The sequence below is a fragment of the Delphinus delphis genome, chromosome X (assembly GCF_949987515.2).
Source record: "Delphinus delphis chromosome X, mDelDel1.2, whole genome shotgun sequence".
Taxonomy (NCBI): domain Eukaryota; kingdom Metazoa; phylum Chordata; class Mammalia; order Artiodactyla; family Delphinidae; genus Delphinus; species Delphinus delphis.
In genome coordinates, this window is record NC_082704.1 from 32,201,445 (window position 1) to 32,273,533 (window position 72,089).

The following is a 72,089-nucleotide window of genomic DNA, read 5'->3' on the forward strand; positions in this document are numbered from 1 at the left end:
TCTTCAATTAGTTTCCTTGAGAAATAGTCTGTGGTCTAATTGATCCTACTATGCATTTTATTTCAACTAACATGCCTCTCTTTCTGCCAGAAATGCTCTTCTTTCCAGTCTTCACCTGAGGAGAATCAACAGACTCTAGCAATGGATTATAGCTGGGGGTGAAGTAAAAGAAAAGAATCAAGAATGACTCCTAGGTTTCTGGCTTGCTGACTGGATAGATGGTGGTGTTGCGTTTCCCTTAGATAGACAAATTCATTAGTTCTACCTACAAAATACATCGTGCCTCTAAACACATCTTAGTATATCTATTGCTATCACTTGATTCCACTTACCACCCTCTCTCCCCTGGACTTTTGCAATAGCACCTTGACAGGTCTCCCTGCTTCCACTCGGGCCCCTACCATCTATAGATTTTGATTTTTTCAAACTCTATAAATCACATTATGCTACTTCTCTCCTCAAAACCCTACAATGACTTTTTATCATACTTGGAACAAAAATCAAATTCTCCTTATCATGGCCTCCAAGCATATATATGATCTGATTCCTGACTACCTCTCTGACTCCATTTCCTAAAACTTTTCTTTTCGCTTACAGCTCTCTAGCCATTATGCTTTTTCTCAAACATACCAAGCATATTCCCACCTCAGGGCATTCACACTTGCTGTTTCCACTATGTGAAATGTTCCCCCAGATATTTGCATGATGTGTTACTTCTTTTTGTTCAGGTTTTCCTTAACATGTCTTCTCAGAGGGAACTTCCTTAATCACTCTTATCAAATACATTAACCTCCCCATCATTATCTCCTTAGTATACTTTGCTTCAGTATTCTCTCTCTATGTGTATATATATATTCACACACACCCATTATTTATTTGTTTGTTTTTTATTGTTACTCTCTACCAGTAAAATGTAAATTCTGGTAGTCAGAAACCTGTTTACTGCTATATCACGAGTACCTAGAATTGTGTTTGCTACCTAATAGGTAGGAGCACTGGTGGGAGAAGACAATGAGTTTAGCTTTGGATGTGTTGGTCTGGAGATGATTTGGGGACATCTAAGTTAGGATGCCCAGTAGGCAGTTGCATAGTGGAGTCTGGAGCTCAGATCAAGTTGGAGATAGAAATTTGAGAGCCATAAGCATAGAGATGGTATTTAAAGCCACAAGACTGGAAGAGGACAAGGTAAACTGGAAAGGAGTATACAGTGAAAAGAGGAGAGGACCCAGGACTGGGTTATAGCAACCAACAATAGTAAAGACCAGGATGATGAATAACATTCTTCCTTAATTTTTTTCCTTCAGGCTCTCTCAATTATCCCTTGGCTCTTAAATGTCCATTTTCAGCAGGTTTGTCCTGATTTGGCAGGATGCTGGGTTAAAAAAGACGCAAATACTCCTCTACGTACAAAATAAAACCCACTCTCAGACAGCAGTATTTTTCTGGATCTTCTAAGGGATGAGCCATATTTAGGAAGGATCTATCCGTTGAAAATATGTCTGAATAATGTTTATTATGGTTCATGATTTAGAGTTACTTAAGAAATCTATTAATATAACTGTTACTGAAAATCCCCTTAATATTAAAATGCAAGCATATGTTACTATAACTAGTAGATCATCCTTGGCCTTCATTTAGTTTGCTTCCTGTGCTTGCCTCTCCTTCTTTTTAACCACAGCACAGGTAAAACACTTTAGGAGAAGCTGTCAGGAACCCAGCTGGAGGCAGATCCAAAGATACAAGCTCCTCAAGATGGATTTTCAACTTTGATAAGCAGATACATTCTGATCACCTGGCATGCTCACTGAGCCATTGTTTTTAGAGGAACTGAAGCATCCATATTTGTCATTTAGCTTGTGTGCCTTAGGTTGTAGGAGAAATGAAAAATCAGGAGCCTTCAACTCTGTTGGATGCTTTGAGAAAATGTCCTTTAAATTATTCAAGGTCCATTTGTCTCCATCTAAGAGTGCACAAAGTGTCAGATTAATTTTCAACAGTTAAGAATTAAGGTTCTGGAGTGGCTCTGTGATCAGAGTGGGCAACTGAAACATGCTACATGGATGACGCCTGGGACAGTATGCCTCTTTTGTGTTAGAGGCACAAGGAGCTGTCAGGAACTAAGCAGTGAGAGCAGAGAAGTCATAGAGGTGTGGATGCCAGGTGCTTATGAGTCACGTCCTAAAGGAAAGAAGGAAGGAGGGCACCTTCCCATTAAATAATGATTACAGCCTGACCCAGACAAAGATTCCTTTGGGCCACATAGAACCACCCAAGGCCACAGAATGGTACTTTGGCTTTTCATATTTTAAAGAACCTTGCTCACTGATCCCCAAATTTAGTATGGGCAGAGGACAGAAGATTATTGGAAGTTTACAACCACCTGAGATATTGGCACGAGAAAGTTCAGGGAGAATGAAAAAATAATAACCCCTTACCTTTGGATTCTGTTTTTTCATAAACTATAGCATGTTCCACTTGGTAAAACTGAGACTCAGAGAGGACTAAGTAACTTATGCACAGTCATACGACCACAACCAGTGAGTGAAATTGAATCCAAGGAATATTTTTCACATCTATCAAGTCAGAAACTTTCAAATTTAATTAATTTTTTTGAAGAACTCCTTTCTCCCAAAATTTTGCTGAAAGGCCATATATATTCATCCCCACTTTTATATATAGATATATAAAAGTGGAGATTATCATGTTAAAAGTGAAGGATGCCTGGAGCTCTAAGAACTAGGCCTAAGTCCTGCCCCTCAATCCCCACTGCAGCCACCTTTTGGATTCTGAGACATCACTATGAACCTAGGATTTTCAAATATACAGAAAACCAAACAAAATATGGAATGGTTTCACTTGAGGATTTGCTCACCATTTTGAGATATGTACTAGTTTGGTAGAGAATTAAGATTAGAAATGAACGCCAAGTTCTAGAAAAAAAATATGGTCACAGGAACAGGTTATGACGTATCTAAAGGTCAGGATGATGAAAGAATAGTCAGAGTAGGGTCGGCAGGACAATAAGAGAAATTGTGTTCCAGGACAAAAAGACAGTGGACGAAAGGCATAGAGAAGGCATACACACAGAAAAAAAACTCATTAATTAGATGTAAAGCAAAAGAAGCATTTTTTTACTCAATTTGGAGATAGTTGTGGTCTGGAGAGCTCTGCCACTAAATGGAGCCTATGTAACCTTAAAGGGCAATAGGCTTGCTATAGGAGCTTTGTTTCCTGTCAACAGCTGTATCCTTTACCTATTCAAGAAGCTTCTGATCCTGTTGGGATTACTACATCCCTGGGGGTGGGTTTGGGTCCTTTCTGTAGGGTTAAGATTTCATTCCAACTCAAAAATTGGCTATCCACTGGTATTCTTTGTTGCCCCTTCATCAGTCTTTTCCTCTAAGAGTTCTAGATCCCTCTGACATAGGAATCAGGGTTCTGGAGGAGAGAACTATTAAGCTACTGCATGACAGTAGACATAAATTCTCTTACTACATCCATTTTACAGCTGGGGAAACTGCTGTCCAAAAAAGGTGAATGACTTATTCAACATAATACAGCACTCAGTGGTAGAACAGATACTCAAATTAAAATCTCCTGATTCTTAAGTACTCATTACCTACAGAAGCACTACCTCAAAACAATTCCATTTTGTCCATATATGATAAAAAATAATTTAAGCATTTTAGTAGCCAAAAAAGGTTCTATGAAAGAGAAAACCTTTTCTATTGATATACTGTTCTTTTGAATTAAGTCCATGAGCCAGAATCTTTAACCAAAATATGATCTTCAGGGCTTCCCTGGTGGCGCAGTGGTTGAGACTCCACCTGCCGATGCAGGGGACACGGGTTCGTGCCCGGGTCCGGGAAGATCCCACATGCCCCGGAGCGGCTGGGCCCGTGAGCCATGGCCGCTGAGCCTGTGCTCCGCAACGGAAGAGGCCACAACAGTGAGAGGCCCGCGTACCGCAAAAAAAAAAAAAAAAAAAAAAAAAGAACTTGAACCTGAACCAAGTACTTAATTTTCCAAACTCTAGTACTGTTTCCTGAACCATGACCCAAACAAAATTATTATTCATTTCTTTTCATTTTTAAAACAGAAGTCACACATGCACCTATTATAATAAGTCAACTAATCCTACAAGACTTGTTAGACCAGACAACAGTCCCTATTCCTCTTCCCTTACTCTATTTATCCTTCCCATTAGGAAAGCACTTCAAATATTTTCAATGATTCTTTTGCTGCATATCTCAATATCTCTAAATTTACATGCTTGTATTGCTAACTCATGAATTTTCAGTTTTAGCCATATCTATTGATGTGCCTGTTTGGAGGATGAAGATCTGGTACTCTTTCTTTTTCTTACCTACCACAAACATAGGCATCCCCCAATCTCTCCAAATTCCCAAGATAATTATATTTAGTCTAGATCAGTGTTTACATTATTATAACCATATAGTATATAGTAATCTTTGATATTTTTCCTTTGCCATCCAACTTTTCATATTCCCTGGAATTAATAATTGAGGTTTCTAAGTTAGAAATATTTTTTTCTTCGGATTTTTGAAAGCATGGCTCCATTATTTTCTGGTTTCCTGTTTTATTGTTAGAAAGTCCAAAAACGCTCTTTTTTTTTTAATACATCTTCATTGGAGTATAACTGTTTCACAATACTGTGTTAGTTTCTGTTGTACAACGAAGTGAACCAGCCACATGCACACATATATCCCCATATTCCCTCCCACCCTCCCTATCCCACCCCACTAGGTCATCCCAAAGCACCAAGCTGATCTTCCTGTACTATGCTGCTGCTTCCCACTAGCTATCTATTTTACATTTGGTAGCGTATATATGTGGATGCTACTCTCACACTTCACCCCAGCTTCCCCCTCCCCCTCAGTGTCCTCAAGTCCATTCTCTATGTCTATGTCTCTATTCCTGCCCTGCCCCTAGGTTCATCGGTAGCTTTTTTTTTTTCTTTTTAGGTTCCATATATAGTGTTAGCATACGGTATTTGTTTTCCTCTTTCTGACTTACTTCACTCTGTATGACAGATTCTAGGTCCATCCATCTCACTACAAATAACTCAATTTCGTTTCTTTTTATGGCTGAGTAATATTGCATTGTATATATGTGCCACATCTTCTTTATCCATTCATCTGTCGATGGACACTTAGGTTGCACTCTAGATGCTTTGTTTGTGAATTTTCTCTACCCCATTCTAAATATTTGGAAATGATGGGGTCGACAAGGGCTTAATTTCCAAAATATACAAACAGCTTATACAACTTGACAACAAAAAAACAAACAAACCGATCGAAAAATGGGCAAAAGACATAAACAGACATGTCTCTATAGATGACATATAGATGGCCAATAGGCACATGAAAAGATGCTCAGCATTGCTAATAATTAGAGAAATGCAAATCAAAACTACATTGAGGGACCACCTCACACTGGTCAGAATGGCCATCATTAAAAAATCTACAAATAACAAATGCTGAAAAGGATGTGGAGAAAAGGGCACCCTCCTACACTGTTGGTGAGAATGTAAATTGGTGTAGCCACTATGGAAAACAGTATGGAGGTTCCTCAAAAAACTAAAAATAGAGTTGCCATATGATCCAGCAATCCCACTCCTGGGCACATATCCAGAAAAAAACTGTAATTTGAAAAGATATATGTACCCCTATGTTCATAGCAACACTATTTACAATAACCAAGACATGGAAGCAAACTAAATGTCCATCAACAGATGAATGGATAAAGAAGATGTAATGTGTCTGTGTATGTGTATACACAACACACACACACACTCACACATACAATGGAATACTACTCAGCCATAAAAAAGACTGAAATAATGCCATTTACAGCAACGTGAGGGGACCTAGAGATTATCACACTAAGTGAAGTAAGTCGAAAACAGAAAGTCAAATACCATATGATATCACTTCTATGTGGAATCTAAAATATGACACACATGAACTTATTTACAAAACAGAAACAGACTCATAGACATAGAGAACAGACTTGTGGTTGCCAAGGGGGAGTGAGGGCAGGAGAAGGATGGATTGGAAGTTTTGGACTAGCAGATGCAAACTATTATATATAGAATGGATAAACAACAAGGTCCTACTGTATAGCAGAGGGAACTATATTCAATATCTTGTGGTAAACCATAATGCAAAAGAATATGAAAAAGAATATATATATATATGAATATATATTTATGTATGTATATGAATCACTTTGCTGTACACCAGAAACTAACAAAACACTGTAAATCTTGGGGAGGATGGCAGTAACAGCTGCTTCTTCTAGAGCTAGGGAATGCAGCTAGACCTGGATCCAAAGAAGGCTCACCATATAGACCAGGCCTGGAGGACAACACTGGCTAGAGGACTCAACAGAGTGCAGGAGGCTGGCCGTGTGGCTGACAAGATCCTGGTGCTCTGGCTGGGTGTCAGGCCTGAGCCTCTGAGGTGGGAGAGCTGCGTTCAGGACACTGGACCATCAGAGACCTCCGCGTCCCACATAATACCAGTTGGCAAGAGCTCTCCCAGAGATCTCTGCCTCAACACTAAGACCCAGCTCCACTCAACGACCAGCAAGCTCCAGTGCTGCACACTCCATGCTAAACAACTAGCAAGACAGGAACACAACCCCACCCATTACCAGAGAGGTTGCCTAAAATCAACTAAGTTCACAGACACCCCAAAACACACCACCGGATGTGGTCCTGCCCACCAGAAAGACAAGATCCAGCCTCATCCACCAGGACACAGGCACCAGTTCCCTCCACCAGGAAGCCTACATACACTGAACAAACCTTAGCCACTGGGGGCAGACACCAAATAAAATGGAAACTACAAACATGCAGCCTGTGAAAAGGAGACCCCAAACACAGTAAGTTAAGCAAAATGAGAAGACAGAGAAATACGCAGGAGATGAAGGAGCAAAGTAAAAATCCACCAGACCAAACAAATGAAGAGGAAATAGGCAGTCTACTTGAAAAAGAATTCAGGGCTTCACTGGTGGCACAGTGGTTGAGAGTCTGCCTGCCGATGCAGGGGACACAGGTTCGTGCCCCAGTCCGGGAAGATCCCACATGCCGCGGAGTGGCTGGGCCCGTGAGCCATGGCCTCTGAGCCTGCACGTCCGGAGCCTGTGCTCCGCAACGGGAGAGGCCACAGCAATGAGAGGCCCGTGTACCACCAAAAATAAAAAAGAAAAGAAAAAGAATTCAGAGTAATGACAGTAAAGATGATCCAAAATCTAGGAAATAGAACGGAGAAAGTACAAGAAACATTTAACAAGTACCTAGAAGAACTAAAGAGCAAAGAAACAATCATGAACAACACAACAAATGAAATTAAAAATTCTCTAGAAGGAATCAACAGCAGAGTAACTGAGGCAGAAGAACGGATAAGTGACCTGGAAGATAAAATAGTGGAAATAACTATCACAGACCAGAATAAAGAAAAAAGAATGAAAAGAATTGAGGGCAGTCTGAGACCTCTGGGACAACATTAAATGCACCAATGTTCGAATTACAGGGTTCCCAGAAGAAGAGAAAAAGAAAGGGACTGAGAAAATATTTGGAGATTACAGTTGAAAACTTCCCTAATATGGTAAAGGAAATAGTCAATAAAGTCCAGGAAGTGCAGAGAGTCCCACACAGTATGAATCCAAAGAGAAACATGCCAAGACATATATTAATCAAATTATCAAAAATTAAATACAAAGAAAAAAAATTAAAAGCAGCAAGAGAAAACAACAAATCACACACAAGGAAATCCCCACAAGGTTAACAGCTGAGCTTTCAGCAGAAGCTCTGCAAGCCACAAGGGACTGGCAGGACATATTTAAAGTTGGAAAATGGAAAAACCTACAACCAAGATTACTCTACCAGCAAGGATCTCACTCCGATTCGACAGAGAAATTAAAACCTTTATAGACAAGCAAAAGCTAAGAGAATTCAGCACCACAAAACCAGCTTTACAACAAATGCTAAAGGAAGTTCTCTAAGCAGGAAACACAAGAGAAGAAAAAGACCTACAATGACAAACCCAAAACAATTAAGAAAATGGTAATAGGAACATACATATCGATAATTACCTTAAATGTAAATGGATTAAATGCTCCCACCAAAAGACATAGACTGGCCGAATGGATACAAAAACAAGAGCTGTATATATGCTGTCCGCAAGAGACCCACTTCAGACTTAGGGACACATACAGACTAAAGTGAGGGGATGGAAAAACATATTCCATGCAAATGGAAATCAAAAGAAAGCTGGAGTAGCAATTCTCATATCATCATATCAGACAAAATAGACTTTAAAATAAAGGCTATTACAAGAGACAAAGAAGGACACTACATAATGACCAAGGGATCAATCCAAGAAGAAGATATAACAATTGTAAATACATATGCACCCAACATAGGAGCACCTCAATACATAAGGTAAATACTAACAGCCATAAAAGGGGAAATTGACAGTAACACAATGAGAGTAGGGGACTTTAACACACCACTTTCACCAATGAACAGATCATCCAAAATGAAAATAAATAAGGCAACACGAACTTTAAATGATACATTAAACACAATGGACTTCATTGATATTTATAGGACATTCCATCCAAAAACAACAGAATACACTTTCGTCTCAAGTGCTCATGGAACACTCTGCAGGATAGATCATATCTTGGGTTACAAATCAAGCCTTGGTAAATTTAAGAAAACTGAAATCATTTCAAGTATCTTTTCCGACCACAATGCTAGGAGACTAGATATCAATTCCAGGAAAAAAGTGTAAAAAAATACAAACACAAGGAGGCTAAACAATACACTACTTAATAACCAAGAGATCACTGAAGAAATCAAAGAGGAAATAAAAAATACATAGGAACAAATGACAATGAAAACACAACACAAAACCTATGGGATGCAGCAAAAGCAGTTATAAGAGGGAAGTTTATAGCAATACAATCCTACCTCAAAAAACAAGAAAAATCTCAAAAAACAGCCTAACCTTACACCTAAAGCAATTAGAGAAAGAAGAACAAAAAACCCTCAAAGTTAGCAGAAGGAAAGAAATCATAAGGATCAGATCAGAGATAAATGAAAAGGAAATGAAGGAAACGATAGCAAAGATCAATAAGACTAAAAGCTGGTTCTTTGAGAAGATAAACAAAATTGATAAAACATTAGTCAGACTCATCAAAAAAAAAAAAGAAGACTCAAATCAACAGAATTAGAAATGCAAAAGGAGATGTAACAACTGACACTGCAGTAATACAAACGATCATGAAAGATTACTACAAGCAACTATATACCACTAAAATGGACAACCTGGAAGAAATGGACAAATTCGTAGAAAAGCACAACCTTCTGAGACTGAACCAGGAAGAAATAGAAAATATAAACAGACCAATCACAAGCACTGAAATTGAAACTGTGATTAAAAATCTTCCAACAAACAAAAGCCCAGGACCAGATGGATTCACAGGCGAATTCTATCAAACATTTAGAGAAGAGCTAACATGTATCCTTCTCAAACTCTTCCAAAATACAGCAGAGGGAGGAATACTCCCAAATTCATCCTGCAAGGCCACCATCACCCTGATACCAAAACCAGACAAAGATGACACACAAAAGAAAACTACAGGCCAATATCGCTGATGAACATAGATGGGAAAATCCTCAATAAAATACTAGCAAACAGAGTCTAACAGCACATTAAAAGGATCATACACCATGATCAAGTGGGGTTTATCCCAGGAATGCAAGGATACTTCAACATACACAAATCAATCAATGTGATACACCATATTAACAAATTTAAAGATAAAAACCATATGATCATCTCAATAGATGAAGAAAAAGTTTTCGACAAAATTCAACACCTATTTATGATAAAAACCCACCAGAAAGTACGTATACAGGGAAGTTACCCTAACAATAAAGGCCATATATGACAAACCCACAGCCAACATCATTGTCAATGGCGAGAAAATGAAACCATTTCCACTAAGAACAGGAACAAGACAAGGTTGCCCGCTCTCACCACTATTATTCAACATAGTTTTGGAAGTTTTAGCCAAAGCAATCAGAGAAAAAAAAGAAATAAAAGAAATCCAAATCGTAAAAGAAAAGTAAAATTGTCACTGTTTGCAGATGTCATGATACTATAAATAGAAAATCCTAAAGAGGCTACTCGAAAACTACTAGACCTAATCAATGAATTGTGTAAAGTAGCAGGATACAAAATTAATGCACAGAAATCTCTTGCATTCTTATACACTAATGATGAAAAATCGGAAAGAGAACTTAAGGAAACACTCCCATTTACCACTGCAACCAAAAGAATAAAATACCTAGGAATAAACCTACCTAAGGACACAAAAGACCTGTATGCAGAAAACTATAAGACACTGATGGAAGAAATTAAAGATGATACAAACAGATGGAGAGATATACCATGTTCTTAGACTGGAAGAATCAACATTGTGAAAATGACTATACTACCCAAAGCAATCTACAGATTCAATGAAATCCCTATCAAACTATCAATGGCATTTTTCACAGAACTAGAGCAAAAAATTTCACAATTTGTATGGAAACACAAAAGACCCCAAATAGCCAAAGCAATCGTGATAAAGTAAAACAGAGCTAGAGGAATCAGGATCCGTGACTTCAGACTATATTACAAAGCTACAGTAATCAAGATAGTGTGGTACTGACACAAAAGCAGAAATATAGATCAATGGAACAGGATAGAAAGCCCAGAGATAAACCCACACATATATGGTCAACTTATCTCTGATAAAGGAGGTAAGAATATACCATGGAGAAAAGACAACCTCTTCAGTAAGTGGTGCTGGGAAAACTGGATGGCTACATGTAAAAGAATGAAATTAGAACACTCCCTAACACCATACACAAAAATAAACTCAAAATGGATTAAAGACCTAAATATAAGGTCAGACACTATAAAACTCTTAGAGGAGAAAATAGGCAGAACACTCTATGACATAAATCACAGCAAGATCCTTTTGACCCACCTCCTATAGAAATGGAAATAAAACCAAAAATAAACAAATGGGATCTAATGAAACTTCAAAGCTTTTGCACAGCAGAGGAAACCATAAACAAGACGAAAAGACAACCCTCAGAATGGGAGAAAATATTTCCAAATGAAGCCACTGACAAAGGATTAATCTCCAAAATATACAAGCAGCTTATGCAGCTCAGTACCAAGAAAACAAACAATCCAATCCAAAAATGGGCAGAAGACCTAAACAGACATTTCTCCAAAGAAGATATACAGATTGCCAACAAACACATGAAAGGATATTCAAAATCACTAATTATTAGAGAAATGCAATTCAAAACTACAATGAGGTAACACTTCACACCAGTCAGAATGGCCATCATCAAAAAATCTACAAACAATAAATGCTGGAGAGAGTGTGGAGAAAAGTGAACCCTCTTGCACTGTTGGTGGGAATGTTAATTGATACAGCCACTATGGAGAACAGTATGGAGGTTCCTTAAAAAACTAAAAATAGAATTACCATACGACCCAGCAATCCCACTACTGGGCATTTACCTTGAGAAAACCATAATTCAAAAAGAGTCATGTACCACAATGTTCACTGCAGCTCTATTTACAATAGCCAGGACATGGAAGCAAACTATGTGTCCATCATCAGATGAATGGATAAAGAAGATGTGGCACATATATACAATGGAATATTACTCAGCCTTAAAAGGAAACAAAACTGAGTTTTTGTAGTCAGGTGGATGGACCTAGAATCTGTCATACAGAGTGAAGTAAGTCAGAAAGAGAAAAACAAATACCATATGCTAACACACATATGAGGAATCTAAAAAAAAATGGTTCTGAAGAACCTAGGGGCAGCACAGGAATAAAGACGCAGATGTAGAGAATGGACTTGAGGACACGGGGAGGGGGAAGGGTAAGCTTGGACGAAGTGAGAGAGTGGCATGGACATATATACACTACCAAATGTAAAATAGCTAGCTAGTGGGAAGCAGCCACATAGCACAGGGAGATCAGTTCGGTGCTCTGTGACCACCTAGAGGGGTGGGATAGGGAGGGTGGGAGGGAGACATAAGAGGGGGGTATATGAGGATATATGTATATGTATAGCTGATTCAGTTTGTTATACAGCAGAAAGTAACTCAACATTGTAAAGCAATTATACTCCAATAAAGATGTTAAAAAAACTTTGTAAATCAACTATGTTTCAATATAAAATTAATTTGAAAAGTAAAGCCTCCCCTTACTCTCAAAAATGTCCTATTTTGTATGATAATATATATGGTCATCCTAAACACAGGTGGTCTGCCTGGGTCATTTGCTAGGAAACTGGATGTCAGTATCTTTAGGTTTTTTCTCTTTGGCTAGTCAAATTTCCCGGGTAATACTCTTTCATTTTCCTACCTAGAGGTAAAGGTCTGACTGCCAACATTTGAGAAACTGCCAAATAAAATGTTAATAAAATTAAAAACATGAGTCTCGTACAAAGCTAGGGTCAAGCAGATTCAAAGAACATTTTGAGGAACTAGACGTTACTTAGAGTCATAGAAGAAGCAATTTTAGAATAAGACTGCTAGATTAGATACACAACTGATTAATATCTAACAAGGCAATAAAAACTATAATTTTGAAGTTATATTTTCTTCTGGACAAAAATTATTTGTGTTTCTACTGGGTAAGATCTGCAAGTTAACATAAAACTCCACAGAGTCAGAGCCCTTAATATAAATAGCAAAGTCAAATATACGTATATTTCCCTAGATAATTAAATCATCATTGGGTGGGCTTATTAAACAATGTTCCCATGACATCAAAAGAACATGCTATACTCTTTTATTCTTCTTTCCAACTTTTGGATAATTTTTTTGAACAGACCTAGAGGGAGGAAAAGCCCAGGGTTTCAGCATTCAGGATTCATTTCACATAATCCCATGTTACCTATGATATTCAAGCTGTCAGCTGTTCATGGTATCACCCAGTCCAGAGACCCAATGTTTCACCATCTCTAGAGAATAAATCTCTAGTTTCTGCTGAGGTAGAGGCGGGGCAATGACCTAGAAGTTTCAAGGCGAGGGAACAGATCTAGTGTTCTACTTCTTTAACAGCTTTCCATCAATCTTCCTTTAATAGCTTCTACTTTATGGCCAGTTCCAGAGCTACAGGGTGCCTCCAACTGTTATCATTTTGATGACTCTGCAGGGTAAACCAGGTGGACTCTAAGCTTTCCCCACTGCCAGTCTAGAATTTGTCTTTCTTAGATTTGCTAATTCAGTTAACCTTGATCTATCTGTTTTCCATCTTCCAAAATATTATTGTTATCTTCCTTGTATTTCTCTCTATCCCAGTGGGCTTTACACCTCTAAAAGGTAATTCTTTTATTGTAGTTTAGAGGCATTTCAGGAGGTCTGGTGAACTTTCCAGTGTCAGTATCTTTGGGCCTTTCTTCCTAAATTTTTTGAGATTTCCCAGAAAATATGATTCCAATCTGCTGTCTGCAGAGTAAAGCTCTGGCTGCTAACATTCTAAGAGTTGAGTAGAGGGAAAAGAAAGGTGGCTTCTGACTTTAGTATGCATAGATTCACTCATTTCCCCTGGTTTTAATACAGTACCCTTGCCCTTGTCTGAATTACACCAGAAGTTTTCACTGGACCCAAGAAATGGGGAAAACTTTTGGAGTGAAATTAAATGCATGTGTTCAATCCACCACCAGCTTGACACCCAAAGGCTGATCATTTATTTCCTTTTTATTAAAATCTATAGCGATGGCTGTAAATAAGAAAATTTAGGTACTCCAATCATTGACGTAGGACAAAACCAAGTGTGCGTTTTGTGAACTGAACATTTTGTTCACTTCCCCACCACAAAATATGCAAAACTAAGGCTGTGTTAAGTATATATACAAACAATAGTACAGTGTCTAACACTCAATGTGTCAATTATGTTACTGTAATCTGAGGGGGGATGGTGAGGGAGGAAGGGATAAATTGGGAGATTGGGATTGACATATACACACTACTATATAAAATAGACAACTAATAAGGACCTACTGTATAGCACAGGGAACTCTACTCAATACTCTGTAATGACCTATATGGGAAAAGAATCTAAAAAAGCGTTGATATACGTATATGTATAATTGATTCATTTTGCTGTACAGCAGAAAGTAACACAACATTGTAAATCAAGTATATGCCAATAAAACAATTTTTAAAATGTTACTATTATCTGAAAATAACTAGTTTAATAGGCAAATTTTAATGAACTGATGAGCTGTATCAGCAGCCCCATATCCTATGCATTAAGACATCCATCTATTTTCCTTTGCTTTTCAATGTACTTTTTTTTTTTTTTCAGTACGCGGGCCTCCCACTGTTGTGGCCTCTCCTGTTGCGGAGCACAGGCTCCGGACACGCAGGTTCAGCGGCCATGGCTCACGGGCCCAGCCGCTCCGCGGCATGTGGGATCTTCCCGGACCAGGGCACGAACCTGCGTCCCCTGCATCGGCAGGTGGACTCTCAACCCCTGCGCCACCAGGGAAGCCCTCAATGTACATTTTAAATTGATTTAATAAATCATATGATTCAAACATCTTAATTCAGTCTATGAGCCTTTCTGCCCCATGACCTCTAGGATACCTTGCCTGGTAGCATACTTGGAGATGACCATTGAATCAAGGTAATTTCCCACTCCGAAAGGTTCTGAGGTCAAATTAATGTTTAAGTGTTGGATAAGACAAAGTTAAACAGATTTAAATATTATAAAATTATTTAGAGCTTTTAACAGACTAGTGTGGAGTATGGCTCTCTAAGAAGCAGATATAGTATGCTCTATTTCCCAAACTTTTTGACAATGCAAACCTTGTTTTTTTTTTTTTTTTTTTATTCTCCCAGGAGCATCTCATGAGACTAACGTTCCACAGACCACACTTTGGAAAAGGCTTCATTAAAAAAAAGGTCCTGCCATCTTGGTGCCTTTTCAACATCAATCTCTTGTTCATGTTTCTTTTCACTTCTGCCCCTGAGCAAAATGATTGGATTTACTGACACATTTTAGCAAAGAATATGGTCGAGGCTGTCAAAAGGTTGACTGCTTTGAATAAATGTCCTCTTCCTTTAAATCAAAAGCCAAATGTAGGGGAAAGAAAATCCATAAAGACTAATGAATGAAGACCTCAGAGACCTTCTGAAAGACGACCTGAAAAGGCAAAAATGCCTTGAGTTAGGCTCAGAATGAACTACTCAGGCTCCCAAAAGCTCCCCAGAGGGAATAACTGCCAAATGAACTGAGTGCTTACTCTTTTTTTTTTTTTCAAACATTGATCATTTCATTTCTCCTTCCAACAATCATGTGAGATTGGTCCTAGTTTTCTCCTCATTTACCAGTTTTACCAATACACAGAAAACTTAATTTACACAAAGTCACACGGTTAGCAAATTTCAGAGCCTGCATTTGAACCTGTTTGTATGCCTCCATGGGTGGTGATTTTAAACACCGTATTCAATTCTCTCATTGAAGAAGCTATTAAAAGAGTATCATGACAATTCCAGGGGAAGGGCCACAATTAACTTTAGGGTTAGTCCAAGGCTGGTCTAACTGGCATACTCCCATCTTTAGCCACAACACATCCTCCCCTGGAGGGAGACCCAGAACTTTATTCAGCTCTGTGTCTGGTTCCCACATATGAATTTGGTGACTTCAAGAATTTTTTCTACCTAGCTCTTGGACAGTGATCACACTGGAAAAAAAGCAGAAAAACTAGATCAAACTAACACGTTAGTGGCAAATAATGGTCCAATGAAGCAGTATAATGTGATGAGTAACATGCAGATGCTGATGCCAGAGTACTTGGGTTTGAATCATGGCTCTGCTATTTATCAGCTCTACGATTTTCATAAATTCCTTAATTTCTCTATGCCTCAGTTTTCTCATCTATGAAATGGGGATAATAATAGGATCTTTCTCACAAGATTGTTGTAAGGATTAAATGAGTTAACATATGTAAAGCACTTAGAACAGTGTCCTGCTCATGATACACGCTCTATTAGTTTTAGCTATGATTATTATCCCACTATCAGGGCTATCATTATTTGATTATGGGAAAGAAATAAATCTCAAAAAGTAGAATTTCAGATTGCAAGCCCTCTAAAGGAAAGCAGAAAAACAGGAATTACTCTGTAATTAAAGACCATGTGGAAAGGGAGACCCTAACCAAGTACTGTCAAGTGGTTAATACTCTAGGATCTTTCCTTTCTGCTGCTGCCCTGCTTCTTGAGTCCTACTCTGTAGCTGTGGATGTGACTTAACGAGATTTTTTTCCACCCACCTCAGCTCTTTTGTGTTCTTAACCTTGCTTCCTGTTTGATTCTTAATACTTTATTCACTTGGCATAACTGACCTTTCTCAGTTAGGAGGGTGGCTCTTCATTCTACAGCTACTCTTCATTAGCTTTTTGCCCTTTAAAGAAGAAGTTTGCATTATTGCTATTTTAAAATAGGCCCAAGTTTTCTAATTAAGCACCACAAATCTCCCGAAGTGTTTTACAGCATGGTCTCAGAACAGACTGCTTGCTTCTAAAGGGGACACGTCTTTCTACAGAAAATAGCAAGACATCCTCCTGTGAAAGTCCCCTCCAGCCTTGCAAATTCAACGATTGTCACATCAAATTTACCTTCCTGCCAGATGAGTCCCCTTCCCTTCTCACTGGCCCCTGGCATACCACATCTGAACTGCTCCTGAAAAAAGCAAGCCTTACTATGGAGCAGTGGTTAAGAGGCTTACAGGGCTTTAGAGTCAGACAGACCTGGATTTGAGTTATTTACTAGTGGTGTGACCTTTGACCCATTACTAACTAGAACTCATCTGAGCCTCAATTTCCTCTTCTATGAAATGGGGATAATAATATCTCCCTCCTCGTAAGGCATCTGAGGGTTAAAGGAGATGAAGCATGAAAAACTTTCAGCATATAGTGCCTGGCACATAATAGTAGCTAACATTTTTTGAGGTTTGCTATGTGCCAGGCAGTGTTCTAGCGCTTTTTACATGTATTTACTTATTTAATCCTCATAATTCTATGGCATAGAAGATGTGGCACATATACACAATGGAATATTACTCAGCCATCATTATTATACTCATTTTGCGGATGAGAAGATTCAGACATAGAAAGCTTAAGTTATTTGCACAAGGTCACAGAGCAGAACTGGTGTTCAAGTCAAGGCAGCTTAGCTCCAGAAGCCATGCCCTTATCTTAACCACCCCACTCCTCCACCTTCCATGCTGTCTGCACTCAGAAGCCTCAACACCACTTTCAACAAATGATGACACTTAGTGAATGCTGAAGGCCATGTGCCAGAGACTCTGTACTGAAAGCTTTGAATGCACGATGTTAATTAATCCTAAACCTTTTGAGATATGAATGCTTGTTTCCATTCTAGAGATGAAGAAACTGAGGCTCAGAGAGGTAAAGAAACTTACTTAAAGTGACCCAGCTAGGAAGTGACAGTCAGATTCCAACCCTAGATCTGTGTGGCTTTAAAAACCCTGTGCTCCTAGGCACTACTATTCACCTTCCTGAAAGCTCATTCCTTATATGATAGGGGGAAAAGAGTGTTCCCATTTTTAAGGTTATTGTGTAGTTTGTTATAACCAGATGGTGATTGTCCATAGATGTTGAAACTGATTTTGTTAAATGGAATGGTTCTTTTGTCATGAGATTTCACCTGGGTACAGAAATGCCAGGGTGGCACACTTAGGTCCGGGACAGCATCACACCTAATGCCTTCAACTGTGAATATTAATTTTAGGCTCTAAATGGCCACATGGATCCTGGAAGACAAAAGTCTGGGAAACAGTCCTTAATACCTTATTCTTACTTAACTGCTTCAGCTTAAAGTACACTCTTTTCAAAGACTCTATGGTGTGTTAAATAGACATGCTATACTTTTAAGTGACCAAAGAAGAAATTAGAAGCAATCATGCCATTCTTCTACTCAAAAGCCCTATAGAATTCAAATCAATACTTTCAGATTGACGTTCAAGAGACTTCACCTTAACAGCCTGACTTATCTCCTCAACATGAAACCTAGATTCCAATCAAACCTTACTATTTACTGCCACTGAGTGCACCTTTGCAACTCTGGCCTCTGGATCTGTGCCTATTGCTTTCCCCCTCCTCCGTGGTCATCCATCCAGGCCCAGCTTAACATCCGTGTCCCTGATGAACCCCAACTCACAACGACCCCTTTGCTTCTAAATTTACAGCTTGGAGTCAATTTCCCTACAGAAAATAACGTTAGACATGATCATTCATTCAGGGCTAGCGTACCAAACAAACTATTTAACTCACAAATTGTGAATTTCTTGACTTCTTTCAAGAACATGTCTGCATAATCATGATTTTTAAATTGTTTAATGATTGAAAATCTTGCCCCCCAAACAATATCATAAACTCCTCATAGGCAGGAAACATGTATGTCTCCAATTCTTTTTTTTTTTCTTAAGTGTTTATAGCTTCAACCTCAGTTCTAGGTACACAAGAGGTTTTTATTAAATGCTTAGTGAATAAATGAATGGAACAAAGTACTGCTATGTGCAAACATCTAAAAGGCACAGTCAAAAGCAATTAATCAGATGGATGAGTAGTCTCAGAACAAACGAAGTAAATTAAGCAGTTGGCTGGGGGCAATTTGGTCTATACCAATTCCTGCCAAACCTTCAAAATGTTCAAACTTTCAAGGATTTATTTTCTGATCTTGCTCCTTTCAAAAGATTGATCTCAAAACAGCTCAGGCTTCTGACAATTTTTTAGTCATTGCTAATCTCACGCTCTCTCCTATACATGAATCATTCAATTTTTCCACCTTATCCTTTTGTCTCTGAAAGCCCTGCTTGTTCTCCTTAATCTCATCAGAGTAGCAAGTTAGCTCCCACTGTGCTGTTCTTATCTCTTTTCTGCAAACCCTAACTGATGTGGACTACTGTTGTTCCATTCTGGTTTCTGCTCTCTCTTGGACCACATATTTCACAGCAGTTCCACGGCTTAGAGTGGGTGCCTCACTGATTCTTGATTCTACTTCTTTACCCCTGAGGAACTACGATCGCTGATAGACACAGCTGGCCTATGCATTGGTTACCTCTGTGTTACTGAAGGGCCTTTTATAAAAAGCTCACTGCCCCTCAAATGCTCCTTCTTTACAGCCTGGGATACAGAAAGGAAGTGGCATTTCACATTACTCACTTCTCTAAATTAAGCCTCGAGAGAGCCCCATTCTCTTCAGGTATACCCTACTTCCTCCAAGCAGGCACCAAACATCATCATGCCACCTCCTAACTGCCAATCCATTTTCTCTTCAATGAATGGCACAGGCCTGCCTGCTAGCTGTCTAGATGAGGACTTAGCCCTCGAAAGACAGAAAAAAGAATGAAATTATAGGCTAATTCAGTTATAGCAACTGAAACCGTTGCCCAAACTCTATAACCTCTCTTCTTCCCATCAAAATTTACCTGTTCTATGTCTCTCTCCCTAGGAGTCCTGCTGGATAATGTTGCTGTCATAAAAATTAATTTGTGCAAAAGCACTAATGGCTAATATCTCTTAAAGTACTCCACTCCTGCTTATGTTTATCAAAATAGTCATTTGTTTTCAACAGAATTGAAAAACCGAACTCCAGATACGTAACTACATTTTTAAACTAGTAAATGTTTTGTGGTTTTGCAATATTGTAGAAAGAACTTTAATTCATCATTGGTAATTAAAAAAAAATCATCCAAATCAGTCATGGCACCTCAAGAGATTCCAATGTGCCTAGCCAACAGGTTGATTCTTTCACTTTCCAACTGGTAGATGTGATCCCAATGGATGTGGTTAAACTTTCTCACCTAAAGGTGGACTTTCCCAACAGAGTTCTTCCAGAGTATCAGAAAAAGGGGACTTGATTAGAGCAAAAGAGGGAAGGGAGTGGGTCCTCTCTAAGGATACTGCCAAGAATTTGACTTGAATGATATTATAAATGATCTCGCCTAGCATTCTAATTATGCTTCTTCATAATTAATCTTGCTTACGCCACAAAACTATGCATGATTATGTTTTTCCCTGGAGGAACACCATGCTTCAGGATTACTGCAATATGTAGCTAGAAGTGAACTGGACAATCAGAGGAAGAGAAGAGTGAGCTCCAGAGTTCACCTGACTGTAAATGATGCTTAGACGATTGGTTCAATGCACTTGTTTTTTCTTTTTTTTTTAACATCTTTATTGAAGTATAATTGCTTTACAATGGTGTGTTAGTTTCTGATTTATAACAAAGTGAGTCAGCTATACATCATATACATATATCCCCATATCTCCTCCCTCTTGTGTCTCCCTCCCACCCTCCCTATCCCACTCCTCTAGGTGGTCACAAAGCCTAGGGGCAGGACAGGAATAAAGACACAGATGTAGAGAATGGACTTGAGTGCACTTGGTTTGAAAACAAATTGTCTTCCAGCTTGGGATTAAAGTAAGGCAACTAAGTGAAAAATCACAGGAGCAAATTCTATGTCTATATCTGGGAGATAGGCTTTCAAGGCAAAGACACCTGAGGTCAAGCCCAGCCTCTATCAAGTGTGTGACCCTAAAATTTTTATTTAACTTGGTTGAACCTCAGTTTTTTCAACTGAAAAACAGGCATAACAGTATCTACCTCACAGAATTATTAATTATTACTGAGTATTAAATTGCATAATGGATATAACAAGTCTGGTACATATGGGAAGTACTTAATAAGGACTAATCCCCCTCTTCTTTTTCCCTGATATGAAGTGTCTGTTTCAGCAAAAGTCTTGGAAACTTGGACTATTAGAGCAAGGGGAAATTGAGAGTTCATCTTATTCAATTACCTCATTTTTGCAGACGAGAAAACAAAAGTTCAGAATATTTGAGTATGCCATAGTGGGTTGTATTATAAAATAGGAATGGGGCTACGAATTCCCACCTCAATATACTGAGAAAGTCTATAATTCCCTCTGCATTAACCATTCCTGTCCAGATCAGGAACATGGAAAGGAGGTATTCTTCTCCAATCTTTTCTTAGATTTTCTACTTAAACCAGGTTTATAGTTTAAATGGATAATTACTCATCTGCAACTCACAAATTCCATAGCTATTTGCTAAGTAAATTTCCTAAACAGCTCTTAGAATTACTTAGGACAGGATTAGACTCAAGTGGATACAGTGAGGTCTCAGGATTCCAGAGACAGGAAATATCATGGAAATGGAACTGTCAGAACCTGAAACTGCCTTCAAGTGGCAGAAGGTAGTGGGAGGAAGATGTCTGAGGTTTGGAGCTTAAATGACTGGGAAAATGATGATGCTAACAGACATTTGGAAGTCGAGAACAGGAGTGGATTCACAGTGGAGATAGAGAAGATGAGTTCATTTTTGGACATGTTGTGTTTGAGGTGCCAGTGGAACATTTAGGCAGTGATGCCTGATGCCTGGGAGGCAGAGTTACAGCTAGTCTTTTTGGAGCTTTTGTGTGAATATTTAACAAGGCGACCTCTCCAGGTAGACAGTCCTGAGCACAAGACTTGGTCAGTGGACAGTCAGCACCTTCATGTGAACAAAAAGCACCCCTTTACTCAGTCTAATGCAGCCTGGTACAGGACTTGGTGAGCAGAGCACCAAGCTAGATTAAGGTCCCCACTTCCTCCAGAACCATTTGCAGTTGCTCTGCCAGTAGCCAACTGAAGATGTGAGTCTGAAGTTCACGGGACATATCTGGACTGGATAGAGAGATTTGGGAGTCATGACCTTATAGGTGAGAGCTGACTCTCTGCTCAAAGAGAGTATATATAAAGACAAAGAAGAATGGCCTTATAGCCTTGGGTGTTTGAGGGTTTCAGGAGGTTGTTTATCATTCACTAATTGTTTTGGTTCTTTCCTTCATTGACAGAACAAGTCATATATATACATGGGGGAAAATCCTTCCAGGCAGAAGTAACAACAAGGAAAAAGACCCATAAGCAGGAATATGACTGACATGTTCTAGAAAGATCCAGGAGACTTGTGTGGCTAGAGCAAAGTAAACAAAAGGGGAGAATGGTTGGAGATGAGATCAGAGTAGGTAAAGGATGGGGATCACTGCCATGTTAGATAGGATCTTACAGGCCATTATAAAAGCTTTGCTTCTCCTCTAAGTGAAATGGGAGCCATTGGAGGGTGTTGAATGGAGGAGTGATATGACTTGACTTAGGTTTCAAAAGGTTCACTCATACTTCTGTGTGGAAAATAAAATGTAGGGGTATAGGGTAGAAGCAGGGAGTCTAGGTAGACAAGGCTTCTGTAATGATCCAGGCTTGAAATCATGTTGCCTGGACCAGGATGACAATGGAAATGGTGAGAAGTGGTTAAATTCTGTATATATTCTGAAGGTAATGCTAACATGGTTTCCTTAAATATTGCATGTACAGGGAGAACAAAAGAGAGAGAGGAGATTCGAGGATGGAGTTGACATTTACTGAGATGGGAAAGGCTATGGAAGAAACAAGTTTGGAGGTGAAGAAAAGGAACTCTGTTTTGGAAGTATGAGTCTTCAAGTTAGAGAAGAGGTCTGGGCTGGGGCTATCAAATTGGGGGTCATAATTTTATACTTAGTATTTAAAGCCATGAATCTGGATGAGATCACTAAGGGAATGAGTAGAGACAGAAAAGAGTTGTGAGATGTAACCCTGTGGATCACAGAGATTAGAGGAAACAGAGGAAAAGGAATCAGTAAAGGAGACAGAGGAGGAGCAGCCAGTGAGGTAGGAGGATAACCAGAAGAGCTCCAAGTCCTGGAAGTCAAGTAAAGAAAGTATTCCAAGGAACTAGAGAAAGAAGAACAAGCAAAACCCAAAGTTAGTAGAAGGAAAGAAATCATAAAGACCAGAGCAGAGATAAATGAAATAGAGACAAAAGAAAAATAGAAAAGATCAATGAAACTAAAAGCTAGTTCTTTGAAAAGATAAACAAAATTGATAAACCTTTAGCCAGACTCATCAAGAAAAAAAAAGGAGAGGGCCCAAATCAATAAAATCAGAAATGAAAAATGAGAAGTTATAACCAACACCACAGAAATACAAAGGATCATAAGAGACTACTACGAGCAACTATATGCCAATAAATTGGACAACCTAGAAGAAACAGACAAATTCTTAAAAAGGACAATCTACTAGATTGAACCAGGAAGAAATATAAAATATGAATAGACCAATTACCAGTATTGAAATTGAATCAGTAATTTTAAAACTCCCAACAAACAAAAGTCCAGGACCAGATGGCTTCACAGGTAAATTCTACCAAACAATTAGAGAAGAGTTAACACCTATCCTTCTGAAACTATTCCAAAAAAATTGCAGAGGAAGGAACACTTCTGAACTCATGCTATGAGGCCACCATCACCCTGATACCCAAACCAGACAAAAATATCACAGAAAAAGAAAATTACAGGCCAATATCACTGATGAACACAGATGCAAAAATCCTCAACAAAATGTTAGCAAACCGAATCAAACAACACATTAAAAGGATCATACTCCATGATCAAGTGGGATTTATCCTAGGGATGCAAGAATTTTTCAATATCTACAAATCAATCATTGTGATACACCACATTAATAAATTGAATAAAAACCATATGATCATCTCAATAGATGCAGAAAAGGCTTTTGACAAAATTCAACATCGATTTATGATAAAAACTCTCCAGAGAGTGGGCACAGAGGGAACCTACCTCAACATAAATAAAGGCCATATATGGCAAACCCACAGTTAACATCATATTCAACAGTGAAAAGCTGAAAGCATTTTCTCTAAGATCAGTAACAAGACAAAGATGCCCACTCTTGTTACTTTTATTCAACACAGTATTGGAAGTCCTAGCCACAGCAGTCAGACAAGAAAAAGAAATAAAAGGAATACAAAGGAAGGAAGAAGTAAAACTGGAAAGGAAGAAGTAAAACTGTCACTCCTTGTGGATAACATGATACCATATATAGAAAATCCTAAAGACACCAACAGAAAACTACTAGAGCTCATCAATGAATTCAGTAAAGTTGCAGGATACAAAATTAATATACAGAAATCACTTGCATTTCTGTATACTAACAATGAACTATCAGAAACAGAAATTAAGGAAACAATCCCATTTACTATCACATCAAAAAGAATAAAATACCTAGGAATAAACCTACCTAAGGAGGTAAAAGACCTGTACTCTGAAAACTGTAATATACTGATGAAGTAAATTGATTAACCAACTAGCTAACCAGATTAACCAGAAAAATCTTGAAAAAGAAGAACTGAGCTGGAGGAATCAGTCTCCCTGACTTCAGACTATGCTATAAAGCTACAGTCATCAAAATAGTATGGTACTGGCACAAAACAGAAATATAGATCAATGGAACAGGATAGAGAGCCCCGAAATAAACCCATGCACATATGGCCAATTAATCTATTATACGACAAAGGAGGCAAGAATATACAATGGAGAAAAGACCATCTCTTCAATAAGTGGTGCTGGGAAAACTGGACAGCTACATGTGAAAGAATGATATTAGAACATTCTCTAACACCATATACAAAAATAAACTTACAGTGGATTAAAGACCTAAACGTAAGACCAGAAACCATAAAACTCCTAGAGGAAAACATAGGCAGAACATTCTTTGACATAAGTTGTAGCAATATTTTCTTAGATCAGTCTCCCAATTCAAAATAAATAAAAGCAAAAATAAACAAATGGAACCAAATTAAACTTAAAAGCTTTTGCACAGCAAAGGAAACCACTGACAAAACAAAAAGACAACCTACTGAATGGGAGAAAATATTTGCAAATGATATGACTGATAAGGGGTTAATATCCAAAATATATAAACAGCTCATACAACTCAACATCAAAAAAAAAACTGATTAAAAATAGATAGCTAGGGCTTCCCTGGTGGTGCAGGGGTTGAGAGTCCACCTGCCGATGCAGGGGACATGGGTTCGTGCCCCGGTCCAGGAAGATCCCACATGCCGCAGAGCGGCTAGGCCCGTGAGCCATGGCCGCTGAGCCTGCGCGTCTGGAGCCTGTGCTCCGCAACGGGAGAGGCCACAGCAGTGAGAGTCCCACATACTGCAAAAAAAAAAAAAAAAAAAAAAAAGATAGCTAGTGCGAAGCAGCCACACAGCACAGGGAGATCAGCTCGGTATTTTGTGACCACCTGGAGAGGTGGGATAGGGAGTGTGGGAGGGAGACGCAAGAGAGAGGAGATATGGGGATATATGTATATGTATAGCTGATTCACTTTGTTTTAAAGCAGAAACTAACACACCATTGTAAAGCAATTATACTCCAATAAAGATGTTAAAAAAAATTGGACAGAAGACCTGAATAGACATTTTTCCAAAGAGGAGTTCAGATGGCCAACAAGCACATGAAAAGATGCTCAATATTGCTAATCATCAAGGAAATGCAAATCAAAACCAAAGTGAGATATCACCTCACACCTATCAGAATGGCTATCATCAAAAAGAATACAAATAACAAATGCTGGCAAGGATGTGGAGAAAAGGGAACCCTAGTACACAGTTGATGGGAATGTAAATTGATGCAGCCACTATGGAAAACAGTATGGAGGTTTCTCAAAAGACTAAAAATCGAACTACCATATGACCTAGCAATTCCACTCCTGTGTCTATATCCCCCCAAAACCAAAAACACTAATTCGAAAAGATCCACATAGCCCAATGTGCATAGCAGCATTATTTACAACTGCCAAGATAATTGAAGCAATCTAAGTGTCCATCAACAGATGAATGGATAAAGAAGATATGACACACACAAACAAACACACTGGAATACTACTCAGCCATAAAAAAGAATGAAATTTTGCCATTTGCAACAACATGGATGGACTTGGAAGGCGTTTTGTCAACTGAAATAAGTCAGAGAAAGACAAGTACTGTATGTTATCACTTACATGTGGACTCTAAAAAATACAACAAACTAGTGACTATAACAACAAAAAACAGACTCACAGATATAGAGAACAAAATAGTGATTACCAATGGGGAGAGGGAAGGGGGAGTGTCAAAATAGGAGTAGGGGAGTTAGAGGTACAAATTAATATGTATAAAATAAATAAGTTCCAAGCATATATTGTACAGCACAGGGAAATACAGCCAGTACTTTACAATAACTATAAATGGAGTATAACCTTTAAAAATTGGGAATCACTATCTTGTACACGGTAACATATATAATACTGTACATCAACTATACTTCAATTAAAAAATACTAAAGTTAAAAAATAAATATATCACCTATACTTCAACTTTTTTAAAAAGGAAAGCATTTCAGGAAGTATATTCATTGTATTAATTGCTGCTGATAGGTCTAGCAAGGTAAGGAATAGGAATTGTCATTTATCTAACAAACTAGAGGTCATTGGTGACTTTTACAAAGAACAATTTTGGTGGAGTGATGGAGGCAAAAGCCTGATTGGAGTGAGCTCAAAAGAGCATAGGGGACAATAAGGAGAGACAACTCTTTTGAGGAGTTTTGCTAAGAAGGTGAGCTGAAAAATTAGGCCATAGATATAGAGTCAGGTGGAGTCAACAGGAGGATTCTTTTTTTTTAAGATGTAAGCAGTAACAGTATGTCTATACAGTGGTAGGAATGAACCAGTAGAGAGTGAAAACCACTGATGCAGAAGATCAAGGGGAGAAATGCTAGAGCAATAGCCTTGAGTAACCTAGAGGAGTTGGGATGTAGTGTAGAAATGGGGTAGTTGGCCTTAGATAGGAGCAGAGATTGTTCTCCCACAGTAACAAGAGAGAAGAGAAACAATATGGGTATATTTGCAAGTAGGTGGGTAGATGTGGGAGTTCTCTTCTGACTGCTTCAGAAGGTCAGCTGCTGTGAGGGGGCTTGAGGGAGGGAGTGTTGGGATGTTGAACAAGAAAGAAAATTATAAAGAGTGAGAGAGTAAATGAACCATGGGAATGTATAGGAGTGGCAGTCAGCACCAAGGGCCCAGCTGAGATTAGTGGTTGTGAATATGAAGTGAAATCAGTTAACACAAAGCTTCCTCTATATTCCATCCAGCTCTCTAGGCTTCACCCTTATTCCTTTCTCCTCAGCTTCACAAGAGAGAGGCCTGGTTCGTATCCTCAAATCCAAACCATCTCCCTTTCTGCTTCTTAGGTTATCTCTTCCGCATGGCTCAAGCTGAAAGAGAAGCAGCGGGTTTGAAGTGGGAAGTCAGATTGTGGACAGGGTGAATGTGCGGCACCTATAGGACATCCAAGTGGTTTCAGATCCAGAGCTTGGGTCAGAGCTCTTGACTGCAGGCACAGATTTGAGAAGTACCACTCAAGGCTGAGAGAATGGATGAGGTTATGCAGGGGAAGAAGGGAAGATAAAGGAAGGAGAGAGCGTTCAGAATAGAGCTGTGGGGACTGACTACACTGCAAGGAGAGGAAGGTTTACTAGGGAAGTGAACAGAGGACAAGTGTCCTGCCTTTCACCTGACTGCCATTAGCCAGGCAATGTTTGAAGAAACACAAGCAGAACTCCACCATATTTCATCTATTTTTCACTCTGCCATGAGCTGGTTGCTGCCTCACTGCTTGACAAATTCTCCTGTCCCTGAGGATCTCAAAGGACAGAGCGTTCCACATGCAGTACCAGCTTGCATCACGGATGCTGGGTAAAGAGGAGGAAAACCAATTAAAGCCCCCATATGTCCAGGTTTCAGAGGGTCCCTCCCTTTCTGTCTTCTTCTGAGTCAAGGTCTGGCCCTGGGAATTAACATCCCTTCACATCTGCACGCTTTTCACTTTGCAAAGAGCTTTCACGATTGTCATCCAAACTGTTCCTTAGAGAGCCTCTGTGAAGTAGGCAGAACAAAACTTATGACCTTCGCTCCCCAGGTGAAAACCCTGAGGCCCAGTCAATCAGGGAGGCTGGCACGGGGTCATCTGGCCAGTTGGTGGCAGAACTGCATCCGGGATGCAGGTGCCCCGTTCCCAGCAGGGCGCTGCCGAGAGGGCTGCTACGGGGTGGCTTGGGCTGCTGCTCTCTGTGCTCCGGAGAAGCCGGGAGCCCTGCCTCCAAGACCTGCTTTGGCAATTGCTGAAAACTAGGACCTCTGGAGCTGAGCCCAGACTAAGCCGTGTGCCTACCGCTGAGCCGGTGCTTATGGGGGCCTTGAACAGGGGTCCAGCATAGCCCCTGCCCTCAAAAACATGACAACCTGAATGGAGAGACTAAGCTGAGACACAAAGTCCAAAGGCAATTCAAGGGCTTCACTCTTTTCCACTAACCAGTCTGTTACCAGGGACCATGATGCAGAGACACCTTCTGCGTTCACCTTTCTCCTGCCCCAGCCCTGTGGAATGATGGGTAGCAAGGGCTAAGGGTGAAGGATGGGGAATATGTGGGAAGAAACGAAAAACTAGAGTTTCCGCTGGGTGTCAGGCACAGTGCGGAGTACATATGTTATACATATGTCAGCTATATGATGTTTATTTTACACACACACAAACACACACACGCACAATTTCCATGGATTAACCTTCTTAGCTAACTCTCATCCACGTAAAGAGCTTAAAACAGTGTCTGGCACTTATGAAACTTACGAAACACTGAATGAATGATAATGTCCCTTATCATCATCATTATTATCTTCAGGCATATTTCAAAGTTTGGGGACTTGTAGTATGTATAAAGCTGTTTACAGAGGAAAACAGGAAGGCTCTGAACATGAATCGGAGCTACCTCAATAACCCAGCTGAGACCCGGAGCTAAAGAAATTGCTGAGCTTTGCTTGGTGATACTGCATCTCTCTACACACTAGCCTAAAAATCCCAAACTGTTAGGGTTGATGAAATTCCAAATATTTAATAGTATTAGTAGTAGTTTTTATTTTTCCCCATATTCTCTCCTGGGCACCATAGTTTCAGCCAGACACCTGACAGTCATAAATCTTACTCTGCCACCTCTCCTATCACTGTCTACAGATGCTTAAGCCTCTTGCTTCACTGAGAAAATCAAGGCCATCAAGGGAGACTTTCCCATGCAGCAACCAACCCCACTGTTGCCTCTTTTTCTCTAGTCCCAAAGAGTGAGCTGTCACTCTTCCTGTTCAAGGCTAACTCACCTACTTGGATCCTATTGCCACCTCTTCTCAGGGACACTGATTGTTTAAAGCATCCTCTCCCTCTCCTTATCCTCAACTTCACTTTCTCCTACTGATTCTTCTTCCACAGCATAGGAACGTGCTCAAGGCTCTCCTACCTTAAACAAAATTATAAACATTCTTAAACTTGCAATCCTTTTTAGCTGGCATCCTCTTATTCCTTTTCCTTCCCAGCCAAAATCTTTGAAACGATAGCCTACACTCACCATTTTAACTCTCTGATCTCTCATTAATACCTCTACTTACTGCGAATTGTCTTCCTCTCTCATAATTCCACTAAAACTGCTCTCCCTGAAGTCACCAATGATCTCCATAATTCCAAATTCAATGGATACGCTTCGGTCATTTTCTTAAATTGATCTCTATGTTCCCTTTGACATTACTGACTATTCCCTGGAAAACTCCTCTCTTTCTTCGACTTCTTTGAAATCATTCTCTCCCCATTTCTCTCCTTTTCTTGCCATTCATCCCTGGTCTCCTAGTCTGGAATCTCTTTCTCTGCTCAAACCTCAAATGTTGTTGTGCTCCAAGGTTTCTACTTTACCACTCCCTGGGTGATCACCTCTGTACCCAAGGCCTCAGACCCTGTGCTTCTCTCTACCACTGCATTTAGCCCCATCTTCCTATTCATCTGCAATCTTCTTGAGAGCAGAGCCCATGCCCTGTTCATTCTTGTATCCTCAGTGCTTTGCACAGTGCCTGATATGTTATGGACATTCCATTACTATCTGTTTCATAAATGAATTAAAACTAAGGCTTGACCTTAGTTATGCCTTATCAAATTGTAAGTCCCCCAGGATCAGTTGCCAGGGATACAACTTATACTTTAGATCAAGTAACCACTCGATATTCTGAATGAAGCTATATAAGCCCATTAGCCTGCTCATGCCCCAAAACAAAGTTCCTTACCTAAAAGTATCAATAGATATTCATGGGGTTCTTTATGCTCCTGAGGCACAAATCTGCAAAAGCTTTCTGAGATTGTGCTTAGATTCTGTACAGTGTAAGTGAGATAATGTATATGTATAGTTGTATTGAGGCAAGAAGGACGGAGCTTAGATAAATGGGAAAGGAGAGGCCTTATATATAGATGCTCATTTCCTTCAGACTTGCAGGTGGTCATTTAGATGTATATATAAAGCTAGTAACACTGAAGTCAGGATATAAGAAGGATGGCGATTGTGTTAATTTGGCTATTAGTGTATGAAGTTTGGCAATAAGGAAATTTGCCTTTAGAAGACCGAACTCTCCCTTTCAGAACCACTATCAACACTCTGTAGTAACATTTCCCCAATATAATACCCCCTTCTCCAGACATTCAAGGCCTTCCTCTTATAAAAGTTAGCCAGCTAACACAAGTCTTTCCTTTTGAATTAATAGCACGTCACCGCAATCTTTTTCCCATGGACTTACTTCTCAATTGCAGAATAAAGGGCCAACATGATCTGACAGAGAAGGATTCCAAAGGGTGGTGGGACCAGCTTGGAACCCCCCAAATCATAGAACATGTACCAGTCTTAAAAGCTATACTTGCTTCCAAGACCCAGATCCATTTCCTGTAAGGGACTCCTATGAGCTGGTGCTGATATGCATGAATGGGTTGGATACTGCAGCCAACAGTCCTAGATAAATTGTTCCTCCTTCCAGCCAATTATGATCCTGTATCCTACTGTAAAAGCCCCAGAGCTTTCCATCCAGGTGGGTCAAAAGTTGAGATTTTATCTATCTCAAACTTCAAGAATTGGCCTCATCAGAGCCAAAAGCTCAGACCACTAGGAATAACTGACAAGGTATTCCAAGGCAGAAAGCATCTGCCCAGCTCACCAAAATTCCTTTTATTATCAACTAATGCTAACCACCCTAGAAAATGTTTCCCAACCATAGCTAGAGATTCCACACTATTATCTTGTTTCCCAACCATAGCTAGAGATTCCACACTATTATCTTCTCAGTAATCAGGGAAGTTTGGGGTGGGTATGGAGAAAATATACTATCTGGTATTTTATTAGGCACTCAGGACAGAAAGATAGAAACACAGAGAAGAGAGTTCCTGAAAATTGCTTTGATTGCTGGTGGTTAGAGAATTAGTCATTCTCATCACTTTTTCTTGAAATGGAGATTGGAATTGCTTGCCCCAATTTCCAGTGGGGGTACCAAGGCATACAGAGTCTAGATACTATGGCAAGGAAGCAGATATCTGGGTAGCACTGTACTGTATACCCCTGGTAGGTTCATTACATAATGTCAAGGAATAAATTCTCAGACAAATATTGAGTGGTTATCATGTATCAGTCACTGTGCAAAGTGCTTTAATACGTTATTTCCTTCAATCATTGTAACATCTCCAGGAAGTAGCAACTATTATTATCATCACTAATTTACAAATGAAGAAACCATTATCTTTCATATCATTGGAAATTCTAATGGAATAAAAATTCCAGTTAGAACATATTAAAGAAAAACATAAAAGATTTCTATGAAGACCACTTTATTGCTGAGAGGAATAAAACAAAATTTGTGCAAATAGAAAGATACAGTGCTCTTGAATATAAAAACTCAATATTGTAAAAAAGCAATTTACATATTAGTCTAAAATTTAGTCTATTAACTTAAATGTGATCCAAATGAAAATACTAACAGGACTTTTTGGATTTAGACATAAAGGTATTAAGTTCATGTGGAAAAATAAACACGCAAGACTGGCCAGAAAAGTACTGAAAAAAATACTATAAAACTCTGGTAATTACAACAATACAGGATTGGCTAATAAGAAAACAAACTCGTCAATGTAACAGAACAGAGTGCCCAGAAGAGCCCCTATACACATAGGAGTTTTATACTCTATGGACGGTATTTAAAATCTGTCAGCAAATGAGTTATTCAGTAACTGATGTTACTGAATTGATAACTGATTGATAACTCACGTTATCGATTGTTATTAAATTGGCTCTCCCTAACCAAAAATACATTCCAGATAGAAGATTTAAATATAAAAAATAAGATAATAAAAATACTAGATGGAAATATGGCAGAGTATTTATAAAATAATCTAATATTGAGTAAGGCCTTTCTAAATAACACACAAAACCTAGGAGTCATGCAGGAAAAGACTGATAGATTTGAATACAGAAAAATGTTAAACTTCTGACAGCACAAACTATCCTAAACATCAAAAGAAAAGTGAAGCAATATTTACAACATAGGGCAAAGGCCTAATTCCATTTATATGTAAAGAGTTCTAAGGGAATTCCCTGGAGGTCCAGTAGTTAGGACTCCACGCTTCCAGTGCAGGGGAACCGAACTGGTGGGGTACCAAAGATCTCACAGGCCATGCAGCGAGGCCAAAAAAACAAAAAAAAACAAAAAAAGAGTTCTGAGAAATCTGTCAGAAAACACAAACAACTCCATTAAAAATGGACAAACAACATGGACATGCAGTTCCCAGAAATATTTAAAAGTAGCTTTTAAATATATGAATGCTTAACCTCACCCATAATTACATGCATAATATATTTTATTTTTCAGAGCAGTTTTCGGATCACAGCAAAATTGAATGGAAGCTACAGAAACTTCCCATATACCTCCTGTCCCCCGACACGTACACAGCCTCCCCCATTATTGACTGCCATCCTCCACTGGAGTGGCACATGTGTTACAATCAATGAGACCACACTGAGCTGTCATAATCACTCAAAGTCCACAGTTTACATTAGGGTTCCCGCTTCCTGTTGTACAATCTATGGGCTTGGGAAAATGTATAGTGACGTGTATCCATCATTATGGTATCATAGAGTATTTTCACTGCCTTAAAAATCCTCTGTGCTCTGCCTGTTCGTACTCACTCCCGCCTCCTCAACCCCCAGTAACCACTGATCTTTTCACTGTCTCCAAAGCTCGGCTTTTCTCATTATACAGAATGCCTTTGCATTAGACAGATGCATAATAACATGTACCCACCATTGTAATTAAATGCATCTTTTAGTGAGAATATTTTAAACCATCAGAAGAGAAGATTATGAAGAGCTTTATGCTAATCAAATTAAATTTAGGGAAAATTCTCTTCAAACCAACCCATAGAGAAACAGACCGAACGAGCCCTACAATTATTGTTTAAAATTTGAACAGTTAAAAATCTACTCCTTCAACCAAATTTCAAAAAACAAACTTTCAAAGAACATATCATCTCTAATTTACATAAATGTTACAGAAAAAGTACTCAGTTCTCTAATGAGCCTAGTTTAGTTTTGACAGAAATATTTAGTTTGACATCAAAAGCAGAAAAGGAGAGAATGAATATGAACAAGTATAAGCCAAACTGAATTATGAACATAGACACATAAACACTAAAGAAAATATTACAAAATGAATCCATCTGTGTATTACATCATGACCAAGTGTGGTATATCTGAAAAGTGAAAGAATGGTTTAGCATTCAAGAAAAAAAAGTATTTAATGTCTGTTAATGCTATAAGAGCAAACAGAAAACTAATTTGATGAAATGCAGGAAAAGCTTTTGATAAAAATCAACACCTTTTCAGCATAAAAACACTCAGAAAACTGAAAATAAAAATTAATTTCCTCAAAGTCAAAACTATGGCGATGAAAAGATCAGTGACTGCCCGTCGGGGATGGGGATGAAAAGGCAGAGCACAGAGGACTTTTAAGGCAGTGAAAATGCTCTGTATAATATTATAATGATGAATATAAGCCACTATGCATTTGATCAAACCCATAAAATGTACAACACCAAGAGTGCATTCTAAGGTAAACTATGGACTTTGGGTGATTATGATGTGTCAGTGTAAGTCCATCCTTGGTAAAAACAAAAAAATGTACCATTCTGGTGAATGATGTTGATAACGGGGGAGGCTATGCATGTGTGGGGTATATCTCTGTGTCTCCCTCTCAATTTTGCTGTAAATTTAAAACTGCTCTAAAAAAATAGTCTTTTAAAAAGTTTATTTGCTGAACTTGATAAAAGTTAACTACTGGAAAATGTATAACAACTATAATTGATGATACCTTTGAAATACTTATTTGCCTTAAAGTCAAGAATAAATAAAGAATGCCTAGTACCACTGTTTTTATTCAATATTATATTGGGAGACCTGTCCAACACAACTACACAAGGAAAAAAAATTCTAGTATTTCAGTATAGAAAAGAAAAAATAAAACTGACGTTATTTAGAGATAATATGATTGCCTACACAGAAAACCCAAGAAAAAACTACAAGTCTTTAAAACTAAAATATTGCTGGGTATACAATTAATGTACAAAGGTTGTGTTTTTATATATCAGGAACAAATAATTTAAAAGTAAAATAACAAATATAGACACTATTTACAACAGAAAAAGAAGGCTACAAGTATTAAACAATAAATCTGACAACAGAAGTATAAGACTTTTATGGAGAAAATTATAAAATATTATTAAAAGCATAAAAAATATATAAATAGATGGAGAATTGTCGATGTTCATGTGCCATGTTCATGGATGGGAAAATCAATATCACAAAAATTATAATTTCCTCCAAGTTAATCTATAAACCCAAAATACAATTCCAACAAAATTTTTCCTTCAAAAGTTTGTCCTAAAATGTATATTAAAGAATAAAAGGCCAAGAGCAGTCAGGATAATAATGATGAAGATGATGATGATGATAATGATGATAAATGGAGGATTTACCTACTATGAAATAAATATTGATTATAAAGCAGGGTTTTGTACAGTGGTCCCCCTTTATCTGTGAGGGATGTGTTCCAAGACCCCCAGGGGATGCATGAAACTGCAGATAATGAACCCTATATATATGATGTTTGTTCCTATAATACAGACCTATGTTAAAGTTTATTTATCAATTAAGGTATTGCAAGAGATTAACAGCAATAACATAATAAAATAGAACAATTGTAACAAAAACTATCATTTTTTAAGTGTAGTATCATTACATGGATAGACTAATAGAATGTAAGAGAAAACCCAGAAACAGACCCACTTTACATATCTGAGCTTTATCTCTGAATAGATTTCGTTATAAATCAATTAAGAAAAAATGGGATGAACTATTCAATAAATTTGGGGGGCAACGAGCTAGCTATATGAAAAAAAGACAAAAATTAGATTCATGCTTCATCCTGCTGAATTAAAGAGTTAAGTATGAAAAGCAAAACTTCAAAACTTTCAGAAGGAAAGAGGGGAGAAGAGCTTTGATAGTGGGGTAGAGAAAATGTTTTAAATAAAACACACTGAAAAGCACAGATTAGAAATGAAGAGATGGATGAATTTGACCACATTAAAATTATATTATAAATTTCTATGTGACTAAAAGACACCATAAACCAAACGAAGAGGCCAGACACAGACTGAGAAGATATTTGCAATGCATACAGCCAACAGAGGTTTTTCTTTTTTTAATGAAGAATATATATTCTATAAATTAATAAAGGGAAGGCAAACTACCCAACAGAAAATTGATTAAAGGATATGTACAGGTACTTCACAGACGGTTAATAAACATAGGAAAACATACTTGAGTTCACTAAGAATCAGGCAAATGCAAGTTAGGATAATGAGGGACCATTTTGTACCCATCAGTATGGCAAAAAGGAATAAATTTAACTAACATTGAGCAGGGCTAGGACTAGGGTGAGGTGAGTGAGGCACTCTTTCCTTAGGCACAAAATGTAAGGGGACGCCAAAAAATCTCAGCAGTCAAGATAAACAATATTTTAATGCAATATTTTCAAAACTCAAAATTTATGCCAAAAAAATCCATGATGAACAAAGTATCAAACTTTTAAGCAAAGATAGAATCTCACCATACACTCGCATGACTCATCTTATTTGCCTTGACTCTAATCTGGGTCTGTTGGATCAAAGCCCTGGTAAGGATTTGGGGAAATTGGATCATTTATGCATTTCTCGTAGGAATATAAAAAATTTGTACAACTATTTTGGAGAGTCATTTGATGACACTGAAGATGCCACACCTTACATCATAGTAATTCCAGTTCTAAGATTCTATCCTTTTTTTTTATGGTCGGGGGACAGTTTCTGGTGTGGACAGGAAAACCTGCTAGATAAATTCTAAAAGATTCTATCTTAAAGAAACTCTCACACCAGTACACAAACGTACAAGGGTTTGCTCTGCAGCACTCTTCTTGCAAAAAAGGAGGTGATCGTTGACAAAGATTCTCTCCTTGACCAAACTCTATCCAGGCTTCTCTGAGCCCTTTCTTGACTACACCTCAACCTTGGCCTATGAAGGCTTGAAGAAAACATTAACATCATTTCTAACAGCACAAAGTCAAATCCCTAGGATGACCCTAGATCCCCTTAAAGTGCCTGCCTGAGAAAACTCAAGTCTGCCATAAGCATTCAGTTTGTTCCAGCCAACATCTGAAGATAGCACCCCTGTCTCCCAGTCTCTGTGGGAGGATAGGAATCTAACTTCAGTAAGGGCTAGTTAGCAAATCCAGATGGGTTTCACATGGACCAAGACCTTCTTCCCACTTTTTGTAATTTTTCACTTCCCTGACTCTACTGAGTCCCTACTCACTCCCCTTCCTATTCCCTCATTCTCCCTTTAAATCTTCCAGTCACCTCTATACAAATCAAAGTTGAGTTCAGTTCACACTGGATTCTTGTCCCTGTTGTGATAGTATATTACTGATTAAACTCTGTCTTTTCCACTTTAATTAGTGACCAGCTTTGTTAATCTTTGACATCTTTTAACTGTCCCACAGGAGGGGAATGGATAATTAAACTGTGGTTTCTTTGTACAATGGAATAGTACATAATAGCTAAAATGAATGAACTAGATCTACATATAGCCATATAAATCTCAAACATAATTTTGAATACATAAAAGCAAGCTGAATAAACCTCAAAAATAATTTTAAACTGAAAAAGCAAGTTGCAAAAAGACAGTATGATACCACTTATGTGAAACTTAAAAACACAGAGAGATACATATATTAATGTGGGTATACATATTATATATATGCATACACACATATATGGAATGATATATAACTTTCTATATTATTATATACCACTATCCATATACATATTTGTTATATATATTGCATATTATTATATAATATACATATATGTAGTGATACACATCAACTTCAATGTAGAAGTTACCTCTGAGGACGGAGGGAGAGGGAAAGGGTAGGAAGTGGGATTCTAGCTATATGAATAACATTTTATTTCCTCTTTAAAAAGAAAGAAGAGGGAGAGATGTGCAGACATAAAGTAAAATATTAGCATCTATTTAATTTTTGCTGTGTCTGTTATACGATTTTCTGGGCTTTTTGTATGTTTGGATGATTTTAAAAATAAAAATGAAAATGAATGATCACCTAGTTTTCACCTCCTAGATTAGCAGAAATGAAAATTTAATAATGCACAGCACTGAGAGAGTGTAGAGAAGCAGGCAATGTCATACACTAGAGGTGGGAGCACAAATTAATGCAATCTCTTGAGATGGCAATTGTGCAGTACCTGTTTAATTAAGAACCCCTGTTCTCTTTTACTTGGCCATTACAATTTAGGAAGATGTTTTTAGACAGGTGCACAAAGAAAAATGTTGCTCATTGAAACACTGTTACAGCATTGATTATAATAGCAAAAGACTATTAGTCTAGATGAACATAAACAGGGGTCTCATTAACAAATTTATAGTACACCCATATGATGGAATAGTATGCAACTGTGAAAAAGGCTAGATTGATTTGTATATACCAGGGGCCAGCAAACTATAGCCCACAAAACAAATCTGATTCACCATATGCTTTTGTAAATAAAATTTTATTGGAATACAGTCACACCTATTTGTTTATGTATTATCTGTGGCTGCTTGAGTAATTGTGACAGATACCATATGGCCTGCAAAGTTTAAAATATTTACTATCTAGTCCTTCATAGAAAAAGTTTGCTGATCCCTGGTATATGCTGATATGGAAAATCTCCAAATATTGCTCAGCATTCAACAAATATTTATGAAGCCTCTAGTACATGTCAAATATTTTTCTAGATGCTAAAAACAAACAAAATCCTGCCTCCCTAGAGCTTACATTCTATTGGAATTATTAATGTAAAGGACAAAGTGCAGACTACCGTGTATAGTATGCTGTCTTTAGTATTTTTAGTTATACATTTACTTGTATAGAAATAGATTTTTGAAAGGATTTACAAGAAAATGGCAATCGTGGTTGCTTCAGGGGAAGGAGAATAAGAGACAGTATATCAATGGAAGAAAACATATTGCTCATTGGTATACAGTTCTGTGATGTTTGAATGTGTATATGCTATGTGTGTATGTATATATATATATATATATATGTATATATATGCTAGAAGGCTAGTTCAAGATTAACAAAAATGAAATTTAGTGGATGAAACAAAACCCTATCTGTACGTTAAAAATGCCGTTGAATATATTCTAAATAAAGGAAAATTCACTTAAACAACTGTTCATATGAAAAATAAAAATACCTGGGCACTTTAGTTATCCGTAGGCTAAAAATGAACCAATCATATGACATGGTTGCTTAAAAAGGCTAATGCAATTTTAGGCAATATAACAGAGTTTTATTATCCAGGCCAAGAGAACTGATTGTTCCACTTTACTATATACTATCTCAAGCATACTTGGAGTATTATGTTAATTTCACTTCTGCATGCCATAAGTTAGGAGGGATATTTCATGTAGGGGAGAATAGCAGGGAGAGAGAGAAAGAACTATGAAGTAGTTGAGAAAGATTAGTTTCAAAAAGGAAGACTTAAGGGAAATAAGAAATCTATCTTCAAATATGTGAAGGCAAGAGGGGTTATCCTTAATTTATATTCTTTCAAATAGCACAGCTAGGATCTCCACAATCACAAGGGTTAAGGGAAACAAGTTTGGGCTCATTATAAAAATGTTCTAACAATTTGGTAACATTTGGTTACTCTGCAGAGCAGGAGCACAGTAAAAGGAAATTCATATTTACTGTCTACAACATGCCAAACCCATTGCATACCTCACAGCAATCCTGCAAGGAAGATATTATTCTTCACTTTCCAGAGGAGAAAGTGGAGTCTCAGAATGGTTGAGTAGCTTCACCTAAGTCTCTACAGCTAGCAGAAGCAGAGCAAGGATTTGAATCCAAGCTTACACCAAGCTCCTAAATTGGTTTCCATACACCCAATCCTGTCCCTCCAATACCAATGTAGCCAGAATGCTCTTTTTAAAACATAAATCTGATCATGTTACTTCTCTACTTAAAGTTTTTATGAAGCCCTTCATGATCTGGCCATAGCTTACTTCTCTATAACCACTCACCACTTGGAACTATACCATGGCCACATTGAATATCTTTGAATTACTCAAATATACATAGAAGAAAATTGCGTTTCAATGGAAAACTATGCATCCTCTATAGCCCACTTTTCTAGGTTATCAGATTCTATTTCTTCATTGTCATTGAGCCATTTTACAATTCTTTGTAAGTTGTAGATAACTGAGAGATATGTAAGTTATGTCCTACCCAGTAGTGATTTAGTTGATTCCTCCCCACCCTTGTGAAAAACCAGTTTTGTCTTTATTTATTTATATTAAATAAATATATATATATATTTATATATATTTATTTATATATATTATATATTTATTTATATTCATCTCAATATTCCTTTACTCCATATAAATCTGTGCTGTTTTGACTTTTCTTCTTTTTTTTTGGATTAAAAAAAAGTGTGTTGGATTTCCAATACTAAATAAAAACATGAAATTGTTTTTTAAAAAGCCACAGAGTTTACAGCATCAACTACAGAAAAGGCCAAACAAGTGTGTACAGAAACTAGTCCCCAGCAGCCCTCCAGGTCCCCTTCCAGCAGGCGACAAAGCAACAGACACATTTGCTCCAAAGCCTTCTGAAGGAAGCTGCTGGTTAGCAGCTCAACTAGGACATTACACGACACACAATGGTTTAATTTCAAAAATCACGGGAAAATGTATTAAACCGTGAAAAGGTGCAATACAGAATAGCTTTCCTTTTTCTTAATTTTAAAAAATCCCCCAACTTTGAACAGTTATTTAAAAATAGGCCCCTCCTCCCACCCCAGTTCTGTGACAGTATCCATGTACTAAGGCCCTGAGGTAACAGAAGTACCAGGGTTCATGGGATCCCGAATACCGAGCATGTTTCTTCGGGCAAAAGGTAAGACAGTTTCTGGGGAATCTAGCCCTCCTGGTGTCCAGAGTGCTCTGAGTGCTCTTTTCAGGATCAGTTTAAGTGCACTGGGTTTCCAGAATCCGGCCTGGCACTATCCTCCGTGACCAGCTAGCAGGGCAGCGGGAGTTCCAGCATTGCACTTTTCATTGCCCGCAGTTAAGAAATAGAGTTCATCTTCTAGAAAAGCAAATGTGTGGTAAGATCTAAATAGGGGAAATAACCAAGGTACAAAGGCAAGTGGGGCGCCTGTGTGGCCAGGGCAGAGCGCAGGCCCCGGGGCAGGCGGGTCCGAGCACCCACTGGTGTTCTCAGCAGCTGACCTCTTCTTGGCTACAGAACCAAAGCTCAATCCGCCTTCTGCACTGCCTTCCACACTCTCTTCTGGGGATTTGTTGGGGAGTAGGGGAAGATGCCTGAGTGTCGGTCAGTCCTGTATTTTTTCTTAATAGATTCTTAATATTAAAAAACAAAAATCTCAGCTCCTTACCTTTTTAAGAAAAAGCACACCAGAACCTCCTGCAAAGGCAAAGGCAAAGGCTTCTTGTGTGGCCAGCCTCTCAGCACACCTCAGAGACCTCCTGCTGCCCTCTTCAAATCAGGGGCTTAGCTGAGCTGCTGGGATGGTGTGGGGACGGGGGAGGCCGCTGTCCCTGTTCCTGTCCCCTGCTACGTACAGAACAATGTTCAGAAAGAAGTGGGGAGCCTCACTGGTGCTGCAGCCCCTGCCTGCTTCATTCCTGCTAACGCCTTCCCCACGGGGCTCTGAGGCGTGGAAGTGAGAGCTGGACTGACTGAAGCGAGGAACTAGGGAGAAGCAAGGAATCCTACATGGGAACAAAGCTCCCTCCTTAACCTCTGACTTCCCCGAAGGGAACACATGGTAACAGCAGGAAAGGGTCTCTATCCTCTTCCCTGATTTCCCAGGAACTCGGCCAGGCTCGTGCCCTGTCCTGCATCGCTCCTGCAATACAGCACCTGACTCCTCAGCGTGGACATTCTTATCAGGATATGATCAAGACACCAGGGCAGCTACATCCTCGAACCCACCTATTGCACAGAAGAAATTTTTTAACTAGATCCAAATGAAACTCCAGTTGCAACTTAGTGACAATAGAGATGAACATGCCAGGACAGTAAAGAAGATGCTTCCATTCTCTGCAGGCTTCTGGCAGAAAGTACAATGACTGAAACATTCACAGGACCTCAGCAGCCCCTCCATTTCCAGTTCCCAACCCCCGCAACGCCCCCCACCCCAATACTGCAACTGCACAGAAAGCAACAAACAAGTCTTTTCAATGTTACATTTCATTCAGATAGATCTGTAATCTCACAGTGATGAGAGGAGAAAGTCAGGCCTTTAATAATTATAATAAAAAAAATAAAAAAGCTTGCAATGCAACATTCCCCCCCCCCACAAAGTGATGGATTAACAGCTGGTAGAGGATGCAATGACTCAGAATCAAAAATAAAAACAAAAACACAAAACAAGCGAACCCCTGGAACAACCTACACTGTCAATGACTTTCCAGACACGATTCAAACAAGTAGTCAAACGTCAACCACTTGTGGAGAACACCACAGACTTCCTTGGTTTTTGATAGTGTTTTTCTTTTAAGGTAAAATAAACTAGGACACAAATAAAATTGTACATAAATGCCAACTTCTACACTCCATAAAGGCGATGCCGTCGCAGCATGAAGACACAGCCTGACCATAAAGTGAAACAGAGGTTGCACTTCTTGCCTCTTCCCTGGACACAAAATTTTGGCCCATGGTGCCCAGTCCTGCAGGGCATCGGCAGGCAAAAGGAAGCTGCCTTGACATGGCGTCTTCCAGGCTGACCAGGAGGAGGCAGGTTTTGAACCAGTTATAACATCTGGCTGGTTCACTTATATCTTATGAGTAAAATAAATTCTTTAACACATATTCATTTTTATACATGTGTAAGTATCATGATTTTACCTCTTTCTGAAAATTACTTTTTAACCTATGCCATGCTCTCTTCTTTCTTGCCTATTTCTTCCCTCTTGGCCTTCACATAGCCTATTCCTTCTATCTAGAACAGATTCCTTACCCCATCTTCCCCTGTTGCCAGCAAAAGGTTCATAAAATGTTTGTTGAATGAAGGTAAAAGGAAGGTTACAAGGAAGAAACCAACTAATCAAATCAGGCCCGTCTGACACCAAAGCCTATGCTCTTTCCAATAAGTTGCTGCCTTTTCCATCTTTCACGTTATCTAAACAAGAGAATGGTCTACCTCAGAGTAATGAACTCCATGTCACTGGAAGTATTCAAGTAAAGCCTGAGTTATCATCCCATTAGGGGTGCAGTAAGGTGGGATTCTGACACTGGGAATGTTAAAGAAAAAAATATTTTGATACTTGCTTAAACAGTAAGGCAAACTTTACCCCAAAACTGCTGCAATAGAGGTACTGAAAAAGGGAAGAGAGATTGGGCTCATCTCCGAATACAGCAAAGACAGCTGGGGATTTATAGTCAATGTGCAGGGTGAGGGGGTCAATGGCTGGAAAATTACTAAGAGGAAATATCAATGGTAGGAGGCATTCTTACTAAACTGGCCTAATAAGATTCCTGCTAAAAGCAGGCCAAGGGCTTAGACATCAAAGATGGGGGATGAGGAAATTGATCATATATCAAGGATGATCAGATATCAAGGGGGGGAATTACTTAGCAGGATGTTTTGCTAAGACTGGGCTGGGCAGGCCAAAGAGAGGGCAGGGGCCAAGATCAAGGTCTAGCTGAGGAGAGGTCTCAGAGTATTCCGACTAAAGACTGGTCAAGGGAAGAGTCTTTGTCAATAGGTAGGTTGTAATAGATAATCTCTATGGTTTTTTCCAACTCTATGGTCACTGAGATGTAACATACTAGAGCCAAGACCTACATCATAAATCTTTGAACACTTCAAGAGAAAGGGAGCCTAGGACAAAAACAGCTCTACCTCTGTGCGTCACCCACAGGCCTCTGATACCAGCCCACCTGACCTTTTTGTTTTGGGCATATTCAGTTCCAAGTAGAATCTAGGAAGCAAAGCATAAAGATGGCTGTGTTTTCTAGAGTGTTCCTCGTTGGCTTCCCACTGTGAAATTCTTAGGAAACAGCCCCATGCATGTTTAATTGGAGCTGCTTCTATTTATGTGGACAAGTCATATCAGCGATTTGAAAAAGAGAGAGGATAGAAATGAGCTCAATGAAATGGTGAAAGCAGTTCGCAATGGACTCATATCTTCCCCAGGAGCCACTTCTTTGACGTCCGTCAGAGAAGGTACCAGAGGCAGTCCCTATGGCAAACAGCATAGAAGCAACCAGCTAGGATGACATGCTCACCTAGCACAGGGGCCCATGCTTTGCACCTCAGGAGATAGGAGCCAAATCAGTAGCAGAAAAGAGGGAAAGACTTCTCACCGAAAGCCTCAAAATGGCTCAAAACCTTTTCTTATCTTATTGTTCCACACCAACCGTGGAGTACTTTCACCATTAGAGTCAAACCTTTGAACTGAAGCATTAACTCCAGAAGCTGACAGTTAAAATAAGACATGGGAAGGGTACCCTGTCAGCTTTCAATAACCAGCTGTGTGACTTTGGTTGAGGTAATTTCCATCTCTGGGCTCCAGGATCACCAAGGTAAAAATGAGGGGTTTAGACCAAGTCTCATCCAGCTCTGATCTTCTATGCTTCTATATTTCTTCAGCCCAGAAGGGTACTCATTATCAGCTAGTAAATGCTACCTAATTAGCAAGGTTCAGAATAGGCAAATTGTGATAGAACAGGGAGAGAGAAATATACAGGGCAGGAGGCACTGCACGGGGCCAAGTCTGGTAGGTGCACGAGAGCCAGGGGACTCGGACAGCTATGGGACAGAGCCAGCAGGAAAACTGGGACACCCACCGTTGTTGGCGTATAGCGTTTACTAAATCACAAAATGTACTTACTTCATAATTTCTTAGTGCTCAGGCCCAATCCTCCATATTCACACACAGACCCATGTATACACACACTCTCTCTCTCTCTGTCACTCTCTTTCTCACACACACACTCTGTCTCTCCAAATACAATAGTTCACAATTGATTCTACCTTTATTTCAGTAACCAATCTGGCATTGGAGGTTATAAAACAAATATTTCCCAAGCTCATGTTATCATAGCAGTACTTGTTAGGAGATTGAGCTCAGAGAAAAAATGAGCTCATAGCTTAGGAGAAGGGTGTTTTTTTTAATTGCCTCATTTTATGTAATAATGTGACTCCTAATAAGACACCTGAAACAATTTGGGCCAGGTAAGAAGTTATGAACCAGTTTACTTTAGACTCAGTTCATTTTAGGTAAATTTCATTGCACTTAGAGATGCTCTTTGTTTATCTTTTAGGACAAACAGGGCAGCAGCTGATAGTATGGAAAAAGTTCCACTTAAATCATCTCCCAGACCTTGGATGGCAGAAAGCTCAGAGACTGATCTTTCTTTCTGTGTGCACTTTGGTTTATATCCACTTTCCATGCTTCAGTGTATCTCATTTTCGTAAGGTTCAAAGACACATTTTTTTTATTAAAATGCTTACAACTTTACCAAGTAAATCCTTTGAAGTCAAAGTGCACCTGTTTTCCTCTTAGGCGTGGGGCATTTTTTAAAAAAAATAAGTAAAGCTGTATATCTGCTTTAAAATGAAAAGCTATTTCATCCTGGCTTAACATCACTAGGTATTTGAGGGCTAGAGACTAGGAGCTATGGCTGTAAAGCGTTGTAAGTGGAGTGCCAGCCTGCAAGTTCAATATAGAGTCATTTCTAATCTTTTATCCTCAATTCGAACACATACACCCACACACACATTATATATTGTCTACGTAAGTGTGAAAAATAGTCAAAGATAGTCAAAACTAATCTGATACATAACTTGGTTGATCAAGACTTATTTACTCTGAACATTGTGAACACTGAAAAATTCCCTCAGTAATCCAGAAATTTTCAGATGGCCTGATGTGCAGTGTTACGTTTTGCAGGATATAAACAGTGCCCACAACAAATAAGGAATGTCTTTTATCTTTCTATAGATGGCCAAGGAAGGAAGGAAGGAAGGAAGGAAGTGGAGGATGAAAGGAAAGAAGGAATGGGCAGAGGGGAGGAGGCAAGGACATAAAAGACAGAAAGAGCTTGATGTTGGTCAAAGCACCAAGAAGCAGAGATCTAACACATTGACTTTTTAAAAGAAAATAATACAATCTTTTATATTTTAACAGTAAGTAAAAATGGACAGAATTTAATTTCTATTTAAAGTTTAGCAGTACAGGCACTTCTAAAATGCTTCCTTTTTCTCATTTAAGGAGCATCCCTAAATGAAGGTCTGTAGCTGAAGGTAGTTTTCTGAAGATTAAATGAGTTGTTATATGTAAAGCACTTAAAACAGTGTCAAGTACTTAGTAAATACTCAGTACATGGTAGCTACTATCATCACCATCATCATAGTCAACCTTACAGTCATCGTAGTCCTTACATTTTGACCAAGATAAAGATCTTGCCCAGAAAACGATTCCTCTCATTGTTTTTTAAATATATCCACAAAATACTTTAAATGTCATGTTTATGTTCCCAGCTACACACATAAATGGGATCATATCCTAAAGTCTGACCTGTGGGCTAAATGAAAATAAGCCACATATCTGATCTTCCCCCTCTGAGGGCTAAATGTTCCCCACTCCTGATAACAATCAAACATTCTGAAGACCAATCGCATTTTTCTTTTTGACTTTAAATATGTTTTGTCATGTAGATGTAACAGTGCTTCTGGTTAGTCTTTCCCCTGAGAGATCTGCATACAGAGGGCAAATTATCAATTATTGTATCATCAAATAACTCCAATGAAGCCTCCATGTGCATGTGGCACTACTCTGGACATTGTACAGACAAAACAGCAATGCAGTCTCTGCCTTGTGAATACTTAGAGAGGTAACATCCCCAGACATAGGTAATGTACAGTCTTGGGTCTACTTAACATTTCCATTTGGCCAGTCAATTCAGCCAGAAGAGCTGATCCCATACAGTTATAGCTATAGACAATCAAGCAAGCACAGGACTAAATAAACCAACAACCACACAACTTTATCTCAGATCTCAAATTTTAGGTCTACACATGCATCTTTGTAATTATATGGAAGAAGATGGCTGTGGGTTTAGGCAGGAGAGAATTATTTCTTCCTCTTATAGAAACAGTGAAAGAACATTCCTCTCTGTTATCCCAAGAAGGTTACCTGTGGGAAAATTGGACTGATCATATGTGAAGTCCGGGGCAAGCAATGGGAATTTGGTATTATATTAAGGTTCTCCAGAGAAACAGAACCAATAGGGTGTGTGTGTGTGTGTGTGTGTGTGTGTGTGTGTGTGTGTGTGTGTGTGTGTGTGTGTGTGTGTGTGTGTGTGTGTGTGTGCGCGTGCGCGCGCGCAGAGAGAGAGAGAGAGAAAGAGACTGATTGATTGATTATAAGAAATTGGCTCACACCATTATGGAAGCTGAGAAATCCAGACCTGGGAAAGCCAAGTCTAAAGACAGGAGAAGACCAAAGTCCAGCTTGAAGACAATGAGGCAGAGAGAAAGTATTCTTTCTAACTCAACCTACCCACATTGGGAAGGGCAACCTGTTTTACTCAGTCTACTGATTCAAATGTTAACCTCATCCAAAACACCCTCATAGACACAACCAGAAACAAAATTTAATCAGATATCTAGGCACCACGTGGCCCAGTCAAGTTGACACATAAAATTAACCATCACAGGGTCTAAGGTTGACCCAGATGGTCAGATGAAAGAGTAAGCTGCTCACATGCTCACACACTGACCTCCATTCCCCAACTCCCCAAATCTTTATCCATTGGCATCAGTATAACACAAGGCTTGCCAACTATCAGCACTTTCTGTTTCCCCCAGCAAGTGTCCATAAATAGATTATTTAAGGTTAGGAGGGTGAGAAGATAAGGCTGTTTCCTTAACCCACTCACTAACCTCACTCTGACCGGCTGCACTGAAAACTGCTGAGTCTCCCAACTTTGTTTCTCTTCCTAACCACTTGATAATGCTGGGCTCTGGTTAATGCCTTAAAGACAAACAGCAGTTCAGCATAGAAGGGATGCTCCCAGGTCTTTAAAAATAAGCCTGTGCCAGCAATAGGCTATCAGGCAGGATAAAGTTAGACGGGCTTTACCTGATTTTCCACTACGATTCTATTGCTACCTAGGTTCTTATTCATGACTCCACCTCCGATATTAACTCTACACAGCTAAAATACCCTCCTGATCTGCAAATCATTGCTTTGAAGAGCAAATAAAATAAAGCACCCAATAAGCACTCATTGGTGCTTGGCCCTTTAAACTCTCTACTTGATTTGGGTCTGGCTTTGACTACACCTTAATCCATTTTTAACATCACTCCACATATTCAAAGAACGGACTGCCATGGGACAGTTATCCCGCTACAGCAAAGAAACTTTGTAGAAATATATTGAAGACTCTAGTTCTACCTTCTTTCCTTCTTCCCTTTCCTAACGTCAGGATTCCTTCTCCAAACAGCCTGGCTCCTCCAGGAGCTATAAGAATGATAGGGAGATACTGCGTTCAAAATAGGCACTCTCCTAACAGATGGCTCAGAATGGTGAGTTGAAGGGAGAAAGCCATTGTTAGGCAACATTTCAAACAACAAAAATAAGTTGTGGGGGCTTGGGGAGGAAATTGTGTTTTGGTTCAAAGCAGCAAATTACCTGGATGGCTTACAGTATCTGACAATCTAAGAATATCAAATTAGCCACTGAAAAATCTGGCTACCTAAGCGGCTTTTCCCAACTGCACATTATTTGCTCAACAAATTTTCTTCTTGCAAGTCTCTGAGAGGAAATTTCAAAATGCTCTTTTCACCACTAAAGAGAAATAGATATTTTTTAAAGTGACTATAGAAAGGATCTAGAGAATGAAATACCAAATTTCCCCGGAACTTGCAAGTTTCTCTTGGAAATAATTATAGTTATCTGCAGCAAACAGTGTCTTCTACTTATATTGATTAAGCATGATAACCTAGATAAATCAGTGCTCACTATAGTATAAAATAAATATATATTCTTTCATCTAAAACCTCAAAGGTTCAAAGATGCTTAACCCTTTGTTATAAATGGGGAATAATATTGGCCAAATCTGTTTACATACAGCGGAATTGGTCACAAATGAAAGATGTGGGAGGACCAGTTCTTCAAGACCAGCTTTCATGGCTGGAGGGAACAAGTCTGTCCTGTTCTCAAAGGCACCAACTCAAGTCAAGGCCAATAGAATCCTTAAATATTATTGTTATGGCCAAGCCATAATAATCACTGGTCATTGAGCATATTCCAAGTTGTCTTCTGATATAGATCCACCTTTTCTTGAACAGTGAAATGACATGGCATAGTGTAAAGGACATGGGCTTTGGCATCAGATCTTGTTTAATTTCTGGTTCAGCCATTTACTAGCTGTGGGACATTGAGCAAATTATTAAACTTTTCTGGATTTCACATTTCTCATCTATAATAGAGATAATCTTATTTATCTTCAAAGGATTGTTTTGAAGATCAAACAAAATAAAGCACTCATTGAGCCTGGCACCATGTTATGTGTCCAATAAATGATAACTTAAAAAATGAGGGGGGCATGCTACAACATGGATGAACCTTGAAAACATAATGCTAAATGGAAGAAGCCAGTAACAAAAGAGCATATGTTATATGATTCCTATATTTATAGGAAACGTCCAGAATAGGCAAATCTATAGAGACAAAAAGTCGACTGGTGTTTACCTAGGGCTGGGGATGGGGAGGGAGGAAATAGGGAATGACTGTTAATGGGTACAGGTTTCTTTTTGAGGTGATGAAAATCGCAGTCTTTTAAATGCTATATTTGGACCATTTACATCTAAAGTAATTATTCATATGTAGGGCTTAAGTCTGCTATTGTATTATGCATTTTCTATTTGTTTGTTCTATTTCTTATTCCTCTGTTTCCTTTTCCAGGCCTTCTTTTGGGTCACTTGAACATTTACCAGAACTCCATTTTGATTTATACTTAATGTATTTGAATTTTATAATTTATAGTGTATTTGTATAGGCTTTATAGTGGTTGCTCTAGGTATTACAATACATATGCTGAATATATCAGAGTCTACTTGTACCGATGTTTTACCACTTTAAGTGAAGAAGCTTTACATCCATGTAAGTCCCTTTACTCTCACCACTTTTAAAATATAAATATCTGAAGTATTTCCTCTACATACATTGGGCACCACAATCAGATAATGTTATAACTTTTGCTTCAACCATCGAACAATTAAAAACCTGATGAGGAGGAAACAAATCTATATTTACTCCTATTTTTACCCAGTCCTTGTTTTATTCCTTTCTGGAGTCACAGCCTTCTTTTGTTATCATTTTATTTCTTTTTAGAAAACTTCCCTTAGCTATTCTTTCAGGGTAGGTATGCTGGTAACCAATTCTTAGTTTTTCTTAATTTGAGACTGTTGTACTTTCCCCTTTATTCCAGATGGGTATTTTTGCTGCATATAGAATTTGGTGTTGACAGTTACTTTAGTGCCACTTACTTCTGGTTTCCATGGCTTCAGATGATAAATTCACTGATATTTGTATCATTGGTCCCCTATAGGTATTGATAGTGTGTTGTTTCTCTCTAGCCTCTTTCAATATTTTTTATTGTCTTCAGTTTTCAGAATTTTGATTATCATGAAATCTTGGCACGGGTTTCTTTGGGTTTATCCTGTTTGTGATTCACTTAGCTTCTTAAATCTGTAGGTTTATGTCTCTTGCCAAATCTGTGAAGTTTTTGGCCACTATTTCTTCAAATAATTTTTCAGTCCTCACTATTTTTTCTCCCTGTCCCAGACTCTGATAACACAAATGTTAATTTTTTTGGTATTGTCCATTGTCCCCGAGGCTCTGCTCATTATTTTGTCAGCCTACTTTCCCTCTGTTGTTCACAGTGGGTAATTTCCATTGATCTGTTGTCAAGTTCACTGATTCTTTCCTCTGGCATCTGATCTACTACTGAGCCTGCATAGGAAGTTTTTATTTTTAATTTCAGTTATTATATTTTTCAGTTCTATAATATTCCTTTGATTCTTTATATTTTCTATTTCCTTACCAAGATATTTAATGTTTCATTTGTTTTAAGAGTGTTTGTTATTGCTGTTTTAAAATGTCAGATAATTCCAAAATCTGAGTCATCCCATTGTTGATGTCTGTTAATTATCTTTTCTTATTCAAGTTATGGCTTTCCTGATTCTTGGTATATAACAAGTGATTTTTAATTGTATTCCAGAAGCTTTGGGTATCATGTTGTGAGTCTCTGGATCCCAGTTAATCTCTTTATTGCAGGCAGTCACCATGTTTAATCGTAATTTGTGGGCATGGGTGGAAGTGGATGTTTAGCCTCTGTCTTGGCCTGTTAATACCACCTTGGGAAAAGTGGATGCTAAATCATACTGTCCCGTTGTAGATGGTCAAGTGGAAGTTCAGTTCCCTTCTTCTTGCCATTGTCTTAGTGAATGTGGGGTACCAACTCACACCAAGTGGATGCGTAAGCTCAGCACCTCTCTGGGCTGTACTGACACCAAGGATGGGGGAAGAAACAGAGGGCCAACTCTTACCACCTTGCACAGCCATGTTCTGCCTAGTTGCTGCCATGTGTGAGTGGAAGTTCAGCTCTCAGCTCCCCTCTGGGCCTAGCTGACACCAACAAGGGGAAAAGCACAGTGTTCATTTTTCCTGCCTTATGCCCTGTCATTCAGTATCATTTTTGCTGCCTGGGGATGGAAACTCAGCTCTCCACTGGTCCCCCTACTAGGCTGACGTGGGTCGGGGCGGTGGGGGGTGGGAGTGCCTACCTTACTAGACCCATCTTGCTCCTCTTCATCCTACCTTGTTGATGTTGGGCAGGAGTAGAAGCCTACCTCCTCACTGAGCCCCACTGACTCTCAAAGTAAGGACTTTGAGTATTACCTGCTCCTGCCAGGTGGGGGGATGTAAAATAAGCTCCCTAATGCTTAGCCCTGCCAACACCATCCCAGGAAGGGAATCAGAATATCACCTACTTCCATGGAGCAAGAGGTAACAGAGAGAAGGAGTAGGAGAGTGGAAGTTCAGCTCCCTACTCTGCCTATCAATACCACCTGGGTGAGGTACTCAGCGTACCACCATCTGCTTTCAGTAGGTGGAGACAGGTTGGAAGATCTGCTTCCCAGTGGGGGAATTGGAATATAATCACCTATTTCTGTAAGATGGGGGGGGGGTGTGGAAATGGTACAGTTTTTCCATTGGTGTTTAGCTGGAGTAGGACAGGTATTGCCAAAAAGATTTTTCGTTGTTAGGTCACCTTTTTCCCAGTGCTTTGAATAGGAGTAACAGGCTTTTTTTGGCTGTACCTGTTGGTTCCAGGTTGGAGGCTAATATAGTACCCTGTCTGGGATAGATGAGAGGTAAAAAAGAAAGCCCAGCAGAATTATTGCTGTGTTGTTACTCAAGTCCTGAGGTTTCTAAAGCAGTCTGCCTTCTTATTTCATCCTTTTGGATATTTCTTGTTTGTTTGATGTGTTAAGACGATGTTTTTTTATTTGTAAGAGAGAGAAAGTGGGAGGAATGAGGCTGCTCCATCTCGTCTGAAAAAAGACATTCCAATGCCCTTTGCAATAGCAGTGAGAGTGAAATAAGGAAGAAAATAGAAGGAAATAAGATAAAATGCTCATAGTTAATTATAGGACTGGGCTGGGGGATATGGGTGTTATTTTTCTTTGCACTTTTCTGTGTTTTAATATGTCTCAATAGAAGGCAAAGGATACATCTGCTTTGTTGTAGGAGCCATGTTAGGGAAATAGAACTTCCTCTGAAGTGGTCATCATGCAGTCTGTAGTGAGTCCACCTTCCTTACTCTAGAAAAGCACGACATACTCTAATAGATCATGACATTTAGTCTTTCTCATGTCCCAAACTTATTGAGACCGACTCAGCCTCATTTGACTCACTGAACAAACTGCTCCGCATTCATTCAAACAATGTAGTAAGTGCTGCCCTCTATGCTAAGTGCTGAGCATACACTGGTGGATAATACAAAGGCAGCATTTAGAAACAAAATATATTATACAAGAGCTATAATAGAAATGTATACAGAGTATATACCTCCATTATAGAAATGTTCAGACTAATTTTCCCTTAGAGTTCGGTAAGATATAATAATTGAGCTTTAAAAATTGGAAGGAGGAAAAATCTGTTTCCTTTCCTTATTTTGTACTTAAACTAGCATAATGTAGGACCTAATCCCTAGAGAATTTGCCAGGTAGTAAACTGTAGCCATCTGTTCTGCTGCTAGCTCCAATTATTCATTTGTGAACTTGACCTTTGGAGGCCACTTCAAAGGAGATCAAGATGGAGGTCACTACCTTGATCCTCAGGGAATTTCCAAGGCAAAGGTCTAGGCCCTGTGAAGTGTATGAGTGGAGTTGCTGTGTGGCAAACCATTCTACTCCCATCGGCTGCTATCTAATTGTCCTACTTCCTCAATAAAACACACAAGTCTTCCCTCCATGATTCTAATGTGAATTCTTATGAGCAAGGCAGCCCTTTTAGATGCCCCTGACATAAAACCATCTTGGCAGCTGACCTCACACTACAGAATGTTAGTCCTGATCAAAAGAAGAGGAGACTGTTCTGAAATCTAGGATTATTTACTAGAGACCACTTAATTCTGGGGCTCTTTGGTTCCTTTCTGGAGGCTCTAAGGGAGAATCTCTTTCCTTGATTTTTCCACCTTCTAGGGGATGCGCACTTGTCTCGGATCATCACCCCCTTCCATTTCAAAGCCAGCAGTGGCATCCCTCCAACCTCTGCTTCTGTCATCATATTGCCTTCTTCTACCTTTGATCCTCTGGCTCTTGCTTATAAGAACACGTGTAATTATATTGGCCCAACCCAGGTCATCCAGGATAATCTCTCCATCTCAAGATCCTTAATTTAATCACATGTGTAAAACCCCTTTTGCCATGTAAAGTAACGTATTTATGGATTCCAGGGATTAGGATGTAGATATCTTTGGCTGAGGTGGGGCAGTATTCTGCTTTGCTTCTTTATCCACCTTGTGGTCTGGACTCCTGATCCAAAATTTGTCTCTGGTGTCTACTGATTTCTGGTGTTGACCCTGGTTTGAGTCTGGACAGTGTGAATTTCCCTATCTTTTGGTTACTCTGAAAGGATAATATATATAAGCGAGTACCTGGGAGAATGAGGAGTAGCCACTATACCATAGAGAGGGGAAAGGAAGGACATTTCATCCTTACAATGAACTTATAAGGTAGATACTATTTTCCCCATATGTAAATGAGGAAATAGGCTCAAAGGGGTTACATCACCTACTTAGATCACACAGATAGGAAGTGGCAAACCATAGATGAGAGAATGCTGTGGTGACACTGGGTTCCCTGAACCAATTCATCAAAATTAGGCAAAAACAACCTGATAGGTGAGCTACTAGGTTCATTCAAACCATTCTCTTCCCTTCCATGGCACTTGAGCCAACTCTGCAGTCTAAACTGTTTCACACTTTCCCTCCTCTCTTCATCTCTTTCCACCCCGCCTCCAAAGCAATAGCTTCCTCCACTGCCAAAAACATTTGGTACAGCCTGGGATGCGTGACTCTGTATGAGTACTTGTAAGGAGCTATTTCCACAAACATTTACAGCCTTAAAATGGATCATTTCCTCAGCCTTACTCATGAGTAGACTCTTGGGAGCTGAGATTTCCCAATATGCTCCTGATAATATTTCTCAGATTTAAACAGCCAAGGACAGGGTGGGAGCAAGTCAGAATCCTTGCCTTGGGAATGACTCCTTCCATGATGCATCAATAAAGCCAGTCTGTTGACCTTCTGGGAAGGATGCCAGGCCCAACTTTTCAGTGAGACCTTGACTAGACCTTACAGAGTTCTGAACTGGCTTGGCATTTTTATTGGATGCAACTAATATTTATACTTTTTCTTAAGTCATAATAACGAAAACGATATTGCCCAATAATTAGAGAAGAAATGTTTTAGAGCTCTGGGACTCAATTCTATGACAGGCTGTGTGACCAAACCCCGCCTTCACAAAAGACACAGTCAGGCAGACAATCTGCCTCTAAGGCAAACAACAGTCCTGGCAGTGATGCCAATTACGGGCATTGCTTTGGGCCAGAAGCAAAGGAACATAGCTGTTGTGAAGCATTAAGTCATTCTGGAGACTTAGCAGAGGTAACCTAGAACTTCAGACCTAGATACTGAAGTCCACTTTCCTTTATCAAGTAGGCTGCAGGCTCAGGTCTGACTCACATTCGGACTGTGGTCATGTCACTTGCTGCTAAGAAGACCATATTCTGGCCTAGGGTAGCTATTTGTCATTTGTCCTTGACTGAATCCACTAATACAAGTTGGCTGCCGGGATAAGTGGTAGGTTTTAAAGAAGCCCAAACTGAACACATCTTTATTCAAGTTTGATACCATCTGTGGCAAATAATTCTATAAGCAGACCTTGACGATATTTCTCAGTTTTGCTGCCAGAAACAACTTAAGAGTAGAAAAAGGGAAGGAAAGTTACCTGAATCCTGAAAAAGGCAAGTCTGAATCATAAACTCCAAAAGCAGAAGCAAACACATCTAAGAAGCCAAGCCTACCCTCCCCCTTGGTAAATACTAGCCAAACTCAAGGCCAGGGTGAATATAATCAGCTACCAGGCCAGAATCATAAAGCTCTACTGAGTACCACCCCCCACCTTTTTGCTCCATGAAGCATAAAGTGATCTTAATGAAACTGTTGGAGAGAGAGAAATCAAGCCATCCATGTTTATATTTACGGGAGGCAGTGATGTTGACCCCACGTGCCTGAAGTAGAGATTCAAAATCAGATTTTTCTGGAGTACAGAAAGGAGGTCATCAATCTGGCTTCTCTCCAGCCACTCATTTGCTCTGGCAGTGGGAGAGGAAAAGGCGGAGTGAGTACAGGTGGGTGGGTGGGATTCAAGGATGACTCATGGCTTGCAGCCTTTGTCCCAACTGCAGCCTGTGGAAATCACAAACTTTGGCAAGTTGACCACTAGTTCTAGAGCTGACTGTAACCATGGAGACAGCACTCCTAAATTTAGATCAAAGACCCAGGGGTTCCCAGTCCCTAGAATATATGGTGTGAATGATGGTATCACTGCAGTGGAGGGCCCCAGGCAAATCAACTCTTACATCAACCCAGGTTAGGGTTTCAGACTTACTGGTTTCTGTTTTTCATGGCTATGTCCTACTTGTACAGGGCTGATGACCCAACAGAAGGAACAAAGGGGTAAGTATATATAAGGCGACACTCTGGCCCTTAAGTTCTGGAAGATAAAGAATTTATTGGTTAACAAACCAACCACTTACTATTTGTGGCAGAAATTTTTTTTAAGGCGAATCAGTACCCATGTCTCCTTGCCAAATAGTGCCAAAACAATGAGGGCCATGGAATTGGTACTTGTTTCATGTCTACTATGTGACAGGTTGCTACGCTGGCTGCTTCAACTATGGTATCTCACTTAATCCTCATTGCCTACCTGTGAGGAGAGCGTCACTAGCCCTGTGGACAGGGCAAAAACGATACTACAGTTCAGAAAGATTAGGTGAATTGCCCAAGGTCACACAGCCAGTAAGGGTTTTATCTGACTCCAAAGTCAAAATCAATGGTTCATCATGACTTTTGAGAAAAATCTTCCAATAAATAAAATCAAAGTTCTACAGTGACAATAGAAAGATTTAGAAAGTCCAACGGCATTCTTTTTGCTGCTACTCCTTCAGTAACAAACAACTGACTCCCTATGAGGTGTCTAAGAGCTCAGTCATGCCCAGACTGAGATCTCTTTGCCTCAAGGGCTATAATAGAACTCAGCTCCAAAATCAGTTGACTCTGGGCCACGACCATGTGTTTTAGCTTCTCCTGAGCTCTCCCCAGCATGAAAAAAACACAGCCCCAAAGACAGGTTCAACTCAGTTATAACCACAGGATAAATCAACCAACCGATTTGAAGGAGACGGATGCTGTTGGCTGTTCCTTGGGCTTCCTTTCTGCCACATGTTCCCCTATGCCCACTGTGACCTTCCTGTGAGTTCACACTCTGTTGGCAGGTACATGGTTGGTGAGTGACTGAGATGACCAGTGAGAAGAAGGGGTAAAGCCTGTTTCTCCCCTCTGTGCCCACCAAGATGCATTAATGTTCTTCTGAGTCAAAATGGGTGATTCAGTACTACTACTGTTACTACTTCTTGGTCCCAAAGAAGCTGAGGACCATATGACTGGCTGACCATGCTTCCTGCTGCCCTATGAATAGTGGTAACAATGGCTGTAATACTGAAACGGGAGGGAAGGGGTCAGGGCACAACCTTTAAAAGAATGACATAGCCCGAGGACATGACATAAACTGATTAGAACCAAATAGGTCCAAAATGGCAGACGAGTCACTTCCACTAGTCCTTGAGCTTCAGTATGTGCTCACTGTGACACATTAACAAGCTAAATGACACACCCACAGGTGCCATGACCGTTCCAAGGCTAACCATAAAGGTCAACAAGTGGGCAGTGGTCCAATTCCTGGAAATCCCCACCCCTTCTCCAAAATAGCTGGAATACTCCTCCCACTCATTAGTCTATGAAATTACGCACCCCTATAAAAACTGACAACCCCATACCCTTGGGCTGCACTGGCCTTCTGAGATGGCCCACTCTCTGTCTGTGGAGTGTGTTTCTCTCTAAATAAATCCACTTCTTACCTATCACTTTGTCTCTCACTGAATTCTTTCTGCAATGAGGTATCAAGAACCTGAGCCTCATTAAGTCCTGAGACCAGGTGTGTGATCTCAGTTGAAAGACCGTGGGTTCAAGTCCCAGTCTGGGATTTGGCTGGGTTCTAGTCCCGGGCTGTGAGTTTAAGTACCAATCTGAGATGCACGGTTTCAATACCACAACCCCCTTTCCTGAGAATCAGGTTCAAAATAGGGAAAGGATTTTAGGCCTTAGCTTAGTTCCCCTCAAGGAGTAAGGAAGGTGGGGAAGAGGGTAGGGGATTAAGACACAGGGAAATTTCCTAGTGTCTTAAAATTTGTAAACTGGAGGAGGTCGCAGGAAAATCCCAGCTAATGGTTCAAGAAACAAAGAAAGGGTGGGGGATTTTCTGTCAAATTCAGGGAAGCCCACTCCAGTGTCCTCTGCCTTAATCAAATGAGCAAGTTGAAAAGCTAAAAAGTCGATAGTAAAAGTGACTGGAAATCAGCTTGGGCCCATGCCCAGATCTCTCAGTGTGAGATCCCAGGGAAACACCTATGGAATAATAGTTGACTCTCATTTTTAGATATGTCTAAAAGCAATTGGGGGGACTTGCCTGGTGGTCCAGCGGTAAAGAATCCACCTTACAATGCAGGGGACGTGGGTTCGACCCCTGTTCAGGGAACTAAGATCCTACATGCCGTGGGGCAACTAAGCCCACGCGCCACAACTACTGAGCTTGTGTGCCTCAGCTAGAGCCTGCATGCGGCAAACTACAGAGCCCACGCACCACAACTACAGAGCCCATGCACCCTGGAGCCTGCACGCCACAACTAGAGAGGAGAAAACCTGCATGCCACAGCTAGAGAGAAGCCCACGCACCACAGTGAAGATCCCGCGTGCTGCAACTAAGACCTGACACAGCCAAAAATAAAATAAAATAAAATAAAATAAAAGCAATTGGAAGGTTCACTTGGAATCAGTTAATCACCAAGAGTCAAATTCAGGTGGTGCTTACATGATGCAAAGACATAGAAAAATGGACCTAATTACTCCAAAAATGAATTTAATAGAAATGAAAACATTTGAACAGCCTATTATTTTCTTTTATCCTCACACTATCCCTGTAAGATAGACAGAGTAGGGACTCTAATTTGGATTTTACTGAAGCTCAAAGAGACCTAGCTTGCCCACTATCACCCAGGGAAGTGAGAGTAGGGCTCAGACTAGTGTGCAAATCTCCAGACTTCTGTGAAAAAAACAGATATGACCCCTTTGCTGAATACAGTTGTGCTACTACCTGCCTTAGCTGACATTTCTAGGCTTCATCTCCTGTACCTGAACCTAAGTTACCTGGTTTTTTGCTCCTTGTAATCTTGCTGGTATTCCATTGGTCCACCTGAATTAAAATACCTGCCAATTCCAAGTTATCTCCTGGGCTTCTAGTTCTAGTTTTCCCTGTCTTATTGCCACTGATATGTCTTCTTGACCTCTTTGTCTTCATGTGATAATCACAGATTGCTTTCAAGGAGGCAGTAGAACATAGCAGTTAAGTACATGTGCTCTGGAGTCTGACTACCAAGACTTAAATCTTGTCCCCACCACTTATTCCTCATATGAACTCGGGCAAGTTAAATAATCCCTCTCAGTCTCAGTCCCCTCATCTGTAAACTGGGAATACTACTACTTACCTTACAGGGTTTTTATGAGTATCACATGAGATAAGGTAAAGACCTTATCACAGTAATATACATGATAGAATAAAAGCTTTCACTGTTGAACCAGAGAAAACTAGGTTTAAAGTTTTACTTCTACCACTCGTGACCATGAACAAGTTGCTTAACCGCTCTGTGTATCAGTTTGCTCATCTGTAAAATGGGAGCAATAATAGTACGTATCTACTAGAGTAACTGGGAGGATTTAAGAGAAAACCCATCTAAAGTATCTGGTACATATTCAGTACTCAGCAAGCGGTAACTATTGTAATTATTTATATTTTCAGCCTCAATGCCTGGCATGGTGCCTGATACATAATAGACACTCAGTCAATATTTATGGAGTGGAAATAAACAGCCTAGCATTTGCAACAGGAGGGACAAAAGAAACAAAACATCATCCCTCGAGAGACTGGATAGGAGTGGACAAGATAATTAGTGGGCTGAATGAGGATTAATGATGTTGAATCCTTGTGGAGGTACTTTTGCCCCTAGAGGGGACACCTTCTTTGGCATAAATGTCAAGCATCACTCATCTCATAGAGGGTTTGGGTGTCTGGTGTTTTGTCTTTATTAGGAAGTCAGCGAGGAAAGACTGAGCGTGGTTGCTTGGTTTTAGTAAATTGATTTGAAATTTTCTTCTGAGATAATTCCCAGCTAACCAGATCTTGAGACAAAATTATAATTATATGGAAAAAAACCCCACATCCCTCACAGAATTCACTGTGCTACAATTAAAATAAAAACGGTGCCTTTAAACGTCTGGGTATGGCCGGGAGGAAGTCAGACCAAAGCCAATCCTGATCCTGGGCCCTTGTCCTCACTGGCTACCCTTCTCCTCAACTAGGAATCTTCCAAGAAATGCAATCAGCACTGGCTCCCCTCATTGCTATTCAAATCCTTACTTCTGACAGACTGAGATTCCCCAGGATCCCTGCATCCACAGGTAGGGAGAGTGAGCAGTGAAAAAGGCTGTCGAAATATAGCTCTGCAACCGGAGTCCCTGGGCTGTCAGCAAGTGCATACAAGTATGTCCAGGTATCGTCACTGCACTATCTTCTGTTTCTCAGTGCAGGATAACAGTGAGTGAAGTCATTTGCTGCTTGGCAACTCAGGGAGCTGCTCTAAGTCTGGGACCCAGAATCAGCCTGAGCAAGATGGCAAAGTCTGGCGAATTTGTTCCTAAACCGCAAAACTCCCATTTCTGACTGGCTAAGTTTACTTTCAAAACTACTCCAACATTCCCCCTCCTCTCACACCCTACTATTCAAGTGCTCTGTTAACCCCTGACCAGTTTTGATAGTGAATCAGCCCATCCTGGCCACAACTGTAAACCTCACTTGCCTGAATCTTACTCAGCATTACTGAATGACTGACTAAACTGATAAACTGATTTCTGCACAGGTGTCCATATCAGATAGTGGCCCCACTCACAATTATGACACTTTGAAATCAGCCTTCAATAATGCCTTTAGTTTAAAAAAGAACATTCCAGAAAGTCTTTAGACACCACAGAGTTGTGTAGAGTTGGATATTCTCCAGCACGCCAGCCTGGCGGCAATCATCTTGTAGGATCCAGGCCTAAGCCTGTGAACTCCAGACACATTTGGCTCTCTCCTGTCTGTAGGCCAAAGGCTGACTTGATGGATTGGTATCGGCTGTTTCTCCGACAACCACTTCATCACTTCATCAGCCCACTGAGCCTGGCTGCCACTCAAGCAGTGCACGGAGAGTGAGTTTTGATACCCTGATACTGTAGTACATGGGCTCCATCGCAACCCCAACTTTATCCCTCCTGACTCACTCATAGCACTGAAAGCCATAAAGAAGATGAGGCAGGAGGGGAGAGATGGGTATCAGGCAAGCCAGCCATTTACAGGTGCAGGGCAACAAAGGACATAGCTTTTGCGTGGATTGGCAGCCCTGACCAAAGCTCAGGGCGAGGCTGAGAGTCACCAAAGACAATCTCAAATACTATTCTTTTTGTTGGGTGTGTTGGAGAGTGGTATTCAGAGTTGATAAAGGGAAAGCTACACTGTAGTCTGTGCCTCTGGTATCAAATAATTGATGATGCAAAGTCAGGAGTAGCATTTGTTGGTATAGGGCAAATACATGAATAATAATAGCCACAATTTGTAAGTGTTTCCCATAAATTATTACTAATATTTATAATGATCCTGCAGGGTCACTCTTATTCCCATTTTACATCTATGTAAACTGAGGCTTAGAGGGGTGACTAATATTGGAGCTGGGGTTTGAATTCGTCTATGTCTAGCTCCAAAACCCCATGCTCTTGTCACTATGCCCCATTGCTTTCCTGCACCGTGCTGCTCTGTTTAATCAGGGTGGGTCTGCTGAAAGAGCATGCCTCCAATAACGATGTCTCTCCATTACCCATCCCATAGCAACGGGGGAGGACACGTCTGCTGGGAGTGGGGAAATGATACAGGGAAGGCTTCAAGGAGGTGGCTGCAGCTGAACTGGGCCTTGAAGGATGGGTGGAATTTTCATAGACAGAGCTGGAAGGAAAGAATATTCCTGAAACTGGCTATAGTGTGCACAAAGACATAGAAAATGGCAGGGTTAAAGGCATGGACTTTGGAGTGAGAAAGAGCTGGGTTTAAATCGAGCTCTGCCATGTACTAACTGCATTTAATAGCCTCCGCCTTCCTATGTTACCCGCCAACTTCCTACTCACACCCTCTCGCATTCACCCATCCAGTGTGCAGGTGCCAGCTTGCACTGGCTTGCAAGAACCGATTGTGCACATGTCTTCCCAACTCTGAGGTCAGTGCCCTCACATATGCAGCTGGAAATAAAACCTGGTGGGAATATTTACACCATGGAAATGGGCAAACGCCACAAATCAGATTTTATTTTTCTTTTAGAGAGATGGTTGTTAAACATTAGCCAGCACACCACTGCATAAACTCTCCAGCGGTGGAGCCAGGGTATTTGCATTTTCTCAAAAGCTCCACATTAACTCTGCAGGCTGGCCACTCACAAAGCTTCTTGGGGTAGTAGATCTCAACCTTAGCTATGCATCAGAATCACTGAAGGGGGGGCTTGCTAATATGTGTGCTAGTCTGTGCTATTCCTGGATCGCCTTCCTAAAATTCTAATTCAGTGGGTCGAGTGAAGCCCAGGAATCTCCCACTCCCCATGATTCTGTTGGAGGTGATCTAGGGCATTTCGTTTCACCTCAAGTTAACAGGCACTGCAGGTAATAGAGGAAGAAAGAGCAAAATGCAGGACTCTCCGCCTGTGTGAATCACAGACATCTGAGAAATTAAGAGAATCACCAAAATTTCTTACCAGCTTTTCCCTTTTTACCATTGAGAAAGTAATTGATTAAGCATCTGGAGACAAAACTCTCATCATAATGCAGGTGGCAAAAAAGCACAGGAACAAAATGCACAAAGTAAAAGAGAGCTTACCATCTAGGCAGGGCGATTTCTCTTGGCCATCTCTCTCCCCAAATCATGCACTATGTACATATGTAATATACCTGAGAAAATTACTGGAAAAACGACAGTTTGGGAGACATCAAAGTCCCATCTTGGAAAAAGGATGAGGTTTGGAGGGTGGAATGGAGAAGAAAGTCAAAAAGGCAAAAAGAGATAGTAGGTAAGCAGGCAGGTTCTGGAATCAAACTGCCTGGGTTTAAATCTCTGTCCTGCCACTTATTCATGGTGTGACCTCAAGTTATATATTTACTCTGTGCCACACATTCCTTATGTGTAAAACAAGGTTATCGTTAGTAACTACCTCCCGGGATTGTCATGAAAATTACAAGAATTAATATTTGTAAAGTGCTTAGAACACTGCCTGGCACATAAGAAGTACAATATGTATTTGTTAAACAAATAAATGGCCAGTTAGAAAGGAATACGTTCCTGAGGGCTATGAGCCAGACGTTGTTTTCACGGCTGAATTAGAGTCTGCCCACTTGCTTAATGAAAATAAAATGGGTGGGAAGTGCAACATGGATCCCCTCCATTAAACTCTCACTTGCCTGGGAATGGAAACCACTGGGATTGTTTAATGTGAGAGCTTGCCTGACATTGAGGTGACATATGAGTGAGGGGAAACATAAACATCTCTGCTCTGCGTGGCTAAACTCTTTTTCTGAAAGAATGTGGAAGATATGTAATTATTTTCATAATTCATCATATAAATAATGCAGTTCTCCAAGCTCATTTGGTGTTACCTAAAACACGGAGTTGCACGATTTCACTTTGTGGGCCACGTCTCTCCTGGCATTTTTCTTAGTCAGACTATTTATCCCTTACTGCCCAGCGGTCCCAGTGCACACCTATTCTGGTGGTAACAATAGGGACCAGGTCTGGGCTCCACAAATTCAGCACGTGTGGAGACCTAAGTGGTGGCCAAGGAGAGCAGATAGCTAATTAACAGATATTGTTAATATCTGAGGCCTAAAAGAAAAAAAATAAAGGAAATGGAACAATTTTATCAGGGAAGACCAAAGAGTGATTTGACTGGTTTCTAGGAACTGTAAGGCATCGCTAAATGAAGAGGAAGATGGTATCGTAAATCTCCGTTAAGGAAAAATGAGAGCGAAGTTATACTGTCAGTAACTTAGACCAGATATAAAGAACTTCCTGAGAGAAAAGGGTAATAGGCACTGCTGTGGATTATTGGGTAGGGCAGAGAAAGGCCAAAGGACCTGGCTCAAGCAGTTTTCTTTTTTAATTTTCTTTGTTTAATTTTATTTATTTATTTATTATACAGCAGGATCTTTTTTTGAATATTTGAATTTTATTTATTTTTTTATACAGCAGGTTCTTATTTCAAGCAGTTTCTAACAGGGTCTCCTGGAATAGTCCCAATGTAGTTCCTCCTAGAGGGATGGCAATGAACTAAACGTTGCCTCAAGATCTTTTCCTAAGAGTATGTAACTGGAAATATCCATGGGAATATCCTGAAGCCACCACCGATGTCCCTAGGGATATGAGGATGCAGAGCTGGGGGCTGTGGCCTCTTTATTGACACAGATTACACAGAAGATGTGGTCTCACAGGGGAGGCAAAGGACGAAAGCACCTTAGCCCATCCCCAGTTTATCCTTTTGTCTTTAAACTATCTGTCTCATTTAAGATAGTCAGGTCCAAGTTAGATTAGATTACAGCAAGGAAATAGGATTCTTTTAAGTAGATAATATAAAACATGTCTAAGGAAACTCAATGATAATTGCATTATCTCTGGCACACCGTCAGGGAATTATCTGTATTGTATTAGGGGGTGGAAGGATGCCAAAAAGCTATTTAAAATGCTAGTCAATCAGTCATTGGTTACAAATGAATTAAAAGCTGGAAGGTTTCATATTCATAATTCCAGTCACCCTCCTTTACCAACAGTGACGAGAACTGAATACAATTAACAGGTGACAGCTTGAACAGGAAGAAAAAAATCCTTGTGATGATAATCTCATCTCCTGACCCTTCTTCCTCTTTCCTGCACCCAGTTCAGGCTGTTTGCAAAATGTCAGCCAAAGGAGCGGTGTTCAGCATCCTGTGCACACTTCAGTCACTGCTGAGAATTGTCAATAATTCTGTTTTCGTGATACCTTAACACTTGTCTCATAATATGTTCAACCCGGACTAGATGAGGGTGAAAACATTGGTAATGATTTCCCTCCCCCAATGCTCACTTCTTTTACTGGTGACTAGTTGGAAAGCCCAAGACAGTTGTCACTAGTATACCAGGGCAAGGGGACCTTCTTGTCAATTACATGGCATCAACCCCATTCAGCATTTCTTTGACTGGATCCTACTGAATGACAGGAAAATCTTTACTATTAAAGCTGATTTAAAAAGCCCACTGACTGGACTATTAAAGCTGGGCCTATTTCTGCAGTGCTAGCTGATCTAGACTTTAGAACGTTATTTCCTGTCCCTAGTTGTAAGAGGACCTACTGTAATGTGTGGGGTGGGAGGAGAGATGGGGAATTTCTGGAGAGATGGTAAAAATAATATTTTTTGTCTCCAAGGCAACATAGGAGAGTATTGTCTTCCCATAATTTTTTTTTCCAGTCATGACTACAGATCTCATGGGTCTGATGAGCCTCTATATATTCAAAAAAAAAATTAAGTCCTTGACTACTTAGGATACTATACAGTTGCCACAGTGATAATCTTAGAACTCACCCTCCATTATGACAAATAAGCTGTTTCCTTTAATATTTATCTTGTAAAGAGTAAGAGAATGAGGAGTACAGAATGAATGCAAGAGGAGCTCAAGATGTTTTATTGTTTCACACTCATTGTTTTTGTTGTCTAGGACACAATGGAAGCAAGAAGAGCAAGGCTCTATTTTCAACAAAAGCTCAGAATCTCACAGGAAACAGGACCATCTGAATAATGAAAGCAATTGACTAACCCCAAAGGAGTTACATTCAGCCCAAGAGATGCCATAATAGGAAAGTCAAATCTTTGCTTTTGGTAGGCCACTGCGCCTTCCTTTGATAATACCCTAAATCTCCTTTGGAAAACAACTCCTTCACCACTCTCAGTTCACGTGGCTGACCTCATCCCCCCGACTTCACAGAAAAGCAGGTGACTCAGTCCTGGTGAATAAATCTCAAGATATTAACTGAAATTATTGGAAAAGAGAGTTTTCCTACTAGGACTGCTAAGCTAATAGGATGTAAATCTAGAGCTGTCGGTATCCATCTTGGCTGATAATAACACCGAATTAGAGAAAAGCAGAACCAGGTGATAGAAACAGATTCCTAATGATCTGGCTGTAATACTTTGATCCAGCCATGCCTGATGCTAAATACCTCTCCGGATTGTTTACTTACATGAGTCAATTTTTCTTCCAAAACCACTTTGAGTTATTTCCTTTCTTATACACAACTAAAAAAGTCCTAATTCATGTACAACCAAACTATGATATCTGTTATGTGGAGAGCACTTTGGAGTCCTTTGGAATCCAATTAATTGCATGATTACCGCCTTTACTGTTAACAGTGTCACTATTCCCGCAATTGTGCCATTGCTTGAATTTGACTAGACTCCTTTAAAAAAATTATACAGTGAGCCCACAAGAAAAAATATCTTTCTATTCAGCAGATACAATCTAGACTAGCAAAACAACTTGACCTACTTCTTAGTTCAAGAAGTCACTATTTTATAGGATTATTTTAAAATCTGATTACGTTCCTGGAAAGAGGGGCAGTGTCTCTCTGAAGAGAAATATTAGTGTCAAGAGGCAGGCTATAAATCTGCTGAGAGTTTTCAATGAGTAAACATAACTGATTATATAGAGAGGGAATTACTGATTTGACAGTACAGGTGGAGGTAGGGATAGGAATATTGGAATGATTTGGATTTTAGGAACTGGAGAAACAATCAGAGAGGGAAGAGGTAGAGTGAAGCCTAAGGAATAGAAGGAGAGAAGGTGTGGAGAAATAAGAATTTCTCTATCCTAAGTTATCCTTAGGATTAAGCCCCCAATAATCTAACCAGAGTTATACCTAGCATAAGGGCAGAGATCATGTACCACATTACAAAAAAATTTTGGAGAAAATGTCTAAATATATGTAAATTTACTTATCTCTAAATTATGTACATAATCTATTATAATTCACTAATATCTCAAGGCAAAATATACACTTAGGATGAGATATAATCAACAATAATAATGGACATAAAGAGGTTTTTTTTAAATTGTCTTCTCAATAATTTTGTTTTGTTTTGCTTGGAAAACTGCTTTTCTAAATTAATTAGATCACCACTGTTTTTACCTGATAATTCAATAGCTGATGAATAGCTCATACCACAAAACAGGAGAGGGGTCAGCTCTGCCATTTTATTGTTGTTCATTTGTGCTTACATGATGCGTATGATCTTCAATCCACAGTTGCTTCGAAGAAATATTTATTAAGCCAAGTGTTCATTTTGTGAGTTTATTTAATTAAAATCAGATAATATAATTCATAAATTCACTGATCTGGAATACATAAACTGCAATGCATTGCAATGTTCTGAAGGCAGATCAATGAGTTTCTAGTTGTGAAATTCTTACCCTTCCCTCAGGATATCTTGTGAATCAGGTGGAATGAAACCCTCTAACATATATACTAAATAAGGGTACAAATGTCAATCTGAATATCAAATGTAAACACAACCTAATTCCTTTCATATAATGAAAGTTAAGATAACACTAGAATTTCTAATATTTTCTTCCAGCATGCCATTTTGGAGACTCTACCACTCTAGAACCCTCTTCAGCACAACACATAGACATGGGCCATCATAAAAGACCCAAGTCATGTTTCATTTATTATCTACTGGATGGGTCTTATGTGGTATCAGGAGTTATCATGCCAGCATTATAGAGCCAAAACCGCCCTTTAGTCTTTGTGACTCCTAAAATGAATTTTAAAAACTGATTTTCTTTTCTTATTTGTTGATAAAGGACTTATAATGTAAATGCTGGTAGAAGCAAAATAAATTTCAGATGCTGTCAATCATCATCAAGTCTGACTATGGCAACTTCCAAGCACTTAGGTCTTCATACCATAGCTGACAGCCAAGCAGCACTAATGTCTATACAGTTGTGGCTACTTAAATTGCCGGTAGAATATATGATCAGAAACCGATAGCCCTGTGGACTTTTTTTTTTTTTTTTTTGGCCGCACCGCGTAGCATGCGGGATCTTAGTTCCCTGACCAGGGATCAAACTCGCACCCGCTGCAGTGGAAGCACGGAGTCTTAACCACTGGACCTCCAGGGAAGTCCTGGCCCTATTACCAACCAAGAACTAGAAAGTGCTAATCACACCACACCCAGAGTTGTGTTTGAGAGTGTGGTGAGGGAACAGAAACTAGCAGGAAAAGTTCGCTGAGGACTTAAATGGCTTAAACTACTTGATCTTCATCTGAAGGGAACGGAATTGGGTGCAGAGGGACTTGGAATGCCAGCTGCCAGTAGGCAGACAATGGAAAACTGGGGAAGAAGTAAAGGACAACAATGTTCACAGAAAGACACCCTATGAGGTGAAGCCCTCAGGCAGCCTAATTATAGACTGAGTCTTGGGCTTTGCAATGTGGTCTTGGGACAACTACCTCCTTCTTTGCCCAGATGGAGAAACATGAAAAGACACTATTTTTGGTACCAGCTAGCAACACAAGTTGGCAGCTTGGTAGATGGCCTAATGCAGACCAGCATCACAGAGACAGGGAAACAGACACTGCGAAGTTAGTTCATCTCAGCCAAGAAATAGACACAGGGTCGGAAGTTGTATCCCTTGCTTATACACAGTTTGTTGTTTAGTTTGATCCCTACCAAAATTACCACCTTTGCTAAGTATCCTTAACTCCTGATGAACTACTGGGTAAATTGTACCTTTGGCAATATTGGTTTTTAGTAACCCCCCTCACTTCTCTTTTAGTTTCCCTTGCCCCTTTCCTGGTACTCCTGATTCATCCTACACTTAACCTAGATGTTGTCCTCAAAAAGCTAGTGCCAGTTGGCTGTCAATGAACTCTCAATAAGAATTGTCTATTAATTGCCGAATTGTCTAGTAATGGCTTACAGCATTCCCTTACACAGAGGTTCTTTCCTCCCCTTTTTTCCTTTCCATTTTTGCAAGACACTCCTGAAGACTAGGAAGTCTTCCATAGACAAGTAAATTAAATCTTAAATGAAATTTCAGATGCCATGAAAGGGAATGAAGGAAATATTTCATGTAAGGGACTCACCCAATACTTTTTAATCATACTACCTAGGCTCCTTTAAGGCCAGCTCTGTGTTAAGCAGAGCAGTTAGACATTTATTGTATATATACTATTGGCAGGAAATACTATTGGCATATTCTTTTCTCCTTATCCAACATCTGGTTGTTTGTTATGTGCATTATCACATTTAATACTCAAAACAATCATACGTGGCCTGTGCTGTTATGACTTCCCCCATTAATAGATGAGTAAATTAAAATCTGAAAAGGTTAAGGAATTAGATGAGAGCATAAATAGTAATTGGCAGAGCTGACACTGAAACCCAGGTTGTCTCTGGAGTTGGTATTCTTAAAACTACTTTCAACTGCCTATTGGGAAGTAGAAATGAAAAAGGGTTGTGAGTGTCGTTGACCTCAAGCCACTTATAATGGAAAAGGCAGGGTCCTTCCTGGGTTCATGAAGTATTATGCTTTCTCCGGTCACCATCTCCTGTATTCATGTGCACCATGGACTGAGGGCACCCTACATCTTACTTTCTAAGAATACTCAGGACACTTCCTATTGCCACTGTTCCAGACCCTTGCAGAAGGGCAGAATGGCAGGACAGATCTGCAGGGTTAGTGCATACATTGCTCAGCTTCCCTGAGATCACAAGCAATGAGAATTTTGTATCTATTCTCCTCTCTCTCCCCATCTCATTCTCTAATCTCCTTTCACGCATGGTAGCATTGACCAGTGTTAACCTTTGGCCAAATAATGTCAATTTTTCTAATGTTATGAGAGCTATTGATTCCAAGGCTCATAAAGTCCTGGAGGATCCCTGTTGTCAAGAATGGATCATTAACTCTTCACATATCTAGTGAAGGACTGCTAGATTAAATTTCTCATTAAGTATGCAGAGGTCAAAGACTTTGGAATAAGCAACAAGATGCCCTCAATATATGGATGGATGTTAACGGACTGTTCCATTGCCACTGGGGGAAATGGACCAATTTATCATCCTACAGATGCTGGAGAGGACTTCTTATCCCCTTTGTACTAATATAAACATACTCAAGAAATTCTATCTCAAATCTCTCTCAGCCAATCATACTTCCCATCTTTACAAGTCCATTAAAAATAGGGGCCATCCATCACTGTAGGAAAGCTATTCATGGAGAAGCAAAGGAAGCAGAGGAAGTGGAGAACACAGATTCCAAATTTAACCTGGAATTTTCAGATAGGTTTCATATAAGCTCCTGCAACCAGAACTTATAGCCAAAATAAGTAACGGGCTAAGGCAGACAAAATATTCCTCTGAGTCCTGATACTAATACCTAAAAACTCTTCCTTTAGAGATAGGTTCATTATTGGGGGGTTTATTTAAGGCTACAGCAGCTATTAAAATACAAATATCCTATGGTTAGGAGTATGGTGATTATAAAGTCATGATGTTCTAAGGCGTTCATGGCAATCACTCTTGTTGCTTAATTGTAGTGTTTAATATGGTGGAATATTTGATGTGGATATGTCCAAAGAGGCCTTCTATTTCAATCTTTCACTCAGCGGTGAGTGAAATCACCGCTAGTGATTGGTGAAATCTTCTCTACAACGTCCCTGACAGATAGGGTTCCAAGAGATGACTGGGAACTCTTTACTTTCCAAGGCAGCCCACTTTGCCACAAGTGTTTCAAATTGAGTCCAGATTGACCTCTCTAGAAGCTCTACTCCTTAGCATTGGTGCAGTCCCCTAGACCCTCAATCTGAAATTAAAGCAAATAATACCCCCTCTCCCTAGCCTTTTACATAAAGGAAAATAGTGTTGACAGGTAAAATCTCCTAATTTTTAAGTGTTGGCAACTAATTTGAAAGTCTGCAAACTACTCAGTGGAGAGAAATTGGAACTCTATGCATTACTGGTAAGGTGTAAAATGGTACAGCCACTGTGGAAAACTGTATAGCAGTTCCTAAAAAAATTTAGCATATGATCCAGCAATTCCACCTCTGAGTGTATACCTGAAAGAATTTAAAGTAGGGATTCAAAGATATATTTGTACACCCATGTTCATAGGAGCATTATTCACAATAGCCAAAAGGTGGAAATAACCCAAAAGTTCATCAACAGATGAGTGGATGAACAAAATGTGGTATATCCATACAATGGAATATTAATCAGCCTTAATAAGGAAGGAAATTCTAACACATGCTACAACACGGATGAACTTTGAAAACATTAAGGTAAGAGAAATATACCAGAGACAACAGGACAGATATTTTATTATATCACTTATATGAGGTACCTAGAGTAATCAAATTCATAGATGCAGAACGGTAGTTGCCAGGGGCTGTAGGGAGTAGGGAATGCGGAGCTATTTTTTAATGGGTACAGAGTTTCACTTTTCGAAGATGAGAAAGTTCTGGAGATGGACGGTGGTGATGGTTGCCCAACAATGTGAATATCCTTTATGTCACTGAAGTGTACACTTAAAAATGGTTAAAACGGTAAATTTTATGTAATATAGATTTACCACTTTAAAAAATGGTGAAATCTGAACATGAAGCTTAATAGTAAAAAATACTCAATTGTACAAGTAAAACATGTCTACATGGCACCAGAACTGGACCCAGGTGTCTAACTGAGGCCTAGCCAGCACCAAGTATAATAGACTTTATCACCTCTCTTGATCTAGATCAGGGATTTTTAATAAGCACAGACTTATTCTCATACTAAGACGATAACACTTTCTCAGTGTTACACTATGAAAGGAATTGCTCCAAGCACCATTCATTTATTAACTCATTTAATCCTCCCAACAATCCTGTGAAGTGATTTTTATTAGCCTTATTTTATTGAGGAAGAAACTGAAGCCTGCCAACAGCATTATGTGGTTTCTAAAACATTCAATACATAGTAAGATTGTGGTCCACTACATACTTCCAGATATGTTTTTCCTTTCCATGTACTTATGCATAGTCAGTTTTCCCCCACTGCCATGATTATTCTGTTTTCTGTTTTACTGGCTATTTCTCCCAACTTGGAATAAAGACATAGAAGTGAGCTTATCAGGCTTTCCTATAGGACAAACTTACTGAAGCCAGCAAATATTGCTACTCACATAGCTAATTTATCCCCACTCCAGGGTCATTTGGCACCTAAAGCCAACATTGGGATAGGGGTTGGGGTGTGGTCAGCCGGTTTAAACCCACATTGTAGGCCAATTTGTTCACTTATGCATCACTGTAATTAAATGTAGCAGCTCCTATGTAAGTACATTTCAGTAGGTAGAGATAATCTTGGTTGAACTTGGAAAGGAAAACATCCACTGATCAAATGAGGGACACTGAAAGGTGACTAGTGGAAGTA